This window comes from Triticum aestivum, chromosome 1A (assembly GCF_018294505.1).
Source record: "Triticum aestivum cultivar Chinese Spring chromosome 1A, IWGSC CS RefSeq v2.1, whole genome shotgun sequence".
NCBI lineage: Eukaryota > Viridiplantae > Streptophyta > Magnoliopsida > Poales > Poaceae > Triticum > Triticum aestivum.
Window position 1 is genome coordinate 539,198,196 of NC_057794.1, and position 72,089 is coordinate 539,270,284.

At 43.0% G+C, this 72,089-nt stretch overlaps 3 protein-coding genes across 3 annotated transcripts; 1 reads left to right on the plus strand and 2 right to left on the minus strand.

The window, feature by feature from the left end:
• Positions 1-15,396: 15,396 nt before the first annotated feature.
• Positions 15,397-18,103, plus strand: LOC123064559 (lipoprotein NlpI). Its single transcript, XM_044488020.1, has 8 exons — positions 15,397-15,776; positions 15,902-15,968; positions 16,075-16,114; positions 16,224-16,356; positions 17,016-17,087; positions 17,181-17,261; positions 17,719-17,780; positions 17,876-18,103. Exons 1-8 carry the CDS (start codon positions 15,507-15,509, stop codon positions 17,943-17,945), a joined length of 795 nt encoding a protein of 264 aa, XP_044343955.1. The 5' UTR covers positions 15,397-15,506; the 3' UTR covers positions 17,946-18,103.
• Positions 18,104-22,620: 4,517 nt separating this feature from the next.
• On the minus strand, positions 22,621-26,815 carry LOC123064570 (uncharacterized). The gene is made up of 10 exons (XM_044488030.1): positions 26,531-26,815; positions 26,269-26,464; positions 26,012-26,172; positions 25,745-25,890; positions 25,256-25,318; positions 25,074-25,166; positions 24,464-24,625; positions 24,269-24,375; positions 23,331-23,479; positions 22,621-23,252 (listed from the first exon to the last, which is right to left on the minus strand). Exons 1-10 carry the CDS (start codon positions 26,646-26,648, stop codon positions 22,990-22,992), a joined length of 1,458 nt encoding a protein of 485 aa, XP_044343965.1. The 5' UTR covers positions 26,649-26,815; the 3' UTR covers positions 22,621-22,989.
• Positions 26,816-27,699: 884 nt separating this feature from the next.
• LOC123064581 (RGG repeats nuclear RNA binding protein A) lies at positions 27,700-31,347 on the minus strand. Its single transcript, XM_044488039.1, has 6 exons — positions 30,925-31,347; positions 30,275-30,653; positions 30,040-30,181; positions 28,861-29,022; positions 28,714-28,776; positions 27,700-28,106 (listed from the first exon to the last, which is right to left on the minus strand). The coding sequence occupies exons 1-6, from the start codon at positions 31,115-31,117 to the stop codon at positions 27,915-27,917; spliced, it is 1,131 nt and encodes a 376-aa protein (XP_044343974.1). The 5' UTR covers positions 31,118-31,347; the 3' UTR covers positions 27,700-27,914.
• Between the last annotated feature and the right edge of the window lie 40,742 nt (positions 31,348-72,089).

The window sequence follows — 72,089 nt, forward strand, 5'->3', positions numbered from 1 at the left end:
TCCAGAGGGATTCAAACCCATAAATATAGAGGCATACGACGGAACAACAGACCCTGGTGTCTGGATTGAGGATTATATCCTCCATACCCATATGGCTCGAGGAGATGACCTCCACGCCATTAAGTATTTACCCCTCAAACTCAAAGGGCCAGCTCGGCACTGGCTTAAGAGCCTCCCAGAAAGTTCCATTGGAAGCTGGGAAGAGCTCGAAGATGCTTTTCGGGCAAATTTTCAAGGGACTTACGTCCGACCTCCGGACGCGGACGATTTGAGTCATATAACTCAACAGCCCGGAGAGCCAGCTCGAAAGCTTTGGAACAGGTTTATTACTAAAAAGAACCAAATAGTCGACTGTCCGAACGCCGAAGCCTTGGCAGCTTTTAAGCATAGCGTCCGTGACGAATGGCTTGCCAGACACCTCGGCCAAGAAAAGCCGAGAACAATGGCAGCATTAACAAGCCTCATGACCCGCTTTTGTGCGGGCGAGGATAGCTGGCTAGCCAGATGCAGCATCAGCGATCCCAGTACATCCGAAATTAGAGATGGAAACGGGAAATCACGGCGCAATAACAAACGCCGGAATAAACAAGACGGCATGAAGAGCACGGCAGTAAACGCCGGATTTAGAAGCTCTCAGCAAAGTCAGCAAAAGCAGCCCTCTAAAGGCGCCAGAGACGAACTGTCCAGCCTAAACAAAATTCTGGACCAAGTATGTCAGATCCATAGCACCCCTGGTAAACCCGCTAATCATACCCACAGAGAATGTTGGGTCTTCAAGCAGTCCGACAAGCTCAACGCCGTACACAAGTGGGAGGATACACCAAGCGAAGACGAGGATGAGCCTCCCAAGCAAGACACTAGGGAACAAAAGAAGTTTCCACCAGAAGTCAAAATAGTCAACGTGTTACACGTGATCAAGGGGAGAAACAAAGCGGCACTCCCAGAAAAATATGCCCAAGGGCCTATCACCGCGGAGTCCTGCCACTGGTCGTCTCAACCGATCACTCTCGACCATCGTGATTACTCAGCAAGTATCCAGCGTGCAGGATGGGCTGCCCTGGTATTAGACCCAATAATTGACGGATACCACTTTACACGAGTCCTGATGGACGGTGGCAGCAGTTTAAACCTGATATAACAGGATACAATCCGCAAAATGGGGATAGACCCAACGAAAATTTGCCACAGCAACACTACCCTTAAAGGAGTAACGCCAGGCCCAGGGGCTCATTGCATGGGCTCCCTGCTACTAGAGGTTATATTCGGCTTTCCCGGTAACTTCCGTAGCGAAAATTTAACATTCCACATTGCTCCGTTCCAAAGTGGCTATCAAGCACTACTTGGATGCAAAGCTTTCGCTCGCTTTAATGCAATAACGCATTACGCTTCCCTTATGCTTAAGATGCCCGGTCCACGTGGCATCATTACAGTGAATGGAAATATTAAGCGATCCCTGCGCGCTGAAGAGAGTGTGACTGCCTTGGCAGCCGCACACTAAAAACGGCCTCACCAGCTAAAGCATTTGATAGGTCGTCAAGACCACGGACACGGTTAGACGAGTCCGGCGCAGCTATATGTAACTCACACAGGTTTGATAAGCCACACCCCTATTACAAATACAAGGGGCTCAACGCACGCAGACAAGTGGCAATTTTTACTCATCTTGAATTATACATGGTTTCTTTAAACCTACCTTTTTGCACAACAACTTTTCACCTAAGTTTCTCTCTTTTATAGATGACCATCGTGCTACACCCGTCCAGGATACGGCACAACAGAGACACAGGCGCAGACGTGCAGCAGGGACCCGCTCCAAGGATTCTTTTTAGATAAAGACCCTGCATAAACCTTTTTTACTGTCTCTTGTTGATACACATCCCTCGGATTCTCAAATACAATTGAGAAGGATGCTGACGTCTTGGCATGTGGCCACGTCAGAATAAACGCCCGTACCTAGACACAAGGGGCTTCTTACAAAGGGCACTATTTAGGCCCGGTTTATACCATAAAGACCGAATACCTTAGGGAGTGTTCGGCGTCGCGAGTTTGGCATTATATGCATCAGCTCTGAATCATGTCTTTGGTCAAATGTTGGGTTTGCCCGGCTCCTGTGTTTTGGTGCCTTACGTTCCGTTCTATCGGCTAAGGCAGCACCAGGAGAACTACTACGATTGTGCCCTGGTTCGTTCGGACGAGCACCTCAATAGAGAAAGCCGAAAACTGACTGTCATGATATAGCACGAGACTGGTCAACCACTCAATGACCTATCGGAATGTTAGAATTCCTCCACTTTAACGAAGGGCTGTTTCTCGGCCAGGCATATACGCACCCCGAGTTTGGGAGAGTGCAGAGCCACCAAGGGCTATATAGTAGCCCCACCGTCAAACTCCTATGGCTAAGTGAAAGTGCTAAAGCATCATAGTCCGGTTGCCTCGTCCGCTGCGCTATCACCTCCTTAATAGGACCAAGACGTTGGGTTAAGTGTGAACACGCGTTTTTTGTGAACACCTCCACATTATATGCGTGGGGGTTGAAGCCGACGACTGCAATCTTTCGGGTTATATACATATATACATAAACGGCCGCACAGGAGGCATCATACTACTTTCCGGCAAAAGTATAAATATGGCCTTACTACATTTCATAAAAACATTGTGCTTACAATGGGAATACATGTCACTCAAACATAATATTCTTCGAGCACTGGGACTCTATCAAACGAGCACCCTCAAGAACCTCTTCAAAATAGTGCTCGGCAGCTACTCGGCCTATGGCCGAACCTTGTGCCGCAACAGTGGTAGCATCCATCTCCCCCAGTATGCCTTGACACGGGCAAAGGCCATCCACGAGCCTTCTATGCATGCCGACCTCTTCATCGCATTGATGCGCGGCACCGCACCAAGGAACTGCTGCACTAAGCTGAAATAGTTGTTCGGCTTCGGCTTCTCCGGCCACAAATGATCTACGACGGACCTCATGGCAAGTCCGGACAACCTATTAAGTTCGGCACATTCGGCTAGTTGATCAGTCAAGGGAAGCGGACGCTCTGGAACGTTAAATTGCGACCAGAACAGCTTGTCCACTTCATGATCTGCCTGATCTCGGAAGTATTCGACCGCATCGACAGCGCTTGCCGCCAAGTCCATATATGCGTCTGCCAAACTCCACAGCCGATCCAGAGGGGCATACCGCAGATCTCCAAACTTCCTCTGCAGCAGAAAGGGCTTCCCAGCCGCAATATCCCCGGCTTCACGCAGCTCCTCCGTCTTTGCCCTCATAGCAGAGCAAGTGTCTTTGGTCACCATTGTGGCCTTTTCAAGGTCCGCTGCCTTCACTCGGTTCTCCTTTTTCAAGGAACTGGCAACGGTCGGCAGTGTCTTTTAATTCTAAGGCCATCTTGGCCATCTTCTCTTTGCTTTTGCAATGCGCGGCCTTCTCGGCTCTTAACTCTCCGGCCGCCTTCAAAGCAGCCGCATTACTAACTCTTGCTTGTTCCTTGGCTCGGGCAAGTTCCGCCCGAAGGGTCTCCGTGGTGGTAGCTCCGTCTGCAGTCACAACATATTAAAGATACTGGCATCATGTTGCTCTTACTATGTGATGTTAACCAGAAAAACATTACTTACCCTGTGCCTCGTCAAGCCGCTTGTTAACAAGCTCGATGTCGGCATCTGCCGCATCCAGTTGCCGCTTTAGTTCGGCAAACTCATTAGTCCGGCCAGCCACCGGAGCTCCCATCACCTGCACATAAAGCGGTATGATTATTACCTGGGACTACGATCCTCTGTTCGCTGCCGTTCTCGACGACGACCATGGTCTCAGGGGCTACTATCTACACAGGGCACACCTAAAAATGTGCCATACTATCAAAAAGTATATCGTTTCACGTACCTTAAAGCCCGTTAGTAGACTCATAAAGGCTCCATGCAATCCGCTTTCGGCGGACGAAATTCTTTCCATCACTGTTCCCATCAACGTATGGTGTTCTTCTGAGATGGTCGCTCGCTCCAACAGCTCCCTCAGTACGTCCGACCGCATACCAGACGGTGTCGGACTCTTTTGTTTGCTCTCTTCAAGAGCCGGACGCTGGGGACTTCGGGTGACTATAGGATTATCTTCTGGCCTCACCGGATCCGGAGAGGCCCTCCGCGATGACACTTCAAGGTCGCCCGCTTCTTGAGAGGGGGAGTCCGGGGGAGGCGTTTCGCTCTCCATCATCTCCAGAAGAAGATCCCCTGAAGATGAGCTCTGCTGAGAAGGGCTAAGATTCGAACTGCAAGATAAACGCTTCGGTTATTTTCCTTAGAGGTAAGGTAGTATATCTCCATTATTAAAGTACTTTCTTATTACTTATAACTCGTTGGAGGGCTGATCCTCGCGCGGACTTTGTGCGGCAAAAGCACCCTCCAAGGCAGGACCCTCTAGTGGAGACTTCTTCTCCCGTTTGGAAGCCTTGGTTTCCGGATCTTTAGAGGTTGTCCTCTTCCTTCCCCGAAGCGAGAGAAGGTCGGATTCTTCTCCTTGGTTATCCTCCTTCACGGAGGTGCTCATTCCCTCGGTTGGAATTGGTAGCGATGGGGGGCCGCTTTCGACCTCATTATTCCCCCCTTTATCTTCCTTTGAGGGCTCCGGGCAGGGTGCTAGCTCGAGCATCTTTTCCAGTACCGGATTCTCCAAACCCTCAGGAAGGGGGGCCGAACACCGAATCATCTTCGCCTTTGTTAACCAGTCCTGGTCAAAGAGTGACTTCTTAGAATGATGTCATGGTAAATAAAAGACGGTGTGTTCGGCTAAAGGATTACTTACTTGGTCGGCGGTACGGTTGCTGCTCAGGCCCACGTCCTCGGTAGTATCCAGACACTCTATTTGGGGTCTGAAGAATGATTTGTACATCTCCTCGCGCGTCGGGCCGAGGAAATTCTAAACAGTACGCGGCCCTTCTGGGTTGAACTCCCACATGCGGAGGGGCCAGCGTTTGCAAGGCTGGACTCGATGAACCAGCATGACTTGTGCCACCGTAACCAGACTAAAATCTCCTTCAAAGAGATCGCGAATGCGGCTCTGCAGTATAGGCACGTCCTTGGCTGGACCCCAGCTCAGTCCTCTGCTAATCCATGACATCAGTTGTGGTGGAGGGCCCGAGCGAAAAGCAGGGGCAGCCGCCCACTTGGCACTTCTGGGAGCTGTGATGTAAAACCACTCCTCTTGCCATAATCCGGACACCTCTGGAAAGTATCCTTTGGGCCACGGAGCTCCTGCTATCTTGCTTATTAATGCGCCTCCGCACGCTGCATACTGCCGACCATCTTCGGCTTCACGTCAAAGGTCTTGAGCCACAGGCCGAAGTGAGGGGTAATGCGGAGGAAGGCCTCACACACGATAATAAATGTCGAGATGTGGAGAAAGGAGTCCGGGGCTAGATCATGGAAATCTAGCCCGTAATAGAACATCAAACCCCTAACAAAGGGATCCAGGGTGAGGCCTAGACCTTGGAGGAAGTGGGAGATGAACACAATGTTCTCGTTGGGTTCAGGAGTAGGGACGACCTGCCCTTGGGCAGGCAGCCGATGCGAAACCTCGGCGGTTAGGTATCTAGCCTCCCTCAACTTCTTGATATCCTCTTCCGTAATAGAGGAGGGCATCCACCGGCCTTGAAGGCTAGATCCGGACATGATTGAAGGTCCGAAGCACCTGACCTGGGCTTTGGGTGTTAGAACTCGAGGCGGGGGAAGGATTCGATTGAGCACGGGAGGGGAAAAAGTAAAAGCCTTGTCCCTTTATAAAGAGGGTGAATATCAAGCGTCCTCTCCGTAGCCGTTTGGGACTTGCCTATAATCTAGGAGTCCTAGACACGGTTGGGTTACCCACGACCGTATTGATTAGAATCCCATAATTAGGGGGGACACGATCTCTGCTTTGACAAGACGTGTCAAAAAACTGCCTCGCGTTATGTGCGGGGCTAGTTAAAGGAAACGGTTCGAATAATCACCGAGCCATGACGTAATGTCGTGTTGCCAAAACAAGTCAGCAAATTGGATTTGTGGAAATATTATTCTCTCTACGGTGGTATGTGGAACTTATTTTGCAGGGTCGGACACTATCCTTATATTCAAATTCTTCCATGGTATATTTGGAGGAGGAACCCGCCTTGCAATGCCGAAGACAATACTGCGTGCCGGACTCATCGTCATTGAAAGCTTGGTTCAGGGGCTACTGTGGGAGTCCTGGATTAGGGGGTCTCCGGACAACCGGACTATCTCCATTGGCCGGACTGTTAGACTATGAAGATACAGGATTGAAGACTTTGTCTCGTGTCCGGATGGGACTCTACTTGGCGTGGAAGGCAAGCTAGGCAATACGGATATGTATATCTCCTCCTTTGTAACCGACCTTGTGTAACCCTAACCTCTCTGGTGTCTGTATAAACCGGAGGGTTTTAGTCCGTAGGACAACATACAATCATACCATAGGCTAGATTCTAGGGTTTAGCCTCTCCGATCTCGTGGTAGATCTACTCTTGTACTACCCATATCATCAATATTAATCAAGCAGGACGTAGGGTTTTACCTCCATCAAGAGGACCCGAACCTGGGTAAAACATTGTGTTCCCTGCCTCCTGTAACCATCTGCCTTAGACGCATAGTTCGAGACCCCCTACCCGAGATCCGCCAGTTTTGACACCGACAATCACGAAGTGGAAAAGTTGTTCTGGTCGCAGTTCAGTGCTCCAACGCGTCCGCTGCTGTTAAATGAGCAAATGGCCGAGTGGGCTGAGCTCCATAGGTTGTCCGGGCTTGCCATGAGGTCTGTCGTGGATCATCTTTGGCCGGAAGGACCAAGGCCGAATAGTTATTTTGGTTTAGTGCAAAGATTCCTTGGTGTTGTGCCGCATATCAACACCGTAAAGAGGTCGGCGTGCATAGAGGGTGCGCGGATGGCTCTTGCCCGTGTTAAGACATACTGGGCAGAGATGGATGCCACCGCTATTGCAACCCGGGGTCCAACCGTAGGCCAGGTCTTGTTCGAGCACTATTTTGAAGAAGTCCTAGAAGGCGCTCGTCTAATAGAGGCTCAGTGCTCGAAGAGTATCATGTTCGAGTGACATGTATCCCAATTTGTAAAAACAATGCTATTTGGCTTATAAAAGGCTGTGTTTATACTTTTGCCTGAAAGTATTATGATGCCTCTTGTGCGGCCGTTTTATGTATGTATATAACCTGAAAGTTTGCAGTCGTCGGCTTCAGCCCCCACGCATATAATGCGGGGGTGTTCGGAAAAGCGCGTATTCACACTTGATCCAATGTCTTGGTCCATTAAGGAGGTGATAGCGGGGCGAACAAGGCAATCGGACTATATTGCTTTAACACTTTCACTTAGCCATAGGAGTTTGACAGTGGGGCTACTATATAGCCCCTGGTACTTCCGCGCTTATCCGAATGTGGTGCGCGTACATACATGACTGGGAAACCGGTCCTTTGTTAATGCGGAGGAATCGCGAAGATTCCGCTGAGTCCTTGAGTGGTTGACCAGTCTCGCGCTTTATCATGACAGTTAGTTTTCGGCTTTCTCTACTGAGGTGCTCATCCAGATGAACCAGGGCACAATCGCAGTAGTTCTCCCGGTGCCACCTTAGCCGATAGAGCGGAACGTAAGGTAGCAAAACACGGGAGCCAAGCAAACCCAACTATTGACCAAAGACATGATTCGGAGCGGATGCATTTAAGGCCAAACTCGCGACGCCGAACACTCCCTAAGGTATTTGGTCTTTACAATGTATATTGGGCTGAGTAACTCTCTCGATAATAAGCCCTGAATTTCCAGGTACGTGCATTAGTCTGGTGTGACAAAATGTCAATAACGCCAGCATCCCTCTTGGTTATGTTGAGTATCCTGAGGGGTGAAGCAACAAGAGACAGTAAAAAAGGTTTACACAGGGTCTTAATCTAAAAAGAAACCTTTGAACGGGGCACTGCTGCACGTCTGCGCCTGTATCTCCATTGTGCCATATCCTGGAAGGGTGTAGCACGATGATCATCTGTAAGAGAGAAAAGCCCAGGTGAAAGTTTTCATGCGAAAAATTGGTTATTCTTAATAAACCTTTAAAATTCAATCTAAATAAGATCAAGCTGAACTGTAGTCCTTTTACATGTGGGAAGCCCCTAGCACCACCTATGGGGGTATATCCATCAACCTAGTCTTGGGTTTGTCTGAGCTGTTACAGCTAGTTGTGCGTCGGACTCGTCTAGCCGTGTCCGCGGTCTTGACAACCTATCGTTTCTTCTAGTTGAAGAGGGCGTTCGGTGTTCAGCTGCTAAAGCCGCCACACGTTCTTCCGCAAGTAAGGAATGTTCTGTGTTTCCGCTAACTATGATGATGCCACGTGAACCAGGCATCTTAAGCTTAAGATAAGCGTAATGCAGTATTGCACTAAAACGAGCGAAGGCCGTTCTTCCGAGTAGTGCTTGATAGCCGCTTCAGAATGGAGCGATGTCGAAGGTTAACTTTTCACTTCAGAAGTTGTCGGGAGAACCGGATACAACCTCTAGTACTAGAGAGCCCGTGCAGCAGGCCTCTGGGCCTGGTATTACTCCTTTAAAGGTAGTATTGCTTTGGCTGATTCTTGTCGGGTCTATCCCCATTTTGCGGACTGTGTCCTGATATATCAGATTAAGACTACTGCCGCCGTCCATAAGGACTCGATGAGATGGTATCCGTCAATTATTGGGTCCAGTACCAAGGCAGCCAATCCTCCATGCAGGATACTAGTCGGGTGATCCCTGCAATCGAAAGTGATCGGGCAGGCCGACCAAGGGTTGAACTTGGGGGTGACGGGCTCCACAGTGCATACGTCTCGGAGTGCGCGTTTGCTCCTCCTCTTCGTTACGTGAATCATGTTCACTGTTTTGACAATTTTTTCTGTCCCCCAGTGTTCGGCTGGTGAGGCTCATCCTCGTCTTCGCTTGGTGTCTCCCTCCCCTTGTGTTCGGCGTTTAGCTTGCCGGCCTACTTGAAGACCCAGCATTCTCTGTTGGTGTGATTTGCCGGTTTGTCGGAGGTGCCATGAATCTGACATAATCTATCTAGAATCTTGTTTAGGCTAGATGGTCCATCTCTGCTGCCTTTGAATGGCTTTTTTCCATTGACCGGGTCGAGAGCCCCTGAATCCGGCATTTACCGCCGTGTTTTCTGGGCTGTCTTCATTGTTTCGACGCTTGCTTTTATTGTGTCATGGTTTTCCATTGCCATCCCTGACTTCAGATATGTCTGGGTCGCTGGTGCCGATACGGGCCAGCCAGCTGTCTTCGCCTGCGCAAAAGCGGGTCATAAGGCTTGTTAGGGCTGCCATTGTCCTCGGTTTTTCCTAGCCGAAGTGTCTGGCGAGCCATTCGTCCCAGACACTGTGTTTGAAAGCCGCTAAGGCTTCGGCGTTCGGGCAGTCAACAATTTGACTCTTCTTAGTGAGGAATCTGTTCCAAAGCTTTCAGGCTGACTCTCCGGGCTGTTGAATTATATGACTTAAATCGTCTGCATCCGGAGGTCGGACATAGGTCCCTTGAAAATTAGCCTTAAAGCATCTTCAAGCTCTTCCCAACTTCCAATTAAGTTTTCGGGAAGGCTTTTCAGCCAGTGCCGAGCTGGTCGTTTCAACTTGAGGGGCAAGTATTTGATGGCGTAGAGATCATCTCCGCGAGCCATGTGGATATGAAGGATAAAGTCCTCAATCCAGACCCCGGGGTTTGTTGTTCCGTCGTATGCCTCTATGTTCACGGGTTTGAATCCTTCTGGGAATTCATGATCCAGAACCTCATCGGTGAAGCATAGGAGGTGCGCGGCACCCCTGTATTTGGATGTGTCATGGCATTCTGACGGTTGTAGTGTTTGATTTTGATTTTGCGTCGGAGCGTGCTTCCTAGATCCGTAGATGGATACCGGCTTTTTGGTGCAAGTCCTCACGTAAATCGTGTGCCGACTTATGTGTGACATCGTTAGCCGCCCTATCGCGGCCACGGGGTGGTCGATCTGGCTGATCGGCCGTTTTATTTTTCGGCTTTATAGGCTCTAAGGCCTTGTCATCGAATTCGGGCAGCAGCTTGCGCTTTGGATAGCTCTTTGTGTGGCGGCTGCCCCCGTACTTTTCTTCGGTGTCGAGCACTTTGTTCCATATACTGTTGAGTGTATTTTGCGCGGCCTTAAGCCTTTGCTTCTACTTCTTCAGACTCCTCGCGGTGACGATAAGCCTTCTATGGAGGTCCTCTTGCTCCAAGTTCCTTTCCGGGATGATGTGTGCATCATCGTCTGGACTGTTCTCCTCTCCGGAGACAGGTCGATGAGCTTTACCCTCGGCGTCGCCGTGATCGGACAGTGGCTCCGTTCTATGTTCGTTGTTCGCTGGTTCATCCTGCTCTATCGTTGGGTCCATGTGGTCGTCGTTTGCTTTGGAGTCGACCGGGGTATTATTCTTTCTTGCGCTGTTATCGCTGTTTTTGCCGAGGCAGGATTTGGAGCGGCGCCTGCGTCGTTGCCTTGGTTGCTTCTCGAGGGAATTATCCTCCTTTGCATCCTTCCGTTCCTCATCATTGTTTTATTTGGGTGTATCCACCATGTATATATCGTGTGATGAAGTGGATGTCCAGCGCCCTGTGGGCGGTGGTTCCTGTTCCTCTCCAGCATCGTCGTCCATACCGTCGATGTCTTCGGAGTCGAAATCAAGCATGTCGGTTAGGTCATCAACAGCGGCTATTAAGTGGGTGGTGGGTGGGGAATGAATTTCTTCGTCGTCCGCTTCCCACTCAAGCCGGGCATAGTTCGGCCAAGGGTCTCCTGACAAGGAGAGAGACCTCAATGAATTTAGCATGTCGCCCAAGGGTGAGTGCTGAAATATATCCGCGGAGGTAAACTCCATGATCGGTGCCCAATTAGATTCGATAGGCACGGACGCAGGCGGTTCGGAGCCCGTGGCCGGGGACGAATCCGAGGATCCGGCAACACAGGTCTCACAGGAGGTGAAGTTAGTATTCGGCTCTATCGCCGCTTGGTGTGCGGCCTCCGTGGCGGGGTCCATCCACCCGTCCTCGGACGGCACGATCTGCTCCAGATCGAGGGCCGGAGTAGCCACAGGTGTGATCTCCCAAACACCGTCCGGCGGCAGAGCTAAGTCATGCTCGTCGCGACTGTGCGGCGCACCTGACATGGGCTCAAATCCGTCGAAGATCAAGTCTCCGCGGATGTTGGCGGTATAGTTCAAGCTTCCAAACATGACCTGATGGCCAGGGGCGTAGCTATCGATCTGCTTCAGATGGCCAAGCGAGTTGGCACGCAGTACGAAGCCGCCGAATACAAAGATCTGCCCTGGGAGAAAAACCTCAGCCTAGACTCACCGTTGTCGATGATCGAAGGAGCCATCAAGCCTTGTGGTGATGACACAGTGGAACTCTCAATGAAAGCACCAATGTCGGTGACAAAACCGGCGGATCTCGGGTAGGGGGTCCCGAACTGTGCGTCTAAGGCGGATGGTAACAGGAGGCAGGGGACACAATGTTTACCCAGGTTCGGGCCCTCACGATGGAGGTAATACCCTACTTCCTGCTTGATTGATCTTGATGATATGAGTATTACAAGAGTTGATCTACCACGAGATCGTAGAGGCTAAACCCTAGAAGCTAGCCTATGATTATGATTGTTGTCGTCCTACGGACTAAACCCTCTGGTTTATATAGACACCGAAGGGGGCTAGGGTTACACAGAGTCGGTTACAAGGGAGGAGATCTACATATCCGAATCTCCAAGCTTGCCTTCCACGCAATGGAGAGTCCCACCCGAACACGGGACGAAGTCTTCAATCTTGTATCTTCATAGTCCAACAGTCCGGCCAAAGGATATAGTCCGGCTGTCCGAGGACCCCCTAATCCAGGATTCCCTCAGTGGCCGTCCAGGTCCGGTGACCGGCGGGTTCTGGGCCTCTTCTTCTCCGGCATCGCCGTCCATACCGTCGATGTCCTCGGAGTCGTAATCAAGTGTGTCGGTCAAATCCTCGACCGTGACTATGAAGTGGGTGGCGGATGGGAAGCAAAATTCTCCACCGTCAGCCCCTAGTTCGGACCGGATAGAGTTCGGTTGTGAGTCCTCCGTCAAGGACAGGTTTTTTAATGAGTTTAGCATGTCGCCTTTGGCAAGTGCTGGAAGATGTCTGCGGCGCTGAATTCAAAGATCGATAAACGATCAAGTTCGGCGTCCGCGGGCTCACATGGTTCGGAACTTACGGCCGGAGACGAGTCCGTAGTTCCGGTGGCACAGGTATCGTGTGAGATCAAGTCTATGTGCGGCTCCAACGCCGGGGAATCTGTGGCCTCCGTGGCGGGGTTAAGCTTCCCTTCCTTGGATGGCGCAGTCTACTCCGAATCTAAGGCCGGAGCGGTTATGGGAGCTGTCTCCTGGATGCAGTCCGATGACAGATTTAGGCCATGTCTCTCGGGGTGACCAGGAGTGGTAGTCGCGGTCTCGAATCCGGGGAAGATCAAGTCTCCATGGATGTCCGCAACGTAGTTCAAGCTCCCAAATCTGACCTGATGGCCAGGGCGTAGCTTTCGATCTGCTCCAGATAGCCAAACGAATTGGCCCGCAGTGTGAAGCCGCCGAACACAAAGATTTGTCCGGGAAGGAAAGTTTCTCCTTGGACAGCGTCATTATTGACGATTGAAGGGGCCATCAAACCTTTTGGCGATAGCACAATGGAACTCTCAATGAAAGCACCAATGTCGGTGTCAAAACTGGTGGATCTCGGGTAGGGGGTCCCGAACTGTGCGTCTAAGGTCGATGGTAACAGGAGACAGGGGACACAATGTTTTACCCAGGTTCAGGCCCTCTCTATGGAGGTAATACCCTACGTCCTGCTTGATTGATCTTGATGAATATGAGTATTACAAGAGTTGATCTACCACGAGATCGTAATGGCTAAACCCTAGAGGCCTAGCTTGTATGGTTATGATAATGTCTATCCTCCGAACTAAGTACTCCGGTTTATATAGACACCGGGAGGATCTAGGGTTACACAAGGTCGGTTACAAAGAAAGGAATCTACATATTTGGTCGCCAAGCTTACCTTCCACGCCAAGGAGAGTCCCATCCGGACACGGGTGCAGTCTTCGGTCTTTGTATCTTCACAGCCCATCAGTCCGGCCCATGGCTAATAGGCCGGACACCCGAGGACCCCTTAGTCCAGGACTCCCTCACCGAACAAGGCCTCAATTAAATCAAAGCATGACTATGGTATTACCTCGACAATGAGGGCCTGAACGTAGGTAAGAACCCGTGAGTGATCCCCTTTGGTATTTCTAGTCACATTCTTCACCCTACCGAGGCTATTGACGGTTTTCGGTACCTTCACGCAACTAGATCGACGATCGACGTCACCTGCCTCTATCGGTTTCTTCAATTGTTCGAAGATGTTCCAGGAACTGCCATGAGCAGTTGCAAAATCTCCTATGCGGAGTATCCACCCCATCACCAAGGCATGTCTTCTTCCAGATCTCTCTCTCTCTCTCACACACACACGCGCGCGCGCGTGCACACACACACACACACTTTTTTTGTACACTCCAACCACCAGCCATATGCTCGTCCCTCCTTGCTTCCATGGACAGCGGGAAAGAGACAATGGAGATGCACCATGTACATGCCCATGGAACCACCACGCTGGAGGTGGTGTATAGGAACGAACCTGAGACGGTGGAAAAGACCATCGCCATGTACGAGCAGTGGCTCCAGGAGGTATAAGTTTGTGGGCCTCGACCTTGAGTACACACATAGGCATCCTCTAGAGTGACAAGGGATCATCGTCTTACAACTATGCATTCTTGAGCACGTCCTTGTCTACCACTTGTGCAGGCCAAGGAGTAGTGTCGCACCCTCAATCATTTCCTGCAGCACAAAGTGATAACTTTCGCTAGCGTGGACACCAGGAATTACAGGAGTGTGCTTGGATATAAATAGATCGAAATTCCACATGAGTATCATGTGGACATCAAAAAGCAGTTTCGGATCAAAAGCGACGAGAAGAGAGACCCCATGGATGACCTCAGACCTGGCAGCGTCCATCATATACTGCTCGTACGCCGACATGAAAACTGCGTTTCCATAGGTACTCCACAATTTCTGAGAGTGGAAGCCACTTTCTGAAACACGACTCCATTACGCAGCCAAAGACGCTTATGTAAGCTACGAGATGTACTAAGGATCCTGGCCATGAAGGACGGACTGCGTCACTGTCTTGATATAAACAACGGCTTGCATCTCCGACCAATCCTCGGGGAAGAGCTTCACGCCGGATGCAAGGTGGGCGATGGATGGTCAAGCGGTTGCAAGCGGTGTAAGGGAAACTATAGGTTGTGAACCGATGCTACTTCGACATTTATGTTGAATTACGATGTTAGTTCGATTTGCAGGCTTATGTTTGTATTAGATTGAGATATTGTAGGTAATCTATATTTCTTAATTCCAAACGATAAACAATTGTTTGTATTTGTATGAACTTATGTCTAGGCAACTAAAAAGGCGTGTTGTTTATGTATATAAATGTGGGCATATGCAAATCAAATGTGAAATGATCTGACTACTAAATAAATTTTTAAAAATGCTTTAACATCTTTCAAAATTATTCGAAAATACTATCGTGGGTGGATCGATAACCTTTAGAATCGGTCATGAAGACATAGGAAAATGATTAGAACACTTCGAAGAATGTTCACTGATGTTTTGAAAAGAAGTTTCTGGTTTTCAAAAAAAGTTTCATATAGGTTGTCTAACTTTTTGGGTGCATTTGGCCTTTGCGTGTGTAAAATGCTTCAAAATGCAAAAGAAAAGATACTATCTATTCCACACTCACGCAACTCTCAGCTCTATTGCTGAAAATGCAATATATATAATATCTTTGAAGATATTAACTGAATTGAGATCAAAAATATTTTGGCAGTAGTTGAAACTACTATTCCTTCCAATCCAAATTAACTGATGCAGCCCCGCCTCCTTCTAACAGCCATTGTATCTTTTTTTTTCTTTGGAACACAATGCAATCGAAGTAGCTCACATACGCGAGTATACACTCACCTTTATGGACGCACATACACATTTTACCTTTATGAGCATCTCTGAGAGACTGAGCTGGCATGGTATCTTAGATTTTACAAAGTCATCACAAGCATCTCGCAGTCGATGGAAACGACTCCTCCTGCTATACGAACATCGCTGAAAGCCTAAAATAAATTTAAGAACAATACGAACACCAGTGTGAAATTTAAGACTTAAACTCCAATGAGAGAAGGATAACACTGTCCTTGTAACCATCTTCGTTCGCACGGGCACCGTTTCTCAACGGGTAAAACGACGGGAGGCTTATCGTGTCAACGTGCACTCGCTAGCTTCCATCCACTCTCCACCCGAAGACGTCTGCCTCTGCTTCGTTCCCGTCTTTCCTGTCGTCGGACTGCCTAGCCTCCATTCATCAAATTCCAAAATGGCATCCACTTCTTCCTTCCTCCGTTCTCCGGCCTCCTTCCAGCCGGCCACCGGAGCCTGCGGCCACGTCCGCTGGGCCCAGCCGTTGGCACCCCCCAAACCGCACCGCTCGCCACACCCGCCGGCGGCCACGCCCGGGGTGCCGCGCAGGCTCCTCCTGCCGGCGGCCGCTGGCATCTGGGACTTCCTCTCCGGCGGTGCGGCCGGTGCGGCCGGTGCAGCTGCCGCGCCCCTTGCCGTCCGGCGAGGTATGCAGCTCTTCCAGCAGGTCAGACCGTCAAATATAAGCATGCTTCCACGCCTCTTCCCCACTTTGTTTCCACGCAACAACAAAAAAAAACTACAGAGGATCCCCTCCCCTCCCTCGCCTAATCTTCTTCCGGTGCGTTCCAGGGAGACGTGGCTGGGTCAGTGGCGGAGTTCGATCGCGCGATCGAGCTGGATCCGCGGCAGAAAGCATGTACGTACGTGCTCCTCCTAATCCACGCTAGCTTGTTCTCAGTTCCGTTGAAGGAAGAAGAGATCACCAGCTGCAGCCATGACCGTGTTTGTGTGGGTGTTTTCAGATCTCTGGCAGAGGGGACTGTCGCTGTATTACCTCGACAGGTGCATAATCCCTATGAGTAAATTAGGCCCACTGACATTGGCAAATATACTATCTGCCGTCAAGTTTCAGTTTTCTTTTCGGTTTTTGGACGTTGGCAACTTGGCATAGGTTCGAGGAGGCCGCCGAGCAGTTCAGGCTGGATGTTGCTGCCAACCCCAATGACACCGAGGAGTCGATATGGTGTTTCCTGTGTGAAGCTCAGCTGTATGGGGTGGAGGAAGCAAGGAAGCGCTTCTTGGAGGCAATTCTCTTCTCTTTATACTGTAAAAAAAAAATCAGTTATGCCATGTATATATAGCTAATGTCTTTGAGGCAAGATGCAAAATTTTGTTGTTAGTGCGTAGTTCAAGAACTTTGGCGTCAGCCTAAGATGGGCTGACAACCGACCTGCAAATTTAAGTGCTGCATATGTTAATCGACTAACTGAAGATTGATATGAAACAGTGCAACGTTTATCAACAAACAAAGTACTCCCTCTGTAAACTAATATAAGAGCATTTAGAATACTAAAGTACTCCCTCCGTCCGAAAATACTTGTCATCAAAACAGACAAAAAGGGATGTATCTAGAACTAAAATACATCTAGATACATCCCGTTTTATTTATTTTGATGACAAGTATTTCCGGACGGAGGGAGTAGTGATCTAAATGTTCTTACATTAGTTTACGGAGGGAATAGCAAACAAGCATAGTGCAGAAACACTGAATTACACATGTGTGTGTGATTTGTTGTGTGAACCAAATTTGGTATGGACATGGGACATAACTGTGTCCGACATGTAGAACTTTTTGGTACTCTATGCAACAACCCCAAACAAAAAGGGGCTGCAGGCACCACCATGTACAAAATGCTGACCGCTGATGATCAAATGGTAACTCATTCTGAATTTCAATTTTCAGGTCGGTTTGGATCGAAGACCTGTGATGCGTGAAGCTTATGCCTTGTTCAAAGATGGTGGGGACCCTGAAAAGGTGAGCTTATTTGAGCTACAATGTATATATCTGATCCGTGTCCTTATGTACTTCCGCAGAACGTTAACTTTTTTATGGTTTCCATGCCTCCAGTTAGCTTCAAACTTTTCTACTAGTCCTGGTGGTGAACTCTTCTATGCATCATTATATGCTGGACTTTACTATGAATCTCAGGTACAGATTAATTGAACAATCTCTGTGTTGACACTTGTGTTCTTATTTAGGCCATTTACGGATTTTGTAATAGTTGTATCTGAGCTAATCTGCGGCAAGCTGCTATTTCAAAACCGTGTGCTGTTTCTTTGTAGAATAACATCTATACATCTTTATTTTGTACAATCATCTTCCTCATTGCACCCACTTAAGTCCATAGATTGCAGGAATAAATTCTGATCAACACATCACCGCAGAAAGCAAAAAATCCACATCAACACGTAACTCATCAGATTATTTTCTTGCAGCTTGTAATTTTGTGTTAGAACTGGAACAGTTTACACATCTTGTAACCAGGATGACGTATCATTTTATGAAATTTCATGATCTCTTATCCATGGTTATGGACTTACCATACCATGAACTCTCTACGTCCTAATAATCAAATGATTTATTATTTTCGTTGCTTATGGAACAGAAGGACGCAGACTTGGCAAAATCGCATATTGTTGCTGCATGCAAGACACCTTATGGATCAAGGTCTTGCTTTCATTTCCCTTACACCTGGTTCAGAGTACAGACACACTAAGTGACAGCTGAGGCACATTTCGCTAACATTGTACTTCTTGGAATAGGTCTGGTGATTACATGGCTTCCCTTGCAGTGGTTCATTGTCAGTGCCGCAACTGGACTCTGGAGGGATAGGGATCTAGAAACAAAAATGATCTTAATCATTGTCATGGATTACGTTGGAGCCAGCAAATAGGCAGCAGCTTACAGAGAAGGCACTCGGTGCTAAGGCTATGCATATCAAAACCGAACCGAAACCGAAAATTACCAAATGGAGCCGAAATTATTGGTTACTTTTGTTTATCGTTATCAGTATGGTATGAGAGTTACTAAACCATTTTAAATTCGGTTCATTTGGTAAATTCCAAAGAAATCGATGGTTAACCGAACTAACTGAACATAAGAATCATTACCTTGATTTTTCTCAGAGGGGAAAATATCCAGTGATACAGCCCATCACATGATACGCTGCTACTGGACCACCTGGTGTGTTCGATCTGGGTGGACGGGCTGGATCAACTCACTTCCACATTTACATATGCCCCCTTGTACATTTACGTCTTGGCCCCTAAAAAAATTATGTCCTCACAAAATCACTATAGACCTTCACCTCTCTCCTCCAGCTCCCCCTTGTTCTCAATTTCTCACCAACAGGTCCAGAAGACCCCATCCGGCGATCCAATTTGTCTCAAACTAAGAGCGCCTTTGTTAAGCAAACATACACTACATCATTTGGAGGACATTGCAAGTAGCCAAGTGCTTGTATAGAGTTTGTCTTTTTGTACAGATTCAGATTAATTGGCACACGAAAAAGAGATGGAATGCAGACATGCTTAATCCTTCCAAAATGAGGTGCTCCATATGTACATGCAGAAGAAAATATATCGCCATCCGTTTGCATTGCTAACTAATACTGAAAGCATGAGCACTATGATCACACGACAAATACAGAGAACATAAATTTTCCAGGACATGAATCATTTCATCTATTCTCATTCTTCTAGGACGCCATCCAGTGGCGGGCACCAAAGCACACCTACACACAAGTCATAACGTGAACAGATAGAAATGCTGCTATTGTCAATATCTCATCAGAGCATTCAAAATCATATGCTGACAAGCTCATTTTTCAGATCATGGGCTCTTGCACAAAATCAAACAGTATTGTTAACAACCTCTTGACTTGAGAAGAGAACATTATTCACCAAAATGTAAGTAAACCAGTTGTAATTAAAAACAGTACAAGTATAAATGTATGATAGAGTAGGCTTGCACAAGTATGGAACGACATGAAATCCTGTAAGTAAATTGTCAACACAGCAGCATAATTTCACATGCTATCAGAAAGTCATTAAGCACATTCAGTAGACTAATACTGTAAGCCTGAAGGTTGAGTAGATAAATAAAGCATAAGAGCATATATAAACTCGTCAAACAAGATGCATAATAACTAAAGTTCTAGGTAATGAACCTTACTGATCAGTCTGTGAGGCGTTAAAACTAGCAAATAGCAGATTCAGTACAAAACAATGTAGCCGCATCGGAAGAATAAGTTGACATTTTATTATTGTTTTTTTTGTGAAGTGCCAATTACATTAGTACTAAATATTTGACATTATACATGCAGGGAATTTGTATTATATTATCATCCTTCGCACTTTTTTCAGTTGTGCATTCCAGGGACAGGAGTCAAGTATCACTTATTCTTATGAGCTGATAAAGAGAACAAGTCATTTCCTGGTTGGCTCTATGTTGAATTCGAAATATCATTATTGATTAGTAAACCTTGAGGCCAAATACGAGTGTCTATCAATGATCGTTTATCCAGTAACCAATGTCAGATCATAGAACAGAAAAGATAACCTATGTGTATGCTTTGTCATGTTCAAAGCATCTATTCATGAAATGTTATAATGCTTCTTATGTTTTGGTGACCGCAACACATGTTTGTTGTGTAATCATGTCTTGTCTTCTTACAGGGCCATAGAATTTTAATATCACTCAAGGGCTGTGATGTTTCTCATATGTAACAATGCTGCCCAAGGTATTATTTCTTTGTTCTTCTTCAAGTATGCAGGTAAATGTTCTACCTTGCAATCTTCCATCTGTTTAAACATTAGGTAAGTTTTGATACAGCAAAATATATACTCCCTCCGTAAAGAAATATAAAAGCATTTTAGTGATCTAAATGCTCTTATATTTCTTTACATAGGGAATACACAATTATGCAATGCAGTAGAGTATTTACTGTGAAACTGCTATTGGCATCATCTTCAAGCGCAAGTGGAGTAGTGGATCCTATGCTCTGACCAATACTCTCTATCGGCTCCATAATGGACTGCTTGGTGCAAAGGAAATATGCAAACATTTATGCAGAATATCAGTTGGTAACACTGCTGGAACATGCAAAAAAAAAAGTTAAGCTTGACTATCTTGGCAATTACATATCTGCAAATCAATGGCCAACAACGATCGATAGATCTTATAGGAGAAAAAAAGGAATAGCACAAAAATCATACCGATGAGAGGATGACTGAGATCGGGATTCTTTTTGACTTGCAGATTCTCAGTTACCAAAACAGCACATCTGGGGGACCTATTTCCTAATTCCTAGTATGAATTCATTGGCAAATAAAGGCCTCCCAGAGTAATTCGTGGTAGGCTCCTACTTAGCAAGGGCTACATTGTGGGAAAACATTCACGAGACAATCTTATACTCCCTCTGTCCCATAATGTAAGACATTTTTTGATATTAGTGTAGTGTCAGAAAACATCTTACATTATGGGACGGAGGGAGTATATTCTAAAATTAATTTTTTGGACGAACACAGAGCAGAGGATGGACTGCCCAAACAGAGTTCGACTCCTCCGATCTGCGTGGCAGTTCCCTGCGAAAGGGACGCGGGCAAACATGGAGTAGAAATCTGGCTGGTCTTGGACCACCAATGGAGGTAGTACCACAATAGGAGGACGCGGGTCAAGCTCCGACCGCTGCGAGCGGCACAGCTGTCGCCGGCGACTGAGCATGTACTATGAAAACCCTAGAACTACTTTTTGGTTTTTGTTCTACCATGCATCGAATCGAAGGGGCGGCAGCACACAGGAGGATGGATCTGTTCCTAAATTACAGAATGACCAATGGTGTACATTGCAAATTTGCCAATGGGAGGTAAGGCTGTGCCATCCTGTCCCTCCATTCCAAATCCAACACACCTTACAGTACAGTATCACGGTATCATATGATGAACCGTAGCACCAGATATGGACTCCTTTCTCAGAGCTTTACACCAACAGAGTAAATATGGATGTGCCTTCTTTTTTTTGAGCATCAGTATAGACACAAGCGCTCATATACACGCGCATACACTCACCCCTATGAACGCACACACGCACACCCTACCCCTATGAGCATCTCCGAGAGACTGAGCCGGCATATCATCTTGAGATTTACGAAGTCACCGTAGGCGCCTCGTCGTCGACGGGAACGTCTCCTCCCACTGAAAGCGCATCGCCGGAAATCCTGAAATAAATCCAGGAATAATGCGAGCACCAGGATTTCAACCCTGATGGATTGGGGATACCACTGTCCACCTAACCAACTCAACCACAGGTTGATTCGCAATATGGTTGTGCCTTCTTGTAGTCCGCATTGCACGTGCATTATGTGTGCGTCATGCACACATGTTGTCAAGAGGTGTTTCTCGTAATGTACCTAACAACAATGCTGAAGTCGCACATAATTTATATGACAGCGGGATGTCTCCTTCCATTAAGAATTGACGCGGAACACTAATTTTACCCAGGTCCAGGCCCCGCTACGTGAGTAACAACCATACTTCTACTTGTATGGGATTATATCAGATATGGGTTACAATGATGAAGTACTACAAAGTTTATGGGGCGAGTTGGGGTGAACGATCGGATCCTCCGATTGTGCTCTAATCAGGCGAAGCTGGAGATCTTGGCCAAGTTGAAGATGGAACATTCAGATTGCAATATCAGGAATTGCTATAGAATTGCTTCATTTGAATGGAATGACAACAGATTTGGATGCTTATGTACTGTATTTATTAATGCGGGTGACATACACTTCAGCTAAGTATATGCCAATAGCAGTTGCTTCACGCATAAGACTGCTTTGTAATACATCCCTTCTAAAACCAACCTTCAAACAACCATGGTTGGGATAAGGTCGGAACATTTCAGGCATGCACGGTAAATTCAGAAAATAGAAAAACTAATCAAAACATTTCGGCAAAAAATTGCTTCGAAGATGCTGAGTTTTTTAGGTGCGTGTACAATTTCACCAGCTCTGAAATGTCTATTCTTAAAAGTTTTTTTGTAGAGCCAATTTTTTTATGTTTATTTTCAAAGCTTTCTGTAGAGCCAATTTTGTTTTCCTTTTTGTTTACGACCATCACAGAGGACTCGTAATTTCCTTTTTGACAAAATTTTAAGCCTAGAACACTCAAACTACTAAAGCATCTTTCGTGCCAAAAAAAATCAGATTTTTTTATTTGTTTGCCATTTTTTTCGGTTATACTACTTCATGAGCTTGGGCTTCGAAAGCAATTACCAACCTATTTCATTCATCATACAATTAGAGCTTGTTCGCACTCTCTCCCCGCTCCAACTCCGCTCTAGAGCGGAGCAGCATCCAATTCAAATTTTCAGAGTCACTGAAGGGCCCCTCCGGGGTTGCCTAACAGGGCCTTAAGCAACACAAAGTCACAAGTTGCTGGTTAACTTACGTGCATCACTGGAACTAGTTTATCTTTTCGATAAAAGGGAGAAGGAAATATTTTTTCTGTTGTCCACATTCAACTATGAGAGCCATAATTTTTTTACTACATTTACAACCTAAATAACAACCTCAATCAAGTTTGCCAGCATGGGAAGACTTAAGAATCTTTCCCAGACTCACATGTCTGCAGACTGCAAATCAGAACTTGGTGTTACTGAGCACACAAAACATAGCAAGATGCTGGAACTGACCACACAAAAATAGTTAACCTAATACGTACTAGGCTGTAAGACTGTTGCCACTAAAAACACGGTAACATTCAGCTGCTACCCTATGCTATCCTTCGTAGAATCACTGAACCACACCTGTTGCTGCAAGCACTCAAGAGTCAAGAGTCAAGACATCAGGAGCGAAGACCTGGCAATCATACACAACTTAAAACAGTCCAAAGAAACGATGTCGCTCCTGGCTGCTGCTGCTGCGTCCTGCTGGAGTCACTGATATCCTGTCCGCATTGGCAAGCGCCCACCTGTTGAAATCCGGCGAGGAGAGTAACTGTTGCATACCCTTTCTTGTCTCTTCTTTGGTGAATGCTTCGTATTCCTCTTTCGTAAACTTTCTCCTCTCTGGGGTAGTGTGGTAGGTCGAATAGTAGCTGTCCCTATCAAGAACTTGTGACGTTGTTTTCTTCTGTGAGCCTGGAGAAGTAAAATCAAGTGGTACGCTAAGACAACAATAGTGAACTTGGGGAATCATGCGACAGAAGGATGGCAAACCTGAAAGAGGTGAATTTCTTCTTGGTGTATGTTTCAGGTATTCACCATGAAGCTTGCTGAACCCATCTTGGTGAGTTCCATTCGTGTTGGAATACCCTCCCAAATCTTCATAATGGGAGAGGCCACGTGTGATTCCCTTGGAAACTCCACTGCATAAAGATATTCATTCAGTCCCCTTTTTTGCAAGGAAAGATATATTCATTCTAGTTAGTTGTGACTTTCCAGGAGATGCAAATATTTCTTGTCGTGACAACTGACAAGAATGTTAATCAAACGGAAAAGGGCCACTTTCAAACCTGACCTATTAAACCATTTGAATTGCAACCTCGGACTATTGATACTGTCCACTTTATCCCCCAGGTCAATTCATTAGTGATATTGGGTGGCATGGTCAATATCCCTGCCACATCGTTCCCATGATCATTAAAATTCCATTCCATATCCAATTTCTACTGCTTCATTCCTCCGTTCCTAGCATTCTTTTTGTGGAAGTAGTTTTATCTGAATGGTATAGTTTTTTTTGTAAGTGGGCCCCAATTGCTTCTGTTAAAACTGTGTTGGCCATGTCTAGACCCAGGAGCTTGCTAGCTTGCTCCTGGCTGATACCACCACCACACTGAGTTACATAAACCAGCTGGTTCACCCGAAAGACTAGAACCATGAGCATAAGTGGGCAATATACTTCAACTGTGTGCTCTTATAACAACAATAAATTACATACCTAGAGATACTAATATTAACAATTAACACTACTGATGAGCAGGAGTATACCACTATACCAGCTTCTGCTTAGCGATATTACGTAGGTTTAGAAGTTAAAACCATGAATAACAAAAGGCTGTAAGCCTGTAATTAGCAAGTTCGTATTCAACTTTAGATTATACTCCACAAAGGGGCATATACAATAATAATAGGATATACTACGCCATAATTCATACCTTGATAAATGGCGTATAAGTCGTGGCATCCCTTCAATCCTTGAAACTGTCTTGATGATTATGCAAAAGACTAAAGCTGCAAATGCAAGGAGATAGTCCAGAGAACTCTACAGGAATTGAAGACGCAAAACTGCCAGTCAGTGAAGTGATAACTAGTAGAATAGTCAGCAAACAGCCGACGTTACAAAAAAATACCTGGAGGATCAAGACAGCAGAAACAATCAAGATAGCCCACTCGACGAAATAGGCCACGCCAGCATCAACAGATCCTTCTTCCGTTAGAACAAGTTTACGGACACCCCAGAAACCAAACCAGGCTCCAGCTAGGATGACGCAAACGAGAAGGAATATACCTAGCTGCAAATGTATTTTACATGTTCTTATGTCAAATTGTCAATAGAGCAATGATCGAAATGAAACTCGAACAGAATAATGATGGTAAAACATTGATAATGCCTATATATGGTACTACAACTTAAAGAGACTGGTATAACAATGTAAAAACATTAACAATCCCTTTCTAGGGCAATATAGTAGAACCCGGCTATTAGACAACAGGAACTCAAAGAGACAAGCATTTGTAACATATTGAGAAGAATCGTAAACTGTAATTCGGTAGTACAGTTTATACTTCATAGTGATCTATCAAGAAAAAACAGAGAAAATATAAGCCTCAAGAAAGTCAAAGTCATGGGGCAATTTAAATTGCTATGCCTTAAATAAGTGGCAATGTAAATGTAGGTGGAAATTAAACAAGCACAACGAACCATAGATGACACTATTCCTGGATGGAGAACTTACATACAGGATTATGCATGTCTTCAGCGATTCCCATTTCCACAAGAATTGAACGCAGCAGTCCCGACAAATAGTGCAGAAAATATGTTGTCATGCCAACCTGTTGTTTTGAGAAATTATCATGATGTCCAACAGTGTGAAAATGAAATTAGAGAAGAGAACTTTCTCAATGGTCAAATGAATACTCACAACTGAAGAGTACGCGAAAATAGCAAGCGAACTCTTTCTGCCAGTAGGCAAAAGCTTCATTCCCTGAAAGAAGATATACCAAAAAGAGGCAGGTAGTGAGAAACAAAAATAACAACTCGGAAAGTGCCTGCCTAACCAAGTAGCAGACCAAAAGACTTTACAAACCAAGCATGACTTCTGGGAAATTAGGCATCATAAACAGCACAAAGCATGTGAATACATTCAGGAAAAACAAATGAACAGGGAAAGAAAAGGAGGGAGATAATCTCCACCGAGCTGAAGGAAAGCACATGTTCTTGCAGGAGTCTGTCCAATAGTGCCATATATGCTACTCTAATTATCATGGCCCAACTGGTATTGTGAAGTACAGAGAATAAGAGAACTTCACTCAACCATTATGAAAACTGACTCATCCACCAATGCTAGTTATCTCTAGTTATGAGATTAAGTGGCACTCTACAGAGAACAGGGCATAGAGGAAGAGCTTACCTGAAAGAGTATAATCAGCAGCACAAGGAAAATGCCGATCGTCATGGCGCCACCATAGTAGAACACCAGTGACTGGCTAAGCGTGTGCGCCAGAGCCATCAGCACCATCCCCAACACCAGGAACACCACCCTGTGGAGCAAGAACTCTGCAGAGACAAACACAAAAGCACCAATCCCCAAATCAATATCGCGCGAAACAGTTGCCATCAAGGTGCACATACAACAAGCAAAACCACGGAAATGCAAAGAAGAACGAGAACCACACACCTTCCTCCGTGGACACCACAACGGATCTCGAAGGGTCCGCGGGCATCCGGAAGTCGAGGATCCGGTGGTCGTACGGCGAGAGGGACTGCGCCCAGAGCCCGCTCTTGGGCACCTTGTGCCACTGCGACGCGGCGCACTTGCACGGACCAATCGTGGCATTTCTACAAACAGCACCACCACAAAATCAGGCCGAGAAGTGCAAGCACGCACGAGAAGAAGAAATGAAGGTAGGGTTTGAGTTCCTGATTCTCGCTTACCGGTGAAAGCAGAGCTCGAGGGCGTCGGGGCGGGAGGCGTTGGCGCGGAGCCGCAGGGCGTGGAAGAAGCGGGACGGGTCGCGGAAGCGGGAGGCGCGGCCGCGGAGGTGGACGCGCGTGCAGAAGGGGCCGCGGCCGTCCCCGGCGAGGGGTTCCGCCGGCGGGAGGCGGAGGGAGGCCGCCGGGTGCGAGGCGACTGCGAGACGGTTAGGGTTAGGGTTTAGGGGGATTTGGGGGGCGGGGTGCGAGGCACAGAGCTTACCTGTTAGCTCGGCGGCGGCGGCGGCGGCGGCGGGGATGGAGAAGGCGCTGGCGGTGCCGCCGAGGAGGACGGCGAGTAGGGGGAGGAGGAGGAGACGGCGCGGCGCCGGCGGCGGCATGGCGTCGGCGGTGAAGTGGTGGATTTGGGGATTTTTCTGGGGGGAAAGGGAGGCGGGAGAAATCAAGTAGGAGAGGAGCGTGTGTGTTGGCTTTGAAACAACGCTGTCCGTGGGAGTCGGCAAGTCTGTCCGTTTATTTTTATTTTGCCTTCTCTCCTAAGTCACCTCTTCTCTTCTGAAGGCTGCTTCTCCAAGGAGGGAGAAGAGCTGCATCTATAGTCCGATTTGGCAAATTTGGTCCTCTAAATACCAATGGACAAGCCTTTGCAAGACCATTGGCACGGCAGCCCCTCAAAAGTTTAGCCGGACAGACACACTTTTTATGTCAAACCCTCGAATCCATGCACGTCGACCATATATAGCAGAAGTTTATCACAATTCAGCAATGCAACAAAGTAAAATAAATCATCCAAGAATTCGGACCATGTCAAAATGAAATTCAATGTCCAGGCCACGGCTGACCATTTGGCTTTGAAACAACGTTGTTCGTGCGAGTCGAATGCAGCCAGGACCTTTTTTTCTTCTTTTGCTTTGCCTTCTTCTCGTAAGTCACATCCTCCCTGAGTAGGGAACCATGTGCTTCTGGAAGGGGAGGGGAGCGGCTTATGGAAGAAGTCACCAGAAGAATTGAACAAATGTTGCAAATGAGGGATGATACTCAAAAGTCAGGGCACCTGACCGTGCAAGAGCGCTGCTACGAGAGTGTCGCCGGTGTTGCAACTGTACATCTCATTGACATTGCGAGGACAAGCAGACTAGGGGAGGGGGGCTCATCATGAGCCACTGCCCACTGATGCAAGGCAGCTGATGTTGTTTGGTTGCATGACCAGTGCAGCGGGTGCTGCAATGGGGACACGGGTATAGAGTGGGAGCAGCGCTGCAAGCCAGGCACATAAGGATGTGTTGCTGCAACGAGAGGAGAAAGACATCTGATGACTCGCAAGCCAACTGATGCCTAGCTGTCCCCATATTAACACTTGCACTGTATGCAGCGCTAGCCATATCTGATGGATCACTCGCATCAGAGGACATTAGAAACCTGAAGATCACAGACAAAGGAACGAGCAATTCATAGCCTACAAAATTCTGATAAGCGACAACCGTCGGATTTACAAAGTCGACAGACACAGGGATGAATGGTCCACATGCAGCAGAGTTATTTGTTTCAATATAGGATCCGCGCAGAAATATATGGTGAAAGGAAAATTTTAACTTGACAGCGTCGACGATACTGGTGAAGGTGGTACTTGAGATGGTACAGCAATCTCACTTCCCACCGAGGGTTGGGAACTGGTTCTGGTCCTGAATTGCCGGAGCAGGGGGTGGGCCGTGATAGCCCCCACCACCAAATCCGCCTCTGAAGCCTCCGCGGTCTCCACGGCCCCTGCCGCCACGGCCACGGCCACCATAGAACCTCTCTCCTTCAGCAGGCTTCAGGAACTCATTGATGCTCACAGACTACAAACGTCAGAGAACAATCCCAAGTTAGTAATTGTTATCTAGCAGGAAGACCAAAGTGCAGGCATAAAACTGGGCGCGCTAAGCACGAAAGGTAATTGCTGTTTTAACAACAGGACAGGGGAATAACAGATGAATCCAAGACAGGCAACTAACATGTCCAGAAAGGCCTACAATATAGCCTTTCTGGAGAGAGAAACAAGATTATGGCGTGCACAATGGTTCTATCTTAAGAGTACCACATAGGATAAATGATGAGGTGGAGGAGAGAGAAACAAGATTAAGAGATCTCTTAGCATAATATCTGCAATCACATATTTAAGAAATCTGGTTACTAAGATTATGCCAAGAGATAACCCTTTGTACATCATTTTTTATTGTCATATCTAAATTACATGGTGGCTTAAGATAAGACTAACTTTATCAACCACTGTGCATGCCCTAAGTGGTTATTGACAATATGTAGCACGATATCTAGTATCACAAACTGAGAATCAGAAAGTTATTGCAAGATTGCACCAGCATCACAAAACTACTGTTAGTATTTAGCAGCTTGACAAGAGAAGTACAAATATTTCTAAATATTGCAAAAGATGTAATGTCAGACCTTCTTAGCACGCTCTTCACGTTCAGCATTCTCTTTCTTCTTCAAAGCCTCCTTATCAGCACCCTTAGGAAATACATAAAAAAAATCAATCACGAATCTCCAGTGAGTTAAGAGGCATGGAGTACAAGGCATAATGGGTTAACTTACCAGTTTGATGAAAACTTCATCATTTCCTTTCTTGGTGGAAAGTAGTTGCATAGCCTGCAGATCCTTATCAATTTCAACCTTCCTCTCTTCAGACTTCTTCAAAGCAGCAAGTGCTTTCCTCTTCTCCTCCATTACTTTCTCAAATTCATCAAGAGTCATCTCCTAAGATCATCAAACATTTCATTCAAATGATTGCAACAAATATAGGTATACTCTTCCTTCTTTAGAAACAAGCATATGCATACAGCATGACCACAACAGATATATGATACAATAATACAAAAAGGAAATGTTTAAATACAATGAGAATGGCTGCATAAATCATGTCTGAAAAGAGCTATTGTGTGTGAGTTGCCTGATAAAATGTACATGTGTGTAATAATCTAATAATCACTCAGCCACCACGAACACGAACAGAAGAAATAGCCATAATCAACATTAATTTGAAATTCAGACAACGGTATTGCATATCACGACCAGACTGACAAACTACTGTAATTATCTGTTGGTCTATTAATATCAAAAGCAAGGTGAAGAAATTAGCAAGTCCTTCCAAAACAGATATTGTACATGATCAGTGAAGTGAGCAGAGCAAAAGCGTATTGCAAACTGCTATGCTCACTTCTGTCAGTCCTATAAGTACATACCAAATGCAAGGCATAGCAAATGGCAACTTTGGGGATGTTACGATTCCAAACAAATCAATTACACAAGCATGCACTTGTGAATGCACTAATTGAACACTCAAAGAGAAGTATTGCAAAAATCTCACTGGCTCACAGAAGACAACAAGATTACAAAGTTATCTCTATATTTAAAAATCCATAATAGATAGAAGAATGAAAATTCCAAGCTATCAAAACATGCAAGACATAATAGTGTGTACGAATTAAAGCAAATGCATGCTGCATAAGACTCAATATGACTGACAAATCATGAAGCAAAACGAAACAAAAAACAATGGGGCGAGCTATGTAAAATACCAAAAGGATAGCTATAACTAGACTTAAAAGTAGCAAGCCAAAACCCACACTTCGTTCAAGTTGAGAAGAGAACTAAATGTGCATGTTATTATGCCTTAGAAATATAACTATAACTAGACTTAGAAATATGACTATAACTAGACAACTTTATCAAAAAATTATCATTCATAAGGACCACAGCGTGAAGGAAGCATACATTATCCTCTTCCTTTTCTTCTTCCACAACTGTGGCGCCATCTTTGGTGGGCTTGTTCTCATCTGCCTGTGGTGCATCCTCCGGTGCGCCCTGCTTCTCAGGTGCAGGGGCCTTCTCATCCTGCTTCAGGGCCTCAGTTTCCCTGGTCACCAAAACAACAACACAGGTTACCTCCCATTTCACCACTCTGCATATAAATAGCCTACATCATAGAGCAGAAAAGGAGATATCTTACTGGGCGACAAATTCATCAGAGGTAGTTCCCCAGTTCCCACGGCCAGCACCCTCGCGTTTTATCTCATACCCACGGCCTGTGCCGCTATGGCGCTCATAGTTCCTTCGAGGTGGCCTCTCAGAATCATCACCAAACTCGCCTTCACGATACCCACCACGACGGCCTCCCCCCTGGTAGGGTTGCCGAGGGGCCCTCTCTCTGTCCTGGGCGCCTTCCTCACCTCCAGTTCTGGCACCATAACCTCCCCTGTAGCCATTTGTGTCTTCACTGCCGTAGTCGCGATTCTGACCGTACCCTCCTCGGCCACCTCTGCCTGAGCCACGTTCACCGCGACCATATCCTCCACGAGAGGGTGGACCACCACCTCGGGAGTCATTGCCTGAAAAACATACACACCATCAGGAGTTAAACCCCAAAAAAATAGTCTTTCATGGCAGCAATGTCTAAAACTGAATCAAAATCCCCAACTTCACAACGATTCTTTAACAGAACGATTTTTTTTGTGTGATTTCAGATACTAGCAACTAGAGTATCGCACAGCAGTTGATCGATGGCCACCCTTTCCACGAAAAAAAAAGCATCCCCGCAGACCCTAAACCCCAGATCCAGCATCTCCGCAACTCGCTACTAAACCCGGACCCTGGACTTACCAGCCTGACCAGGCGGAGGCGGCTTGGTGGGCAGATTGGCGACCGTCTTCGCGCCGCCCTTGCCGGCGGCGGGCGGCGCGGCGGCCTTCTTGGCCTCGGCCTTCTGCGCCAGGGCGGCCGCCTTGGCCAGGAGCTGCGTGGGGTCGTCGCCCTCGTCGTCGCCGAGGAGGTCAAAGGGGTTCATGGTCGCCATGGACGGCGGAAAAAGTCGGGTCACTCTGCGCTCGCTCGCCGGGATTTGTGTGTGGGGTGACCGGGGAACTGCCCTTCTCGCTACCAGTCTCTCCTGCCGGACTTCTGCATCGCCATCGCTCGGCCCGGGGAGGATTCGCGCGAGTCTGAGGCTCAGATGGCGGCGGCGGCGGCGAGGGGATGGGGACGGAGCAGGTGGGAGAGGGGGGGTGTGTGGGAAGACGAAGAAACCCTAGCCGCACTATCCCGGACTAGTACTAGTGCCGCGAGTCCCTATCCCCTCGCTGTCGTCCTGCCGGCCGAAATGACCGCCGTGCCCTCGCGCCGATAGGCCGTTTGGCTGGAGGGCGCCCGGGGATTTGGGGTGATTACGGGATTTCACGGGTCGGGTGGGGCCCTCGGCGCTCGTGGGGGCGCTGGGCCGTGGGATTCCGATCGAGCGGCTGGGATCGCCCCGCGGGGGGTCGCCTGTCGGCGTTGCGGTATTCCTCGCGGTGACCGCTCACTCGCGACTCGCGAATCGTGGCTTTAATCTAATTTTTAATTGAAAAATAATGCCTGTTGTTGTACTACAGGGTTTTGGTGACCAGGCTGCAGGAATCTTTGAAAAAAAATCAAAATTCAATCTTTTTAATTTTGTAAAAATTTTAAAAACAACATGCAAGTGTACAAGGATGAAATGTATATATGTGTAATAATTTAGGATGAAATACCTTGAAATGCGATATGTACATAGAAAAGAACAAATTCTTGAGGATGAATAGTGCTTAAAAGCCCCATGTTTGTTTTTTATGCACAACACTCATTTCAACGTGCTTCTTCTTGGAAATTTACACACATGTACATTGTGCCTCCATTTTGAAACATAGAAATATGAATTTTGGTGAATTTTAAAATTTGCAAATGGAGGCCTCCGTGGAGCTCGGCCTCCAAAAGCAATTTTCGGTTCTAGCCATCGGCTCTAGCCACTAAAACATCCCACATTTGATTACATAAGGTTTATATAGAACTAACGGAGACCCAGACCAAGTTCACGAGCTTATTATCCTAAGTCGTAACAAATGTGATAGGATTCTTTTTCGACGTCCTCATGTCCCCCCGAGATGAAACAAGAAAATCCAAATCTTAACTCTCCCGGAGTAGAACATCTAACAAGGATACATATAAGTGAATAACCAAATTTATGTGCCTACTCAATCATGTAATAGTATGCACGAACCTAAAGAAAGAAATATGTGCAACACCTGCATGTATAAATAAATACCATAGCACTGATGATAGGGGGAACTTACATCTATATGAAGTTTGTTCATTGCAATTTTTCTTCTTCCTTGTTGATGATCTTCTGGGCTTCAAAGAACTTTCAAGTGTTTTGCGAGCCTTCACATCCTTTCTCGGTTTTTCGCGGAAAATCTCATGCTACGAGGAGAATTAGCTAAATATAAGCACCAAATATCTATAAATTGGTTTTCATAAGAATTTAAAAACTTTAATAATGTCAAAGCAATATATTGTTTGATAAACCTGAAAATTCAAATATTTGGACATGTATTTTTCGACTAATACATAATATATTCACAATATACATAACTACAAACAACACAACATATTATGCAGATTTTTTTTACACTTTTAAGCTGACACATTTATGATATTCAATTATCATGCTATGCTGGTCTAAGCAGCAAAATATGCAATATCAGTACCATGGAGACACCGCTCTTACAGGAAGTTTTGTAGGTTGTTCAGAGATACCAACACACCAGTAAAGAAAAAGAATGGTGGTTAGTTCCAAGTACGGTCTAATGAAGGTAGACCAAATGCATGCATATGTTAGAAAATGAGTTCCTTTTGTTATATTATTAAATTACATTACATTTGCATCGAAAAAGCTATGTTTAATTCTGGTGTCCACACAATGAAAAGAAAAGCAACATTATTTGTTATTCCAACCTATGATGGATATACCTTTTGGCAGAATGGTTTGACACATAATAATTTTCGTATCAATATAGTCGAGGTACACACACATTTGTATGATGGGGGCGGGGGCAATCCCAAAATACATGGTTGCAAAAAACGAATCAAGGATAGTCATTTGGATATGGCACATGGAAAACATAGAAAACTACATCGGTCATACATGAATCTTCCATGAATAAATGAACATGTGAAACTAGAATGATAACGTAAATTCCTACAAAATGAGAAGTAGAAGAATGCATTCCATAAGGATCTGAAAGCATCAACACTATGACCCGACCTCAATAAAAGATAGATCACATGATCATAATCATATAAAAATATATATTAGAAATTAAGCCAGCCTAACTTGACTATTGATTTCAAGAATAACACAAAAAGCAAATTGCATGATAACAACGTCAAAAAGATTTTCGATCCACAACTTTTGGAATATACCTTATTATTTACACATGAAAGGATGTGTGCATGAAGTATATATTCACATTTTAAACAGTATAATATCAAAAAAGGTCAACAATGCATCTTCTTCTAAGGCAAGTGAAGTCTTTAAAATGAAAACTTTACTTTGAGATGAGATAATGTTGGAAGACCATGACTGGGATAAGAGATTATGTTGGAATGTTACCATGTCAACAGACTTCTCAAAATTGTACACTTCATGCACACTTGCCCTCTGAACAAGTGCATGTTTTTTAACTTCCCCAGTGTTAATGTAGTGAGTTGCATAATTCAATGACCTGAATACTTTATGGCTAACAGGATCCGTGAGGTACTGCATCATTAATCATGATCAAAAATTGAAAAATATTTCAACAAAGAATGAAGGAAGGGTTTTATTTTTAATTTTATATACCGAGTCTTTCCTTATTCTTTCCTTTGATTTTCTGTGTACGACCTCTTTGACCCATCCTTGTGGCAGCCCGTGTGCGTTGAACTCCACTATTGCTAGAATCTACAAAGTAAGGCATCAAAGCTTTGGGAAGTCAATTCATCATAGACATAAATAATTGCTTATGTAGGGATAGTAAGAAATGCACATTATCTTGAGAGTTTGTGTCACATTGCCCATCTGTATCACATTTGAATATTTTCCTTTCCTTAGTATAGAGTAGTACATCCTCTTTAGAAAATACTCGTACTTCCAATGGTGAGAAAAGATAAAACTGCAAATAATAATAATACAATCAAATCAAAATTATTTACAAAAGTGAGTAAATTATCATCTTGCCATTTTTAGTTAGTATTTTTCTAGGGCGTGTGAAGGGGATAAAAACTACCTTGTACATCTTCTCCATCTTGTCTCCCCCTGCTCTGACCTCTACCAGCCATCCATCTGGAAGCCATTCGTGTGCCTATGCATATAATGATAGAATGATATAGATAATGGATATAAAAATATACAATGGCCTCGTCATAGTAAGAAAACATGCATGAGGCGTGCTACAAGCAACACAATCATTAGATTCGATGTAGTGTTCCTCCATCTCGGAGAAAAGGTAGTCCATGACCTCTTCCTTCAACCTGAACTTGACCCCCGTGACTGGAGATATGAAATACTAAAAGGAAACAAAAGTAAAGGAAAAAATAATCACATATCTCTAGTAGACAAACTAACAAAATCTAGAAAAAGCATACAAACTTGTATAAAGAATGAACATGTGTTTGAACTATCTAACAGCATGTATTTGTGCATATGTTTGGTAGTACACATCATACCTGGTAGAGGGCGCCATTATCATCACGTCTGACCTCCATGATCCAGCCATCTGGGAGCCAATCTGGTGGCTGCTCCATCCCATCTTCCAACTTCTCCTTAACATCCTCCAGTAGTGTCACTCCTTCATCATCTGAGATTGAGTCTTCCATCCTAAAACCCTCAAACTCGAGACCTTCTCTTTCAAACCCTTGTCTTGTTTTCTCGGATCTAAAAGAGCATGAGAACGAGAATGTTGGCAAATCTGGGAGTGGCTAGAAATCTAAACTTTTTGGTGGTAGGAATTTGTCGCCGTCGCCGCGACTCGATTAGGGCTAGAGAGCACACCAATCACCCACGATTTCTCTGTTCGCTACCTTTTATAGACCGATCTTATTTCCCTCCCTGGCTTGGGCCAGCGGCTGTGCTAGATGGGCTGCTTGGGCCAGTTAACCACAAGAATAACTGCCCTTAGGAAGCCATGGGGATGGCCATGCTCAAGCTAATTCTATGGCTATCCAATGGACATAGATGGCCATGGCATGTGATCTGACGGCTAAAAAGGCTAAATGCATGAGAAGGCTAGGAGAGTGCCCAGTTTTACTGTTCTAAATGTGCAGGACCATTGTTGTGAATCATGTGAACAACATCGAGTGACATGTTATGATAGATAGTACAGTAGACAACTCATATAATGGGGTGGTTGGAGCATCCGAATTTGGATTTTAGACTTTGGCGGGGATTTGTAAAAATTGGAACAATGTGGAGAAGAAAAATAAGCTGTAAAACGTCAAGGAAAAAAGGTTGAATTCCTTACCAAAAGTGAAAGATTTGTTTCCACTTGTTAAATAATGAGATGGAGTATATATCTGTTTTCTGAATCAAATAGAGTATAACTCATGTTCATATTTTATTCACAAAATGTACCCCCTTTTATTGTGTATGTTCGTTACTAGAAAAATAAATGTTTGTATGTATGTGCATATCATATTGATTTTTCACTAATTCTTGTGGCCAAAGAATTATATTTTACAATGTTGATGCAGATAAGTCTTTTCCATGTCATGCACTTGCCATGTCATTTAGATATAAACTCATAGCAAGTTTTACAATGCATCGTGCCAAGTTTGATGAACGATCTCTAAGAGGGGTTATGTTTGATAGTTGGGTTCAATTTGCAAGTAAGCTACCATAGTGACATAAAGTGAAAAGGGCATGTATTGTATTGTTGCCACTAAGAATAAAAAGAGAGTTGCGTAGTTGTCCTTTAAACGCAGTGCGAAGACAATATATTATCGAAATTATGTCGTCTTGCTTGATGCAATGCTCTATTTTGCTTAATACTTTGAGATGCATGCTGGATAGCGGTCTTGGGTTTGGGCATCTCTATTATTGAAGGCGAATGCATACGTCATTGCTATTCATACCCATAGCCTCCCATCGATCGAAGCCCACCCTCCCTGCTGATTTTTTGGTCCAAACCGATATCTCGCCCCACAACCGTATGGAGTTTGATACGTCTCCAACGTATGTATAATTTATGAAGTATTCATGTTGTTTTATTATCATTCTTGGATGTTTTACAATCATTTTATAGCAAAATTTATGTCATTTTTTGGGACTAACCTATTGACCTAGTGCCCAGTGCCAGTTGCTGTTTTTGCTTGTTTTTTACATCGCATGAAATCAATAACAAACGGAGTCCAGACAGTGTGAAACTTTTTGTGGATTTTTTATGGACCAGAAGACATCCAGTGGGCCAGAGAAGGACCTCGGGGTGTCTCGAGGGGGACACAACCCACCAGGGTGTGCCTGGGGGCCCAGGTGCGCCCAGGTGGGTTGTGCCCACCTCGATGGCCTTCCGCACCCCCTCTGTGCCCTATAAATTACCAAATATTCCAAAAACCCTCGGGGTAACCCTATATGAGAAGTTCCGCCGCCGCAAGCCTCTATAGTCACCGAAAACCAATCTAGACCCCGTTTCGACACTCCACCGGAGGGGGGAAATCATCACCGGTTGCCATCTTCATCATCCCAGCGGCCACCATGATGAGGAGGGAATAGTCCACCCTCGGGGCTGAGGGTTTGTACCAGTAGCTATGTGTTTAATCTCTCTCTCTCTCTCTCGTGTTATTGAGATGTCACGATCTTGATGTATCGCGGGCTTTGTTAATATAGTCGGATCATATGGTGTTTTCCCCTCTCTATCTTGTTGTGATGAATTGAGTTTTCCCTTTGAGATTTCGTTTTATCGAATTGAATACTTTTATGGATTTGAGAGCACTTGATATATGTCTTGCATATGAATACTCGTGGTGACAATGGGTTATCATATTGATTCACTTGATATGTGTTTTGGCACTCAACTCGCGGATTCCTGAGGTGACATTGGGGTAATCTATGCATAGGGGTTGATGCATGATAATCCCCAAGTGTAGGGATCATCGTAGCAATTCCCAAAGGTGGAAGTGATAAGTATGGAGTGCCAAACCCACAAGGAGCTAAAGGTAAGATCAATATTCTCTCAAGCCCTATCTGCCACTGATACGACTCTACGTACACCGAACGTTTGCTTCCAACTAGAAACGAGAAATAAAACTACGTTGTGGGTATGAAGAAGATAACTTTGCATGGTATCGGAGAGATAAAATATAAAAGTAGGTGATGTTATCATAAAGTTATAATATATTACTAAATATTATAAATAGCGAGTGTGGCATAATGATGGATCGATGTGCGGAATTGTCTTAGGCAATTGTTAACAAGACTGATAGTCGTCATTACAATTTCATATGAGGGAGAGGCATAAGCTAAGATACTTTCCCTTCTTGGATCATATGCACTTATGATTGGAACTCTAGCAAGCATCCGCAACTACTAAAGATCATTAAGGTAAAACCCAACCATAGCATTAAAGCATCAAGTCCCCTTTATCCCATATGCAACAACCCCCTTACTCGGGTTTATGCTTCTGTCACTCAAGCAACCCACTATAAGCGAATCATGAACGTATTGCAACACCCTACAGCGGGAATCCCTCACGCTTGTGTGACACGGAGGGCACAATAGGACAGCACCAAAAAAACATACAACTCATACCAATCTAGATCATCAATCAACCCAAAGACAAAGGATGTCTACTCAAAACATCATAGGATGGCAACACATCATTGGATCATAATATGTGGCATAAAGCACCATATTCAAGTAAGGATTATAGCGGGGTGCGGGAGAGTGGACCGAATAAAAGAGATGAGGATGGTGGTGATGATGGTGATGTTGATGAAGACGATCACCGCGGCGATGATTCACCTCCCGATGGCACTCCGGCGCCACCGAGAGAGAGGAGGAGAGGTTCTCCCCCTTGTGCTTCCTCCTCCATGCCCCCCTGGATGGGGAGAGGCTCCCCCTCTGGTCCTTGGCCTTCATGGTGATGATGGCCCCTCCGAGATCCTCCTTCATGGCCTCCGGTGATGATGGCCCCCTCCGGCAGGGTGACAGAGAGGGCTAAATTGATTTCTCATGGCTATACAGACTTGCGGCGGCGGAACTTCCGATCTAGGTTAATTTCTAGAGGTTTCTGTATATATAAGAGGTTTTGGCGTCAAGAACAAGTCAGGGGGGGTCTCCGGGCTGTCCACGAGGTAGGGGGCGCCCAGGGGGGTGGGCGCGCCTCCCACCCTCGTGGGCAGCCCGGGACTCTTCTGGCCCAACTCTTTTACTCCATGGCCTTCTTCTGGTCCAAAAATAAGCTCTGTCAAGTTTCAGGTCAATTGGACTCCATTTGGTTTTCCTTTTTTGCAATACTCTAAAACAAGGAAAAAAACAAAAACTGGCACTGGGCTCTAGGTTAATAGGTTAGTCCCAAAAACCATATAAAATAGCATATAAAACATCCATGGTTGATGATATAATAGCATGAATACTTCATAAATTATAGATACGCTGGAGACGTATCAGCATCCCCAAGCTTAATTCCTGCTCGTCCTCGAGTAGTTAAATGATAAAATAAATAATTTATGAAGTGTGAATGCTAGCAAGTGCATAAGTTTCATCAATGATAGTTCCAATCACTTTTTCTAGCATCATTATATATCATAACAGTAGCTCATTTTCATAAAACTTTTCATGATCAAGTAACAAGCTATTCACATGTTAAAGTATAGATCATAAACTTTCTTGAAACTAACAAACTATATTCTCAGTCATCAAACAATTGCAATTCATCTTATTTTCAGGAAGGGTCTATGTCAGAGCTTTGACTTAGCAAACTCCACATACTCAACTATCATTTAATCTTTCACAATTGCTAACACTCATGTGATATTTATGTGTTCAAAGTTTTAATCGGACACAAAAAGAGATAGGGGCTTATAGATTCGCCTCCCAACCTTTTACCTCAAGGGTAATATCAACAATAATAGTTCATGATAACTTACATCCAATTGGATATATATATATACACACTATTCTGATCACGGGATCAGAATAATATTCTGATCACAACCTGACCTGCCCCGCTAGTAGTACGTTGAACTTCCCTATGAACTAGGTTGAAATTCCGTCAACATTGCCGAAATGGGGCTTGTGACATACCGTTGGAAAGCTATGGACACCAATATCATGACCCAACTTAAATTTTTGGCAAAATATAAGCGGTTTAAGAGTAGTTTTGAAAATCGTTTTTTCGTACAAAAAACGTGAATCGTATTTTTGATCGCATTTCTAAACCGTTTATCGGAATGAGGCATATAATATGGCGTTAGAAAACTGCTGCAAAACCGCTCCTTCCACATGTTGAAAGTTTTCTCCAATTCCCTATGGTTAAAGAGTAATTTGAAAAAACGTAAACTTTCGTAAACCGAACAGCTGAGTTCTTTTTTCCATGTCATTTCTAAACGGCTAATCCAATGGAGGCATATGATATGGCGTTGAAAAGCTTATGAAAATGTGCTACTTTTTCATATTGAAAGTTTTTTTTCTAATTTTGAATGGTTTAAGAGTAATTTAGAAAATGGTCCAAGTCCTACCGAGTTCGTATTTTCGAGCTAATTTTTAACCGTGCATCCGAGTGCAGCAAATGATATGGCGTTGGAAAGCTTGAACAAATGCGGAACTTTTTGGTATATATTGTTTCTCTCAATTCTTTACGGTTTTAAGTCAGTTTCGAAAATGGCGAAAAACGTATTCTCGCCGTAATTTCTACAAAATTTACCAGAATTGGGCAAATAATATACCGTTGAAAAGCTACGGAAAATGCGAAACTTTTTCATGTTGATGGTTTTCTCTGATTCTTAGCCATTTTCAAGTAACTTCAAAAACGGCGGGATCATTCGTTCTGCCTCTATCGCGAAACAGATTCTTCAAAAATGCACCGCGTGGAGAACCTGAACTTCTCAGCATATCTACCTGAACTTCACTATGTTTTCGACGTGCTTTTTTTTGCTCGCAGATCTCCATCCACTAATCGTAGTTCTCCATCCACTCCCAGAATTCAATGAGTGATATACGGATGGAAAGCTGCTGTAAACACGCAACTTTCCCGTGTTGATTATTTTCTCATACTCGCGATGGTTTTAAAAGTTTTTCATCTGAAATTCATTAAGTGTAGTAGTTGAACTTCCTGCTGTTTTCACGTTGAACTTCTATGATGTACTCCCTCCATTCCAAAATAGATGACCCAACTTTATACTAAAGTTAGTACAAAATTGAGTCATCTATTTTGGAACGGAGGGAGTATTTTCCTTTGTAATTTTCTCATCCATTCGTCAGTGTTACACAAATGATATTCTTTTTGTACAAACCTCTCTCACAATAATTTTTTAAATTTTTTCCGACCGAGGACTTGAACTTACACAACTGATATTCCTGCCGTTTTGAAGTAAATTAGAAAATGATGAGATCATGATTTCTGTCTTCATCGCGAACGAAAATGCACTGCATGAAGTAGTTGAATTTCTCGAGCATGTCTATTTGAACCTCACTCTGTTTTTGACGTGATGTGTTTTGCAGTGCATGAAGTAGTTGAACTTCTCGAGCATGTCTGTTTGAACCTCACTCTGTTTTTGATGTGCTGTTTTTTGCACTGCGTGAAGTAGTTGAACTTCTGGGGCATGTATGTTTGAACTTCACTCTATTTCACTTTATTTTTTTCTTATATGAAATACACACTATGTAGTACGTGAACTTCTGGTTATTATCATTTTGAACTTCTCTCTGGTTTGAGAGAATTATTTTAAAACACAAAAACAACATATTTTTTTATGTATTTTGGACATCTAAATACACGGTGAACCTCTCTCACAAGAATTTTTTGAACTTTTCCTCGCAGAGCACTTGAACTTCCAGCAACCTTTTTTTTGTTTATGAGTTGTTTTTAAAAGTGCAAAAAATGTCTTTGTGTTTTTTATTTTTTGAACAGGTAAATCCTAGGTTTTAATAAACTCCGAACTTCTCTATTATTTTAATTTGAACTTAACATTTTTATATTTTGAGTAAAGAATTGTAATCGAACATGGAAATACAAGGTGAACCTCTCTTATTTTTGAACTTCATGGACAGAAGCACTTGAACTTCTTTCAAAAAATCTTTTAAGCCTTTTGTTTTCTATTCTTATATTCTTATCTGAAATGCATTCCGTGTAGTAGTTGAACTTCCCGCTGTTTTCTCCTTCAACTACTTACGCGTATTTTGCTTCAACCTCTCTCACAAGATTTTTGAACTTTCTCGGACGAGCACTTGAACTTCTAGCAACAAAACTTTTACCTTTGTTTTTTATTCTTTTTATTAATGCAAAATGCACACAGTGTAGTATGTGAACTTCTAGCAATTATCAACCTGAGCTTCTCTCGGTTACTTGAAAATATATGAGCTTTTTATAGACGTTAAACCGCTCTACTTTTTTTGTTTTGAACTTCATTGTGTATTTTTTAGAAATGTAAAAATTGGAGGTTGTTTAGAAACATCAAACTTCTTCGTTATTTGAAATTGAACTTATTGGTTTTATTCTTTAGTAACTAGAAAAATCCATTTTTTCAAATAAATATCAAACTGCTCTGCTTTTTTCAATTGAACTTCTTGGTTTTATTCTCTGGTAACGAGAAAACCTAAGTTTTTACATACATTGAACTACTTCGTTTTTTAAAATTGAACTTCTTAGTTTTAATATTTAGTATGGGGGAAAATCCCCAAAATGGCAGTGTTTTGTGAGCTTCTAAATCCTAGGTTTTAATATACTTTGAACTTCTATGTTATTTTAATTTGAACTTCACATATTTTATTTTTTGAGTAAAGATTTGTGTTTGGTTTTAAAATAAACGTCAAATTTGACATGTTTCTATTTTTTTGAACTTCATGGTTGATTCTTTAATAACACAGATATTTTAGTCTTTTAATGGTAAAATCCTAGATTTTTTCATAAACATCAAACCACTTCGTTATTTTAGTTCGAACTTCTAATTTTTCCTTTATTTAGTTTTGAAAACCTTTTTTGAAAACCTTTTTAGTTTTTCCTTTATTTTAATTTGAACTTCCTCATTTTATTTTTCAGTAACGAGAAAAAAAATCTGATTTTCTATATACTTTGTATTTTTTTTAGTCTTGCGAGTTGAACTTTGTATTTTTCTAAAACCTTTTTTAGCTTTTCCTTTTATTTTAATTTGAACCTCCTCATTTTATTTTTCAGTAACAAGAAAAAATCTAATGTTTTTATATACTTTGTATTTTTTTAGTCTTGCAAGTTGAACTTTATATTTTTTTTTAAGTTTATTTTTGTTTTCCTACTATTAACTCAGTCGTCTCGTGGGTTTGAACTTCTATTTTTGTTGAACATCAAAGTTCATTTTTCTTTTTTTTCTATGACTCTCTTTTGTCTCTCGAATTTGAAATTCATTTTCTTCATTTAAGTTTACATGAAGAGGAATCCGTTGGACACATTGATCAAATTTTTTTATTGCTATTTCAATAGTACATGGAGTAAAACAAGCATAGTACATGGTTGAACACACTAACGAGAGTTCAGAAAAATCACGCACACGCTATGGAGTGCTAGAGAAAGGATTTTTTCTCTAAAATCTGTGATTTCCTTACCACATACAACTCTATCCTGTCGTCGTTCTCTCTTCTCATTTCTTTAACCCCAGATACCATCAAGTTAAAAAAACAAAGACAATAGCAGCATCTAATATCTCTTTGAAATCTATCTCTCATTCTCAAATTGAAACTGCAGCAGCAGTGCACCAACAACGGCCAGAGGACACAGCAAGGCGGAGCCGCAATAGCTAGCAATGGCTGACAACAGAAGGTAAGTAGAGGCTGGCAACAATAATCAGCGTTACAGAATAATATATCTCAGAAAGAATTTTGGTGACGAAGACTAGCATCTTCAAGCATCTTGCAGCATATAGAAGAGTACAAATCAACATAATGTAAAGTAGTAGAAGTGTTATCAACCTCGGCCAGAGATCCTTTCTCGACTCCCTGCGAGAAAGCAATCCCAGAGCCATACTATCCAGTTATCATCTCATATCCAAGTCTCATCACAATCCATTTCTCATCACAAGTATCCAGTTCTAGTTGTAGCGATCGGGATACAACTCCAAGTGTCCGTTACCGTAGGACAGACTATCGATAGATGTTTTCTTCCCTGCAGGGGTGCACAAACTTACCCACCACGCTCGATTAACTCCGGCCGGACACACTTTCCTGGGTCATGCCCGGCCTCGGTCAAACAATATGCCGCAACCCGACCTAGGCTTAATAGAGAGGCCAGCACGCCGGACTAAACCTATGCCCCCAAGGGTCATGGGCCATCTCCCCAGGAACTCCTACATGTTGCGTGGGCGGCCGGTGAGCAGACCTAGCTACCTCCTTCAACAAGGCAGGCGCTTACGCAGTCCAACCCGGCGTGCGCCGCTCAGTCGCTGACGTCTATTAAGCTTCGGCTGATGTATACGACGCAGAACGCCCATACTATGCCCACGTGATGGTTAGTGCTATCAGGCCAGAGGCCCCTCGGATCAAATATCCAAATCGTAGTGGATTAGGAATGCGCGGTAACAAGCAGAGACTCACGAAAGATGTGACCCCGTTGCCCCGTCTCGAGTACTTGTGGCAAGGGCTAAGAATGCCCGGCCACACCTCGTAGTTATCTCGCGGGCACCTTCCAGGTCAACCCGACTCCACATCACTCGCTATTAAGCTCGCGCGGGTACCCCTCAGGGTCGACCCGTCTTTAGTAACATGGCTCAGTGCAAAGTCATAGTAACCATAGTAACTGTGTGTCTAACACCAAGGAGAAAACCCGAGGAATCACCCCTGGTGAATTCCACTCGATGTTGTCATCAAGGTGAACGTAAGAGGATCCACCCTCGAGGTTCACATTTGATGGGTTGCACGACAGAGCCCTATCGAAAGTGGTTAAGGAGGAAATCACCCTCGATGACCTCGACCGTATAGCTACACTACGGAGATCTCATCAGGAGTGATGTAAGAGGTTCCACCCTCGGCACTCGATGGTAACTCTGCAGATTCGTACAACTAGGGGGGTGATGTGTGGTGTCGGGGCCTGGACGTCGATCACGTTGATCGAGTCATCGAACATAAAGCGGGGCAACTGGGACAAGGTGGGGGTCACTGATGGATAACTAACCAACCTATACTAAGCAGTTTAGGATAAGCAGGTAAGGTATAAAAGCAGGTAACAACAATGGGCTATGCATCAGAGTAGGATCATACAGAAAGCAGTAGCAGTTCTAATGCAAGCACGAGAGGGAAAGAAATGGGTGATATCAGAATGCTCAAGGAGGGTTTGCTTGCCTGGTTGCTCTGGCAAGGAGGGGTCATCGTCGACGTAGTCGATCACTGGGGCAACATCGGTCTCGGGGTCTACCGGAGAGAAGAGGGGGAAGAAACAGTAAATACAGAGCAAACAATGCATCACAAGGCATAACATGACGATAGGCAGAGCTAGGGTTGCCCTAACGTAGTACTACACATTGCAGATGGAGGGGATAAACATCCGAGAATGAATCCCCGGCGTTAGATGAAATCCAAACAGATGAAAGAGAGGGGACGGTTCCATGTTTAGCATGCTAGTGGCATGTGACAGGTGAATGGACCGCGCATTCAGATTCGTGGGATTTTTCTGAGCAACTTTCATGTAGAAAACAATTTCATCGGAGTTACAGTTTAATTTCTATGATTTTTCAAAGATTAAACCATTTTCTAGATTTATTTATAATAACAGAAAAGGAATATGACGTCAGCATGACGTGAGGATGACCTCAATAGTCAACAAAGTGGCTGACCAGGTCAAACTGACCAGTGGGTCCTACCTGTCATAGACAGTGGACTAACAGAAGTTTAAACTAACTAAAATTAGGTTAGTTAACTACTGGACCCCACCTATCAGTGCCTCATTTATCTAACTAATTGATTTTAATTATAAAAAATGTTTTAGGTAAAATAATTATGCGGTGGGCCCCGCATGTTAGCGCCACTTGGCTGCCCAGTCATCACATTGACTGGGTCAACCCAGTCAATGGGGCCCGTGAGGCCCGCTGGCAGCGACCCAGGGGGGCGGCCAGCCACATCGGCGGACGGCGCCGGAGTTGGCTTCGGCGAGCTCAATGTGGTGGAGCATCGCCGAACTTTGTCGGAAAATCGCTACGGGGCCCGGGGAGAGGTGCGGCTAGGCACGTTCGAACGAGCGCACGAAGGCGCGTCGACTGGGGGCGGTGGCGTCGCCGGAGTTGGCCGGAGCGGCGCCGACGAGCAGCGAGGGCGGCGTTCGCGCTCGGGCGACGATGGGGATGGTGCTACGGGACACCATTTCGCGCGGTTTTGCCTGCGTTCAAATGGGTACTCCTCCGCGCGTCGATCTGCAGCGTCCGAACGGGCGAAGGTGGCTGGCAGAGGCGTCGGCGATGAGCAAAGGCGGCTTCGGGCGCGGATGGTGATCACGCTAAGAGGCACGGGAGGAGGTGCGACGAGGTGCGTTGGGCTGCTCGAAGCGTGCTGGGCACGGTGCCGTGCTCGACAGAGCTCGACGGCAAGCATGACCACGGCGGCTATGGAGCGGGGCGGCGGCGAGCTACGACGGTAGCGGCGAGCAAGCTAGAGAGTGAGGCGGCCTACGCGAGAGAGGGGAGAGGACGGCGACTGCTCACCGGGCCCTGTAGGTGTGCTCAAATGGGCTCGGGGAGGGCTCGGTGTGGCGGATTCGGTGACGACGTGCGGTGACCGTGGTTGAAGACGACGACGCAGGGGACAATGCAGAGGTGCTCCTGCTCTGGTGATTCGTCGGGGAGGAAGAGGAGGTCGAGGTCGTCCTTCTTGGCGCGGAGGCGAGGCAAGGTGGTGGAGGGGGCCGCGTGCGTTACGGCAGCGGTGCCATGGTGGTGCTCGGGCGAGGGGAAAGCAGAGAGGGAGCAAGGGGGAGGGAGCGAGGTGGAGAGGGGGAGTGGATGTGGGGGTAGGTGAGGGGGAGGGCTCGAGGCGTCCGGGGCGGCGACTTTATCCTCGCGGCGGGGGTCGTCGCCGACGAGGTGGTTCGGCGGGAACCAACCCCTGTAGCGACACGACTCGAGGAGCAGGAGAAGGCGACCGGGGAGGGGGAGTGGGCCGGCCTACTGGGCCAGCTGGCTCAGGTGGGCCGAAGCCCAAGTGGGGCAGGGGGCTTTCCCTCTCCTTCTTATTTCCTTTTCCTTTCCCTTTTTGTTTTCTTTTATTTGCTCTATTTTGCATTTTCTTTTAGTACCAAATGAGTTTTGTTTTGAACAAAACTTGGCACATAAAACTAAAACAATACCTTGAGATGGAACAAAAGTTTGGGGGCAAAAGGAGTTGCCTAATTAATTTTAGAAATTGAAAAGGCCAATTTAAATGTTGCTGGAGCACTGAATTAATTCCCATGGGCATTTTGGGAATTCAGAAGAGGTTGGTTCCAACATGACAATTACTCAGTGATGATTTGCCACACCTTGAACATTTTAGTTTTCATGTTTGGCAAATTTGAATTTTTGACTTTGAATTTGAGTTTGAACATGAACAGTGATTTGGATCAAGTGAGGATTAGCAACAGTAGTGTGATGACATGGCACCATCAACAGGGGATTACTGTAGCATGACACTGGGGGTGTTACACCGGCCTTCCGTCAGCGCACATGAGGACCAACCGACCACAGGAGGGGATGCATGCGGGATCAAGCATGTGGCTTCTGGGACTGGAGGCGTGCCGGCTGCATCCTATTTCATATGCACAATGCGCAGATGGACGATGGCGGTGCGGGACCGTCGCGACGGCCGGATCCGGGGACGGATGTGGCACCGAGGACGGATCCAGGGGCGGGGGCGACGCCGCGGTTGTTCCTGGGGCGGGAGGAACGCCGTGGTCGGTTCCCGAGGCGGGGAGGGGCGGCGACTGATGCTTGTGCCAGATGTGGAAGATAGGGAGATGGGGGTAGTGGCGATGAGGGAATCTGTTGCGGGTCATTGGCGGGGGGTTGGGCGGCGACACGTTGGGGGCAGGGCAACGGCGTGGTGGGCGGCGGCGCGGCTGCGCGGTGAGCTGGGCTCGGTGGAGATGAGGGAGTTTGGGGTCAGGGTGGTTTCTTTTTTCTGTGACTTCGGGAGGACCTCGTCGCCCCTATATATGACGCGCCGTGATCCAAATAGTTATTTTGATCCTGGATCAGAATAGTGTTACTCTCTCTCTCTCTATATATATATCAGGATCTTTCCAACACAATGTGCTTGCCAAAGGATAAAATGTAAAAAGGAAAGGTGAAGATCACCATGACTCTTGCATAAGGGTAGAAGATAAAAGTAAAAGATAGGCCCTTCACAGAGGGAAGCAGAGGTTGTCATGCGCTTTTATGGATGGATGCACAAAATCTTAATGCAAAAGAATGTCACTTTATATTGCCACTTGTGATATGGACCTTTATTATGCAGTCCGTCGCTTTTATTTCTTCCACATCACAAGATCATATAAAGCTTATTTTCTCGACATTAATAGATCATACATATTTAGAGGGAAATTTTTATTGCATGCACCGATGACAACCTACTTGAAGGATCTTACTCAATCCATAGGTAGGTATGGTAGACTCTCATGGCAAAACTGGTTTAAAGAATCTTTGGAAGCACAACTAGTATCTCTACTTGGTGCAAAGAATTTAGCTAGCATGAGAGGGAAAGGCAAGCTCAACATGTTGGGTGATCCAAGACAATATAATGTTTCAGATATAGGAAAACATAACCCATTAAGTTGTCTTCCTTGTCCAAAATCAACCTTTTAGCATGTCATATTTTAATGAGTGCTCACAATTGCAAAAGATGTCCAAGATAGTATATTTACATGTGAAATCTCTCTTCCTTCAGTATTCTTGCATGAATTGTTCAAGTGACAAGTTCTACGTTTGCTAACTTTCAATAAGTTTACTACCTATACTTATTCTATGTGAAGTCATTACTCTCCATGGTATACTCATATGAAACACATATAAATTCAGATTTATGATATTCAATTCATTCAACCATTTACTCATAGGATATATGTGAAGCACGTGAGTAAATGACAAACTACTCCAAAAAGATATAAGTGAAGGACACTGAGTAGTCAAATAATTAACTAGCCATGGGAGGATTCTTTTTCATTCAAGATTTCAGATCCAATGATTTTATTCAAACAGCAAGTAAAATTGAAAATACGCTCCAAGCAAGACACATATCATGTGACAAATAAAAATATAGCTTCGAGTAAGGTATACCGATAGTTTTGAAGACGAAAGAGGGGATGCCTTCCGGGGCATCCCCAAGCTTAGGCGCTCGAGTCTTCCTTGAATATTACCTTGGGGTGCCTTGGGCATCCCCAATCTTAGGGTCTTTCCACTCCTTATTTTCCTCATATCGATATCTCACCCAAAGCTTGAAAACTTCAATCACACAAAACTAAACGGAACTTCGTGAGATAGGTTAGTATGATAAAGAGTAAATCATTCACTTTGGTACTATCAAAGACAAGGTTCATAATTGTTCTCACACAATGCCTACTGTATCCTATCATTTATACATTTTATATTGAGAAATATAAGCCATAGGAACTAGAAAACAAGCAAACTATGCAATGAACACAGAATCTGTCAGAAACAGAACAATCTGTAATGATTTGAACATAAACCATACTTCTGCTACTCCAAAAATTATGAAATAAATTCGTGGACATGAGGAATTTTTCTATTAATCTTCTGAAAAAAGAATGAACTTATTTTCACTCTTCCGTAAAAAATGGCAGCTAATCTTGTGAGCGCAAAGTTTCTATTTTTTACAGAAAGATCACATTAACTTTCACCCAAGTCTTCCCAAAGGTATTACTTGGCACTTTATTGAAACAAAAGCTATAATACATGATTAATACAGTAGAATAATCATAAGAACACACAAAAACAGTAAGGGTAAATATTGGGTTATCTCCTGCTACCTCTTGAGCACTGCGTTGGTTTCCCTTGAAGAGGAAAGGGTGATGTAGTAAATTAGCGTAAGTATTTCCCTCAGTTTTTGAGAACCAAGGTATCAATCCAGTAGGAGATCACGCTCGAGTCCCACGCACCTACACAAACAAATAAGAACCTCGCAACCAACGCGATAAAGGGGTTGTCAATCCCTTCACGATCACTTACGAGAGTGAGATCTGATAGATATCATAAGATAATTTTTTTGGTATTTTTATGATAAGAGAAATAGAGACGCAAAGTAAAATAAACGGCGAAGGAAATAGCTAAGTGTTGGAATATTAATATGATTGAAGATAGACCCGAGGGCCATAGGTTTCACTAGTGGTTTCTCTCAAGAGCAAAAGTATTACGATGGGTAAACGAATTACTGTCGAGCAATTGATAGAATTGAGCATAGTTATGAGAATATCTAGGTATGATCATGTATATAGGCATCACGTCCACGACAAGTAGACCGAAACGATTCTGGATCTACTACTATTACTCCACACATCGACCGCTATCCAGCATGCATCTAGAGTATTAAGTTCATAAGAACAAAGTAATGCTTTAAGTAAGATGACATGATGTAGAGGGATAAACTCATGCAATATGATATAAACCCCATCTTTTTATCCTCGATGGCAACAATACAATACGTGTCGGTTCCCTTTCTGTCACTGGGATCGAGCACCACAAGATTGAACCCAAAGCTAAGCACTTCTCCCATTGCAAGAAAGATCAATCTAGTAGGCCAAACCAAACTGATATTTCAAAGAGACTTGCAAAGATAAACCAATCATACATAAAAGAATTCAGAGGAGATTCAAATATTGTTCATAGATAAACTTGATCATAAACCCACAATTCATCATATCTCGACAAACACACCGCAAAAGAATATTACATCTAATAGATCTCCAAGAAGATCGAGGAGAACTTTGTATTGAGATCCAAAGAGAGAGAAGAAGCCATCTAGCTAATAACTATGGACCCGTAGGTCTGAAGTAAACTACTCACACATCACTGGAGAGGCCATGGAGTTGATGTAGAGGCCCTCCGTGATCAATGCCCCCTCCGGCGGAGCTCCGAAAAAGGCCTCGAGATGGGATCTCTCGGGTACAGAAGGTTGCGGCAGTGGAATTAGGTTTTCATGGTGCTCCTGGATGTTTGGGGGGTACGTGGATATATATAGGAGGAAGAAGTACGTCGGTGGAGCAACGAGGGGCCCACGAGGGTGGAGGGTGTGCCCAGGGGGTAGGCGCGCCCCCTGCCGCATGCCCTCCTCGATCGTTTCTTGACAAGTCTCCTAGATCACGTTTGTTGAGAAAATCACGTTCCCGAAGGTTTCATTCCATTTGGACTCAGTTTGATATTCCTTTTCTTCGAAACCCTAAAATAGGCAAAAAATAGCAATTTGGGTCGGGCCTCCGGTTAATAGGTTAGTCCCAAAAATGATATAAAAGTGTAAAATAAAGCCCATTAACATCCAAAATAGATAATATAATAGCATGGAGCAATCAAAAATTATAGATACGTTGGAGACGTATCAAGCATCCCCAAGCTTAATTCCCGCTCGTCCTCGAGTAGGTAAATGATAAAAGAAGAATTTTTGATGTGGAATGCTTTCTAACATATTTCTCAATGTATTTTTTCTTTATTGTGGCATGAATGTTCAGACCCGAAAGATTCAAGATAAAAGTTTAATATTGACATAAAAATAATATTACTTCAAGCATACTAACTAAGCAATTATGTCTTCTCAAAATAACATGGCCAAAGAAAGTTATCTCTACAAAATCATATAGTCTGGCTATGCTCTATATTCACCACACAAAATATTTAAATCATGCACATCCCCGATGACAAGCCAAGCAATTGTTTCATACTTTTGATGTTCTCAAACTTTTTCAATCTTCACGCAATATATGAGCATGAACCATGGATATAGCACTATATGTGGAATAGAATGGTGGTTGTGGAGAAGACAAAAATGGAGAAGATATTCTCACATCAACTAGGTGTATCAACGGGCTATGGAGATGCCCATTAATAGATATCAATGTGAGCGAGTAGGGATTGCCATGCAACGGATGCACTAGAGCTATAAGTGTATGAAAGCTCAACAAAAGAAACTAAGTGGGTGTGCATCCAACTTGCTTGCTTATGAAGACCTAGGGCATTTTCAGGAAGCCCATCATTGGAATATACAAGCCAAGTTCTATAATGAAAAATTCCCACTAGTATATGAAAGTGATATCATAGGAGGCTCTCTATCATGAAGATCATGGTGCTACTTTGAAGCACAAGTGTGGAATAAGGATAGTAGCATTGTCCTTCTCTCTTTTTCTTTCTCTTTTTTTATTTGGGCCTTCTTCCTTTTTTTGGCCTCTTTCTTCTTCTTCTTCTTTTTTTGTCCGGAGTCTCATCCCGACTTGTGGGGGAATCATAGTCTCCATCATCCTTTCCTCACTTGGGACAATGCTCTAATAATGATGATCATCACACTTTATTTACTTACAACTCAAGAATTACAACTCGATACTTAGAACAAAATATGACTATGTGAATGCCTGCGGCGGTGTACCGGGATGGGCAATGATGCATGAGTGACATGTATGAAGAATTCTAAACGGTGGCTTTTCCACAAATATGATGTCAACTACATGATCATGCAAGCAATATGACAATGATGAAGCGTGTCATAATAACGGAACGGTGGAAAGTTGCATGGCAATACATCTCGGAATGGCTATGGAAATGCCATAGTAGGTAGGTATGGTGGCTGTTTTGAGGAAGGTATATGGTGGGTTTATGGTACCAGTGAAAGTTGCGCGATACTATAGATGCTATAATGGTGGAAGGGTGAGAGTGCGTATAATCCATGGACTCAACATTAGTCATAAAGAACTCACATACTTATTGCAAAAATCTATTAGTTATCAAAACAAAGTATTACGCGCATGCTCCTAGGGGGTAGATTGGTAGGAAAATACCATCGCTCGTCCCCGACCGCCACTCATAAGGAATACAATCAATAAATAAATCATGCTCCGACTTCATCACATAGCGGTTCACCATATGTGCATGCTACGGGAATCACAAACTTCAACACAAGTATTTCTCAAATTCACAACTACTCAACTAGCATGACTCTAATATCACCATCTCCACATCTCAAAACAATTATCAAGTATCAAACTTCTCATAGTATTCAATGCACTTCTATGAAAGTTTTTATATTAAAGCAAATTTCCATGTTGTTCTAAAGGACTCTCAAAATAATATAAGTGAAGCATGAGAGAACAATAGTTTTTATAAAACAAATCCACCGCCGTGCTCTAAAAGATATAAGTGAAGCACTAGAGCAAAAACTATATAGCTCAAAAGATACAAGTGAAGCACTAGAGCAAAAACTATATAGCTCAAAAGATATAAGTGAAGCACTAGAGCAAAAACTATATAGCTCAAAAGATATAAGTGAAGCACATAGAGTATTCTAATAAATTTCAAATCATGTGAGTCTCTCTCAAAAGGTGTGTACAGCAAGGATGATTGTGGTAAACTAAAAAGCAAAGACTCAAATCATACAAGACGCTCCAAGCAAAACACATATCATGTGGTGAATAAAAATATAGCTCCAAGTAAAGTTACCGATAGACGAAGACGAAAGAGGGGATGCCTTCCGAGGAATCCCCAAGCTTAGGCTTTTTGGTGTCCTTGAGTTTTACCTTGGGGTGCCATGATCATCCCCAAGATTAGGATCTTGCCACTCCTTGTTCCATAATCCATCAAATCTTTACCCAAAACTTGAAAACTTCACAACACAAAACTCAAAACAGAAAATCTCGTGAGCTCCGTTAGCGAAAGAAAACAAAACACCACTTCAAGGTACTGTAATGAACTCATTATTTATTTATATTGGTGTTAAACCTACCATATTCCAACTTCTCTATGGTTTATAAACTCTTTTAATAGCCATAGATTCATCAAAATAAGCAAACAACATAAAAAAACAGAATCTGTCAAAAACGGAACAGTCTGTAGTAATCTGTAGCTAACACAACTTATGGAACACCAAAAATTCTAAAATAAATTTCTGGACGTTAGTAATTTATCTATTAATCATCTGCAAAAAGAATTAACTAAATATCACTTTCCAAATAAAAATGACAGCAATTCTCGTGAGCGCTAAAGTTTCTGTTTTTTACAGCAAGATCAAAAAGACTTTCCCCAAGTCTTCCCAACGGTTCTACTTGACACAAACACTAATTAAACACAAAAAACACAACCAAAAAAGAGGCTAGATAAATTATTTATTACTAAACAGGAGCAAAAAGCAAGAAATAAAAATAAAATTGGGTTGCCTCCCAACAAGCACTATCGTTTAACGCCCCTAGCTAGGCATAAAAGCGAAGATAGATCTAGGTATTGCCATCTTTGGTAGGCAATCCATAAGTGGCTCTCATAATAGATTCATATGGTAATTTAACTTTCTTTATAGGGAAGTGTTCCATGCCTTTACTTAATGGAAATTGGAATTTAATATTCCCTTCCTTCATATCAATAATTGCACCAATCGTTCTAAGGAAAGGTCTACCAAGAATAATAGGACATGAAGGATTGCAATCTATATCAAGAACAATGAAATATACGGGCACATAGTTTCTATTTGCAACAATAAGAACATCATTAATTCTTCCCATAGGTTTCTTAATAGTGGAATCCCCAAGGTGCAAGTTTAAAGAACAATCATCAAAATCATGGAAACCTAGCAAATCACACAAAGTTTTTGGAATCGTGGAAACACTAGCACCCAAATCACACAAAGCATAGCACTCATGATCTTTAATTTTTATTTTTATTGTAGGTTCCCACTCATCATAAATTTTTCTAGGGATAGAAACTTCCAACTCAAGTTTTTGTTCATAAGATTGCATCAAAGCATCAACATATGTTTAGTAAAAGCTTTATTTTGACTATAAGCATGAGGAGAATTTAGCACGGATTGCAACAAGGAAATATAATCTATCAAAGAGCAATTATCATAATTAAATTCCTTGAAATCCAAGATAGTGGGTTCACTGATATTTAAAGTTTTAACCTCTTCAATCCCACTTTTACCAATTTTTGCATCAAGATCTAAAAACTCTGAATTTTTGGAACGCCTTCTAGGTAAAGGTGGCTCATCTTCAGTCCCGTCATTATCAAGATTCATATTGAAAAATAAAGATTTAATAGGAGACACATCAATAACTTTTAGATCTTCATTTTTATTATCATGAAAACTAGAAGAACACGCTTTCACAAAGAAATCTTTCTTAGCATGCATCCTAGCGGTTCTTTCTTTGCACTCATCAATGGAAATTCTCATGGCTTTGAGAGACTCATTGATATTGCTTAGGTGGAATAGATCTAAGTTTCAAAGAATCAACATCACGAGAAATTCTATCCACGTTCCTAGCCAACTCATCAATCTTAAGCAATCTTTCTTCAATCAAAGCATTGAAACTCTTTTGCAAACTAATAAATTATTTAATATTATGTTCAAAATCAAAGGGCATATTATTAAAATTTCCATAAGAATTGTTGTAGGAATTACCATAATTATTATAGGAATTACTAGGAAATGACCTAGAATTAAAATTGCCTCTATACGCGTTGTTACCAAAACTACCAACAAAATTCACATCCATAGATTCATTATTATTCTCAATCAAAGTAGACAAAGGCATATCATTAGGATCAGTAGGAGCACTCTTATTAGCAAACAATTTCATAAGTTCATCCATCTTTCCACTCAAAACATTAATTTCTTCTATCGCATGCACTTTTTTATTAATAGATCTTTTGGTGTGCCATTGAGAATAATTAACCATAATATTATATAGGAGTTTAGTAGCTTCTCCTAAAGTGATTTCCATAAAAGTGCCTCCCGCGGCCGAATCTAAAAGATTTCTAGAAGCAAAATTCAATCCGGTGTAAAAAATTTGTATAATCATCCATAAATTCAAACCATGTGTAGGGCAATTACGTATCACTAATTTCATCCTCTCCCAAGATTGTGCAACATGTTGATGATCAAGTTGCTTAAAATTCATAATATTGTTTCTAAGAGAGATGATTTTAGCGAGAGGAAAATACTTAGAGATAAAAGCATCTTTGCACTTATTCCATGAATCAATACTATTTTTAGGCAAATACGAAAACCAAGCTTTAGCACGATCTCTAAGCGAAAACGGAAATAGCTTGAGTTTAACAATATCATTATCCACATCTTCCTTCTTTTGCATATCACACAAATCAACAAAGTTGTTTAGATGGGTAGCGGCATCTTCACTAGGAAGGCCGGCGAATTGAACTTCCATGACAAGATTCAACAAAGCAGCATTAATTTCACAAGATTCAGCATCGGTAAGAGGAGAAATCGGAGTGCTAAGAAAATCATTGTTGTTGGTATTGGCAAAGTCACACAATTTAGTATTATCTTGAGCCATCGTGACAAACAAGTAATCCAACACACAAGCAAACAAAAAATAGGCAAAAAAGAGGCGAACGGAAAGAGAGGGCAAGAGGAAAATAGGGCGAATAAAACATCAAGGGTGAAGTGGGGGAGAGGAAAACGAGAGGCAAATGGCAAATAATGTAATGCGAGGGATAAGAGTTTGTGATGGGTACTTGGTATGTCTTGACTTGTGCGTAGACTCCGGCAACAGTGCCAGAAATGGCTCGTTGTTGGGAGTCAAATCTTGACTTGACTTGGCGTGAATCTCCCCGGCAAAGCGCCAGAAATCCTTCTTGCTACCTCTTGAGCACTGCGTTGGTTTTCCCTTGAAGAGGAAAGGGTGATGCAATAAAGTAGCGTAAGTATTTCCCTCAGTTTTTGAGAACCAAGGTATCAATCCAGTAGGAGATCACGCTTGAGTCCCACGCACCTACACAAACAAATAAGAACCTTGCAAACAACGCGATAAAGGGGTTTTCAATCCCTTCACGGTCACTTACGAGAGTGAGATCTGATAGATATGATAAGATAATATTTTTGCTATTTTTATGATAAGATAAATAAAGATGCAAAGTAAAATAAACGACAAAGTAAATAGCTAAGTGTTGGAAGATTAATATGATGGAAGATAGACCCGGGGGCCATAGGTTTCACTAGTGGCTTCTCTCAAGAGCATAAGTATTATGGTGGGTAAATGAATTACTGTCGAGCAATTGATAGAATTGAGCATAGTTATGAGAATATCTAGATATGATCATGTATATAGGCATCACGTCCGCGACAAGTAGACCGAAACGATTCCGCATCTACTACTATTACTCCACACATCGACCGCTATCCGGCATGCATCTAGAGTATTAAGTTCATAAGAACAGAGTAATGCTTTAAGTAAGATGACATGATGTAGAGGGATAAACTCATGCAATATGATATAAACCCCATATTTTTATCCTCGATGGCAACAATACAATACGTGTCGGTTCCCTTTCTGTCACCGGGATCGAGCACCGCAAGATTGAACCCAAAGCTAAGCACTTCTCCCATTGCAAGAAAGATCAATCTAGTAGGCCAAACCAAACTGATAATTCGAAGAGACTTGCAAAGATAAACCAATCATACATAAAAGAATTCAGAGGAGATTCAAATATTGTTCATAGATAAACTTGATCATAAACCCACAATTCATCGGATCTCGACAAACACATCGCAAAAGAAGATTGCATCAAATAGATCTCCAAGAAGATCAAGGAGAACTTTGTATTGAGATCCAAAGAGAGAGAAGAAGCCATCTAGCTAATAACTATGGACCCGTAGGTCTGAAGTAAACTACTCACACATCATCAGAGAGGCCATAGAGTTGATGTAGTGGCCCTCCGTGATCAATGCCCCCTCCGGCGGAGCTCCGGAAAAGGCCCCGAGATGGGATCTCTCGGGTACAGAAGGTTGCGGCGGTGGAATTAGGTTTTCGTGGTGCTCCTGGATGTTTGGGGGGTACGTGGATATATATAGGAGGAAGAAGTACGTCGGTGGAGCAACGAGGGGCCCACGAGGGTGGAGGGCGCGCCCAGGGGGTAGGCGTGCCCCCCTGCCTCGTGCCCACCTTGATCGTTTCTTGACGCCCACTCCAAGTCTCCTGGATCACGTTTGTTGAGAAAATCATGTTCCCGAAGGTTTCATTCTGTTTGGACTCCGTTTGATATTCCTTTTCTTCGAAACCCTAAAATAGGCAAAAAAACAACAATTTGGGCTGGGCCTCCAATTAATAGGTTAGTCCCAAAAATGATATAAAAGTGTAAAATAAAGCCCATTAACATCCAGAATAGATAATATAATAGCATGGAGCAATCAAAAATTGTAGATACATTGGAGACGTATCATCTCCCAACAAGCACTTTTCTTTAATGCCTTTTAGCTAGGCATGATGATTTCAATGATGCTCACATAAAAGATAAGAATTGAAACATAAAGAGAGCATCATGAAGAATATGACTAGCATATTTAAATCTAACCCACTTACTATGCCTAGGGATTTTGTGAGCACATAATTTATAGGAACAAGAATCAACTAGCATAGGAAGGAAAAACAAGTATAGCTTCAAAACTTTAAGCATATAGAGAGAAAACTTGATATTATTGCAACTCCTACAAACATGTATTCCTCCGTCATAATAATTTTCAGTAGCATCATGAATGAGTTCAACTATATAACCATCACATAAAGCATTCTTTTCATGATCTAGCATAGAAATTTTACTACTCTCCATATAAGCAAAATTCTCCCCATTCAGAAAGGCAGGATCACTAGTTCCTAAAGTTGACACTCTTCCGAACCCGCTTTAGATGATAGTATTGTTCATACTCCAAAATATATAAGTGAAGTTAATGGAGCGTTCTACAATTAATATAGAATAACCAATATCCAAGCTCAAAATGTATATGTGAAGCACACGAAGCATTCTATAAAGCCATACTCAAAAGATTTAAGTGAAGCTCAAAGAGCAATTCTATAAGATCATACTTAGAAGATATAAGTGAAGCACATGAAGTATTCTATAAATTGATGAAGGGACATCTCATACTAGCATGGTTCTTAAAGAAAAATAAAAACACAAAGGTCACAAATCATGTGAACAAAACAAAAACCGAGGTATACCGATAATTGTTGAAGAAGAAAGATGGGATGCCAACCGGGGCACCCCAAGCTTAGATGCTTGAGTATCCTTAGAATATTTACTTGGGGTGCCTTGGGCATCCCCAAGCTTGAGCTTTTGCCTCTCTTTATTCTTCTCACATCGGTAACTCCTCGTTCTTCGAACACTTCATCCACACAAAACTTTAACAAAAACTTTGTGAGATCCGTTATTATAATAAAGCAAATCACTACTTTTAGGTACTGTTTCAAACTCATTCCAATTTCATATTAGAACTATATATACTGTATTCCAACTTCTCTATGGTTCATACCCTCCGGTAGTAGCCATAGATGCATCAAAATAAGCAAACAACACATGAAAAACAGAAACTTTCTAAAACAGGACAGTCTGTAGTAATCTAGAGATTTAGTAAACTTATGTAACTCCAACAATTATGAAATAAATTTGACAATTTTAACAATTTGTACAGAAGTAATGTGCAAAAAGTTTCAGACCCATTTGACTTTCCAGTAAAAAAATGTAAAATCACACGCTACAGCCAAAGTTTCTGTTTCCGATAACCACGAAGTGACAGTAATCGGGACCACTCCCTCATGCAACAGTTATAATATAGGTGACACAGAGCTAGCTCCAGTTCATCCATTAATGTAGGCATGTATTCCGAATATAGTCATACATGCTTATGGAAAAGAACTTGCATGACATCTTTTGTCCTACCCTCCCGTGGCAGCGGGGTCCTATTGGAAACTAAAGGATATTAAGGCCTCCTTTTAATAGAGTACCAGAACAAAGCATTAACACTTAGTGAATACACGAACTCCTCAAACTACGGTCATCACCGGGAGTGGTCCCATTATTGTCACTTCGTGGTTATTGGATCATTACACATAGTAGGTGACTATTGACTTGCAAAATAGGATCAAGAACTCACATATATTCATGGAAACACAATAGGTTCAGATCTGAAATCATGGCACTCGGGCCCTAGTGACAAGCATTAAGCATAGCAAAGTCATAGCAACATCAATGTCAGAACATAATGGATACTAGGGATCAAACCCTAACAAAACTAACTCGCTTACATGATAAATCTCATCCAACCCATCACCGTCCAGCAAGCCTACGATGGAATTACTAACGCACGGCGGTGAGCATCATGAAATTGGTGACGGAGGAAGGTTGATGATGACGATGGTGACGGATTCCCCTCTCTGGAGCCCCGAACGTACTCCAGATCAGCCCTCCCGAGAGAGATTAGTGCTTGGTGATACGTCTCCAACGTATCTATAATTTTTATTGTTCCATGCTATTATATTATCTGTTTTGGATGTTTATGGGTTTTATTATACACTTTTATATTATTTTTGGGACTAAGCTATTAACCCAGAGCCCAGTGCCAGTTTATGTTTTTTCCTTGTTTTAGAGTATCGCAGAAAAGGAATATCAAACGGAGTCCAAACGGAATGAAACCTCCGGGAGAGTTATTTTTGGAACGGAAGCAATCCAGAAGACTTGGGGTGTATGTAAGGGAATCAACGAGGAAGACACGAGGCAGGGGGCACCCTCCACCCTCGTGGGCCCCTCGTGCCCCCTCTGATGTATTTCTTCCTCCTATATATACCAATATACCCTAAAACCATCAGGGAGCAGAATAGATCAGGAGTTCCGCCGCCAGAAGCCTCCGTAGCCACCGAAAACCAATCTAGACTCGTTCCGGCACACTGCTGGAGGGGGAATCCCTCTTCGGTGGCCACCTTCATCATCCCGACGCTCTCCATGACGAGGAGGGAGTAGTTCTCCCTCGGGGCTGAGGGTATGTACCAGTAGCTATGTGTTTGATCTCTCTCTCTCTCTCTCGTGTTCTTGAGGTGATACGATCTTGATGTATCGCGAGCTTTGCTATTATAGTTGGATCTTATGATGTTTCTCCCCCTCTACTCTCTTGTAATGGATTGAGTTTTCCCTTTGAAGTTATCTTATCGGATTGAGTCTTTAAGGATTTGAGAACACTTGATGTATGTCTTGCGTGGGATACCCATGGTGACAATGGGGTATTCTATTGATCCACTTGATGTATGTCTTGGTGATCAACTTGCGGGTTCCGCCCATGAACCTATGCATAGGGGTTGGCACACGTTTTCGTCTTGACTCTCTGGTAGAAACTTTTGGGCACTCCTTGAAGTACTTTGTGTTGGTTGAATAGATGAATCTGAGATTGTGTGATGCATATCGTATAATCATACCCACGGATACTTGAGGTGACATTAGGGTTTTGGTTGATTTGTGTCTTAAGGTGTTATTCTAGTATGAACTCTATGATAGATTGAACGGAAAGAATAGCTTCATGTTATTTTACTACGGACTCTTGAATAGATCGATCAGAAAGGATAACTTTGAGGTGGTTTCGTACCCTACCGTAATCTCTTCGTTTGTTCTCCGCTATTAGTGACTTTAGAGTGACTCTTTGTTGCATGTTGAGGGATAGTTATATGATCCAATTATGTTATTATTGTTGAGAGAACTTGCACTAGTGAAAGTATGAACCCTAGGCCTTGTTTCAATGCATTGCAATACCGTTTGTGCTCACTTTTATCATTAGTTACCTTGCTGTTTTTATATTTTCAGATTACAAAAACCTTTATCTACCATCCATATACCACTTGTATCACCATCTCTTCGCCGAACTAGTGCACCTATACAATTTACCATTGTATTGGGTGTGTTGGGGACACAAGAGACTCTTTGTTATTTGGTTGCAGGGTTGCTTGAGAGATACCATCTTCATCCTACGCCTCCTACGGATTGATAAACCTTAGGTCATCCACTTGAGGGAAATTTGCTACTGTCCTACAAACCTCTGCACTTGGAGGCCCAACAACGTCTACAAGAAGAAGGTTGTGTAGTAGACATCAAGCCCTTTTCTGGCACCGTTGCCGGGGAGGTTAGCGCTTGAAGGTATATCTTTAGATCTTGCAATCAAATCTTTTAGTTTCTTGTTTTATCACTAGTTTAGTTTATAAAAGAAAATTACAAAAAATATGGAATTAAGGGTACCTCATATGCTTCATCTTTTTAATATGTATCATGAAAATAAGGATTCCGATAATTGTGCTCGAGTGCTAGAAGAAGAATGCATTAGAATGTTTGGCACTAAATATTTGAATGATGAGCATGATTGCAATGTTGTTAGTATGAATTCCTTGAATATCCATGATGCTAATGATATGCAAAGCCACAAGCTTGGGGAAGCTATGTTTGATGAAGATGATATTTTTTGTCCCCCAAGTTTTGATGAGCAAATTTATTATGATGATAGCATGCCTCCTGTTTATGATGATTATATTGATGAAAGTGGGTTTGGAAGAGTTTCAACTTTAGAAAGTGATGATCCCACTATTTTGGAGGATGTTGAATCTTATTGTGATAATTATAAAAGTGGATTTGGAGAGGTCATGACTTTATTTAGTAATGATTCCACTATTTCGGAAGAGGTTCCAATTGATTATGAGAACAAAGTTGCTATCTATGATGATTATTGTGATGACTTGTATGCTATTAAGAATAATGATAACCATGAAACTTTTCATCATTATTTTAGTTTTCAATTGGATTATGCCTCACATGGTAATTATTTTGTTGAGTTTGCTCCCACTATTATTCATGAGAAGAAATTTGCTTATGTGGAGAGTAATAAAAATTCTATGCTTGTAGATCATGAAAAGAATGCTTTATGTGATAACTATATTGTTGAATTCATTCATTATGCTACTGAAAATTATTATGAGGGAGGAACATATGCTTGTAGGAATTGCAATAATATCAAGTTTCCTCTCTATGTGTTCAAAATCTTGAAGATTTGCTTGTTTTACCTTCCTATGCAAGTTGATTCTTGTTCCCATAAGTTGTTTGCTCACAAAATCCCTATGCATAGGAAGTGTGTTAGGCTTAAATGTTCTAATTATATTCTTCATGATACTGTCTTTATGTTTCAATTCTTATCTTTTATGTGAGCATCATTGAAATCATCATGCCTAGCTAGGGGCGTTAAACGATAGCGCTTGTTGGGAGGCAACCCAATTTTATTTTTATTCCTTGCTTTTTGCTCCTGTTTAGTAATAAATAATTTATCTAGGATATGTTTTGGTTGTGTTTTTTGTGTTTAGTTAGTGTTTGTGCCAAGTGGAACCGTTGGGAAGACTTGGGGAAAGTCTTTGAGATCATGCTGTAAAAAACAGAAACTTTAGCGCTCACGAGAATTGCTGCCATTTTTTATCGGAGAGTGAGATTTAGTTAATTCTTTTTGCAGATGATTAATAGATAAATTACTCACGTCTATCAATTTATTTGAGAATTTTATGAGTTCCATAAGTATACGTTTGATCCATATTACTACAGACTGTTCTGTTTTTGACAGATTCTGTTTTCGATGTGTTGTTTGCTTATTTTGATGAATCTATGAGTAGTATCAGAGGGTATGAACCATAGAGAAGTTGGAATACAGTAGATATTACACCAATATAAATTTATAATGAGTTCACAACAGTACCTAAGTGGTGATTTATTTTCTTATACTAACGGAGCTTACAAGTTTTCTGTTAAGTTTTGTGTTGTGAAGTTTTCAAGTTTTGGGTAAAGATTCGATGGACTATGGAATAAGGAGTGGCAAGAGCATAAGCTTGGGGATTCCCAAGGCACCCCAAGGTAATATTCAAGGACAACCAAAAGCCTAAGCTTGGGGATGCCCCGGAAGGCATCCCCTCTTTCGTCTTTGTTCATCGGTAACTTCACTTGGAGCTATATTTTTATTTACCACATGATATGTGTTTAGCTTGGAGCGTCATTTTATTTTATTTAGTTTTGCTTGCTGTTTGAATAAAATACCAAAATATGAAATTATTAAATGTTAGAGAGTCTTCACATAGTTGCATAATTATTCAACTACTCATTGATCTTCACTTATATCTTTCGGAGTAGTTTGTCGTTGCTCTAGTGTTTCACTTATATCTTTTTAGAGCACGGTGGTGGTTTTATTTTATAGAAATAGATGAACTCTCATGCGTCACTTATATTATTTTGAGAGTCCTAAAAAGCATGGTAATTTGCTTTGGTTATGAATTTAGTCCTAATATGATGGGCATCCAAGAGGGATATAATAAAAACTTTCATATAAAGTGCATTGAATACTAAGAGAAGTTCGATACTTGATGATTGTTTTGAGATATGAAGATGGTGATATTAGAGTCATGCTAGTTGAGTAGTTGTGAATTTGAGAAATACTTGTGTTAAAGTTTGTGATTCCCATAACATGCATGTATGGTGAACCGTTATGTGATGAAGTCGGAGCATGATTTATTTATTGATTGTCTTCCTTATGAGTGGCGGTCGGGGACGAGCGATAGTCTTTTCCTACCAATCTGTCCCCCTAGGAGCATGCACGTAGTACTTTGTTTCGATAACTAATAGATTTTTGCAATAAGTATGTGAGTTCTTTATGACTAATGTTGAGTCCATGGATTATACGCACTCTCACCCTTCCACCATTGCTAGCCTCTCTAGTACCGCGCAACTTTCATCGGTACCATAAACCCACCATATACCTTCCTCAAAACAGCCACCATACCTACCTATTATGGTATTTCCATAGCCATTCCGAGATATATTGCCATGCAACTTTCCACCATTTAGTTTATTATGACACGCTCCATCATTGCCATATTGCTATGCATGATCATGTAGTTGACATCGTATTTGTGGCAAAGCCACTGTTCATAAATCTTTCATACATGTCACTCATGAGTCATTGCACATCCCGGTACACCGCCGGAGGCATTCATATAGAGTCATATCTTGTTCTAAGTATCGAGTTGTGATTCTTGAGTTGTAAGTAAATAAAAGTGTGATGATCATCATTATTAGAGCATTGTCCCAGTGAGGAAAGGATGATGGAGACTATGATTCCCCCACAAGTCGGGATGAGACTCCGGACGAAAAAAAAAAAGATAAAAAGAGGCCAAAAAAAGAGAAGGCCCAAAAAAAAAAAAACAAAACAAAAAAATGAGAGAAAAAGAGAGAAGGGGCAATGCTACTATCCTTTTACCACACTTGTGCTTCAAAGTAGCACCAAGATCTTCATGATAGAGAGTCTCCTATGTCATCACTTTCATATATTAGTGGGAATATTTCATTATAGAACTTGGCTTGTATATTCCAATGATGGGCTTCCTCAAAATGCCCTAGGTCTTCATGAGCAAGCGAGTTGGATGCACACCCACTTAGTTTCTTTTTGAGCTTTCATACACTTATAGCTCTAGTGCATCTGTTGCATGGCAATCCCTACTCACTCACATTGATATCTATTGATGGGCATCTCCATAGCCCGTTGATACGCCTAGTTGATGTGAGACTATCTTCTCCTTTTTGTCTTCTTCACAACCACCATTCTATTCCACCTGTAGTGCTATATCCATGGCTCACGCTCATATATTGCGTGCAGATTGAAAAAGTTTGAGAACATCAAAAGTATGAAACAATTGCTTGGCTTGTCATCGGGGTTGTGCATGATTTAAATATTTTGTGTGGCGAAGATGGAGCATAGCCAGACTATATGATTTTGTAGGGATAACTTTCTTTGGCCATGTTATTTTGAGAAGACATGATTGCTTTATTAGTATGCTTGAAGTATTATTATTATTTTTATGTCAATATTAAACTTTTGTCTTGAATCTTATGGATCTGAATATTCTTGCCACAATAAAGAGAATTAATTGGATAAATATGTTAGGTAGCATTCCACATCAAAAATTCTGTTTTTATTCATTTACCTAGTCGAGGACGAGCAGGAATTAAGCTTGGGGATGCTGATACGTCTCCAACGTATCTATAATTTTTGATTGTTCCATGCTATTATATTATCTGTTTTGGATGTTTATGGGATTTATTATACACTTTTATATTATTTTTGGGACTAACTTATTAACCCAGAGCCCAGTGCCAATTTCTGTTTTTTCCTTGTTTTAGATTATCGCAGAAAAGGAATATCAAATGGAGTCCAAACGGAATGAAACCTTCGGGAGAGTTATTTTTGGAACGGAAGCAATCCAGAAGACTTGGGGTGTACGTAAGGGAAGCAACGAGGAAGGCACGAGGCAGGCGGGCGCGCCCTCCACCCTCGTGGGCCCCTCGTGGCCCCCATGACGTATTTCTTCCTCCTATATATACCAATATACCCTAAAACCATCAGGGAGCAGAATGGATCGGGAGTTACACCGCCAGAAGCCTCCGTAGCCATCGAAAACCAATCTAGACCTGTTCCGGCACCCTGTCGGAGGGGGAATCCCTCTCCGGTGGCCATCTTCATCATCCCGACGCTCTCCATGACGAGGAGGGAGTAGTTCACCCTCGGGGCTGAGGGTATGTACCAGTAGCTATGTGTTTGATCTCTCTCTCTCTCTCTCGTGTTCTTGAGGTGATACGATCTTGATGTATCACGAGCTTTGCTATTATAGTTAGATCTTATGATGTTTCGCCCCCTCTACTCTCTTGTAATGGATTGAGTTTTCCCTTTGAAGTTATCTTATCGGATTGAGTCTTTAAGGATTTGAGAACACTTGATGTATGTCTTGCGTGGGATACCCGTGGTGACAATGGGGTATTCTATTGATCCACTTGATGTATGTCTTGGTGATCAACTTGCGGGTTCCGCCCATGAACCTATGCATAGGGGTTGGCACACGTTTTCGTCTTGACTCTCCGGTAGAAACTTTGGGCACTCCTTGAAGTACTTTGTGTTGGTTGAATAGATGAATCTGAGATTGTGTGATGCATGTCGTATAATCATACCCACGGATACTTGAGGTGACATTGGAGTATCTAGGTGACATTAGGGTTTTGGTTGATTTGTGTCTTAAGGTGTTATTCTAGTACGAACTCTATGATAGATTGAACGGAAAGAATAGCTTCATGTTATTTTACTACGGACTCTTGAATAGATCGATCAGAAAGGATAACTTTGAGGTGGTTTCGTACCCTACCATAATCTCTTCATTTGTTCTCCGCTATTAGTGACTTTGGAGTGACTCTTTGTTGCATGTTGAGGGATATTTATATGATCCAATTATGTTATTATTGTTGAGAGAACTTGCACTAGTGAAAGTATGAACCCTAGGCCTTGTTTCAACGTATTGCAATACCGTTTGTGCTCACTTTTATCATTAGTTACCTTGCTGTTTTTATATTTTCAGATTACAAAAACCTTTATCTACCATCCATATACCACTTGTATCATCATCTCTTCGCCGAACTACTGCACCTATACAATTTACCATTGTATTGGGTGTGTTGGGGACACAAGAGACTCTTTGTTATTTGGTTGCAGGGTTGCTTGAGAGAGACCATCTTCATCCTACGCCTCCTACGGATTGATAAACCTTAGGTCATCCACTTGAGGGAAATTTGCTACTGTCCTACAAACCTCTGCACTTGGAGGCCCAACAACGTCTACAAGAAGAAGGTTGTGTAGTAGACATCACTTGGCGGTGGCTCCATATCGTAAAACGCGATGAATCCTTCTCTCTGATTTTTTTCTCCCCGAACGTGAATATATAGAGTTGGAGTTGAGGTCGGTGGAGCATCAGGGGGCCCATGAGATAGGGGGTGCGCCCCAGGGGGGTGGGCACGCCTCCCACCCTCGTGGACAGGGTGTGGGATGATACGTATCCAACGTATCTATAATTTTTGATTGCTCCATGCTATATTATCTACTGTTTTGGACATTATTGGGCTTTATTATCCACTTTTATATTATTTTTGGGACTAACCTATTAACCGGAGGCCCAGTCCAGAATTGCTGTTTTTTGCCTGTTTTAGGGTTTTAAAGAAAAAGAATATCAAACGGAGTCCAAACAGAATGAAACCTTCGGGAACGTGATTCTCAACGAACAAGACCCGAGAGACTTGGACCCTACGTCAAGACACAAAAGAGGAGGCCACGAGGTAGGGGGCGCGCCTACCCCCCAAGCGCACCCTCCACCCTCGTGGGCCCCCTGTTGCTCCACCGACGTACTCCTTCCTCCTATATATACCTACGTACCCCCAAACGATCAGATACGGAGCCAAAAACCTAATTCCACCGCCGCAACTTTCTGTATCCACGAGATCCCATCTTGGGGCCTGTTCCGGAGCTCCACTAGAGGGGGCATCGATCACGGAGGGCTTCTACATCAACACCATAGCCCCTCCGATGAAGTGTGAGTAGTTTACCTCAGACCTACGGGTCCATAGTTATTAGCTAGATGGCTTCTTCTCTCTTTTTGGATCTCAATACAATGTTCTCCCCCTCTCTTGTGGAGAACTATTCGATGTAATCTTCTTTTTGTGGTGTGTTTGCTGAGATCGATGAATTGTGGGTTTATGATCAAGTTTATCTATGAACAATATTTGAATCTCCTCTGAATTCTTTTATGTATGATTGGTTATCTTTGCAAGTCTCTTCAAATTATCAGTTTGGTTTGGCCTACTAGATTGATCTTTCTTGCAATGGGAGAAGTGTTTAGCTTTGGGTTCAATCTTGCGGTGTCCTTTCCCAGTGACAGTAGGGGTAGCAAGGCACGTATTGTATTGTTGCCATCGAGGATAACAAGATGGGGTTTTCATCATATTGCATGAGTCTATCCCTCTACATCATGTCATCTTGCTTAAGGCGTTACTCTGTTTTTAACTTAATACTCTAGATGCATGCTGGATAGCGGTCGATGAGTGGAGTACTAGTAGTAGATGCAGGCAGGAGTCGGTCTACTTGTCTCGGACGTGATGCCTATATACATGATCATACCTAGATATTCTCATAACTATGCTCAATTCTGTCAATTGCTCAACAGTAATTTGTTCACCCACCGTAGAATACTTATGCTCTCAAGAGAATCCACTAGTGAAACCTATGCCCCCCGGGGTCTATCTTTATCATATTAATCTCCTACTACTTAGTTATTTCCTTTGCTTTTTTACTTTGCCTTTATTTTACTTTGCATCTTTATCACAAAAATACCCAAAATATTATCTTATCATATCTATTAGATCTCACTCTCGTAAGTGGCCGTGTAGGGATTGACAACCCCTATTCGCGTTGGTTGAGAGGATTTATTTGTTTTGTGCAGGTACGAGGGACTTGTGCGTAGCCTCCTACTGGATTGATACCTTGGTTCTCAAAAACCGAGGGAAATACTTATGCTACTTTGCTGCATCATCCCTTCCTCTTCGGGCAAAACCAACGCAGTGCTCAAGAGGTAGCATGGGCCCCCTGACGTTGATTCTTTCGCCAGTATTTTTTATATATTCCAAAAATATTCCCCGTGAAGTTTCAGGTCATTCCGAGAACTTTTATTTCTGCACAAAAATAACACCATGGCAATTCTGCTAAAAACAGCGTCAGTCGGGTTAGTTCCATTCAAATCAGGCAAGTTAGAGTCCAAAACAAGGGCAAAAGTGTTTGGAAAAGTAGATACGATGGAGACGTATCAACTCCCCCAATCTTAAACCTTTGCTTGTCCTCAAGCAATTCAGTTGACAAACTGAAAGTGATAAAGAAAAACTTTTACAAACTCTGTTTGATCTTGTTGTTGTAAATATGTAAAGCCAACATTCAAGTTTTCAGCAAAGATTATGAACTAACCATATTCACAATAACATTTAGGTCTCGTGTTTACTCATATCAATAGCATAATCAACTAGCGAGCTATAATAATAAATCTCGGATGACAACACTTTCTCAAAACAATCATAATATGATATAACAAGATGGTATCTCGCTAGCCCTTTCTGAGACCGCAAAACATAAATGCAGAGCACCTTTGAAGATCAAGGACTGACTAAACATTGTAATTCATGGTAAAAGAGATCCAGTCATAGTCATACTCAATGTAAACTAATAGTAATGCATGCAAATGACAACGGTGCTCCCCAACTGGTGCTTTTTAATAAGAGGATGATGACTCAACATAAAAGTAAATAGATAGGCCCTTCGCAGAGGGAAGCAGGGATTTGTAGAAGTGCCAGAGCTCGATTTTTGAAATAGAGATAAATAATATTTTGAGTGGTATACTTTCATTGTCAACATAACAACCGAGAGATCTTGATATCTTCCATGCTACACACATTATAGGCGGTTCCCAAACAGAATGGTAACGTTTATACTCCCCCTACCACCAACAAACATCAATCCATGGCTTGTCCGAAACAACGGGTGCCTCCAACTAATAACAATCCTGGGGGAGTTCTGTTTGCAATTATTTTAATTTAAGCATGGGACTGGGCATCCCGGTTACCAGCCATTTTCTCGTGAATGAGGAGCAGAGTCCATTCCTCTTGAGAATAACCCGCCTAGCATGGAAGATATAGACAACCCTAGTTGATACATGAGCTATTCGAGCATACAAAACAGAATTTCATTTGAAGGTTTAGAGTTTGGCACATACCAATTTACTTGGAACGACACGTAGATACCGCATATAGGAAGGTATGGTTGATATGTCTCCGTCGTATATACTTTTCCAAACACTTTTGCCCTTGTTTTGGACTCTAACTTGCATGATTTGAATGGAACTAACCCGGACTGAAGCTGTTTTCAGCAGAATTGCCATGGTGTTATTTTTGTGTAGAAATAAAAGTTCTCGGAATGACCTGGAAATCAACGGAGAATTATTTTGGAATATATAAAAAAATACTGGAAGAAAGATCCACGTCAGGGGCCCACACCCTGCCCACGAGGGTGGGGGGCGCGCCCCCTGCCTCGTGGGCCCCCTGACACTCCACTGACCTCATCCTTGACTCCATATATTCACTTTCGGGGAGAATAAAATCAAGGAGAAGGATTCATCACGTTTTACGATATGGAGCCGCCGCCAAGCCCTAAACTCTCTCGGGAGGGCTGATCTGGAGTCTGTTCGGGGCTCCGGAGAGGGGAATCCGTCGCCATCATCATCACCAACCTTCCTCCATCACCAATTTCATGATGCTCACCGCCGTGCGTGAGTAATTCCATCGTAGGCTTGCTGGACGGTGATGGGTTGGATTAGATTTATCATGTAATCGAGTTAGTTTTGTTAGGGTTTGATCCCTAGTATCCACTATGTTCTGAGATTGATGTTGCTATGACTTTGCTATGCTTAATGCTTGTCACTAGGGCCCGAGTGCCATGATTTCAGATCTGAACCTATTATGTTTTCATCAATATATGAGAGTTCTTGATCCTATCTTGCAAGTCTATAGTCACCTATTATGTGTTATGATCCATTAACCCCGAAGTGACAATAATCGGGATACTTACCGGTGATGACCGTAGTTTGAGGAGTTCATGTATTCACTATGTGTTAATGCTTTGGTCCGGTACTCTATTAAAAGGAGGCCTTAATATCCCTTAGTTTCCAATAGGACCCCACTGCCACGGGAGGGTAGGACAAAAGATGTCATACAAGTTCTTTTCCATAAGCATGTATGACTATATTCGGAATACATGCCTACATTACATTAATGAACTGGAGCTAGTTCTGTGTCACCCTAGGTTATGACTGTTACATGATCGATCGCATCCGGCATAATTCTCCATCACCGATCCAATGCCTACGAGCTTTCCATATATTGTTCTTCGCTTATTTACTTTTCCGTTGCTACTGTTACAATCACTATAAAACACGAAAAATATTACTTTTGCTACCGTTACTTTTGCTATCGTTACCACTACTATCATATTACTTTACTGCAGATATTAAGTTATCCAGGTGTGGTTGAATTGATAACTCAGCTGCTAATACTTGAGAATATTCTTTGGCTCCCCTTGTGTCGAATCAATAAATTTGGGTTGAATACTCTACCCTCGAAAACTGTTGTGATCCCCTATACTCGTGGGTTATCAAGACCATTTTCTGGCGCCGTTGCCGGGGAGCATAGCTTTATTCTTTGAGTCACTTGGGATTTATATCTGCTTATCATTATGAAGAACTTGAAAGATCAAAGGACTAAGATGTTTCCCTCAACTACGAGGGGAGGTAAGGAACTACCATCTAGCTCTGCACTTGATTCACCTTCTGTTTTGAGTAAGCTTGCGACACCTAAACCTGCTTCTGCTATTAATTCAGATATGTCGCATGTTATTGATGATGCCACTTCTGCTATGCATGATACTTATGATGAAACTACATCTATGCTTGATACTACTGTGCCACTTGGTGAATTTCTCGATGAACAACTTGCTAGGGCTAGAGAGAATGAAATTACTGAAACTGATAATATTGATGAAAGTGATGATGAAGATTCTCCCCCTAGATATGAATTGCCTGTTGTTCCTAAGGGTTATGTTATGGATAAAGAAACTGCTAGAGACTTTCTTGCTTGCAATGATAGAAGTGATCTTAAGAAATTATTAGCTAAGCTTAAAGAAAAGTCTTTGAATGCTAGAATGAAATATGATCCTGCTTATGCTACTTCAGATATCTTTTTTTACTGATAAGGATTATGATTTCTCTATCGATCATGAGTTAATTACTTTGGTTGAGTCTGATCCTTTTTATGGCTATGAATCTGAAACTGTTGTGGCACATCTTACTAAATTAAATGATATAGCCACCCTGTTCACTAATGATGAGAAAACT

What these genes read in the sequence shown, in the direction of transcription:
- LOC123064559 (XM_044488020.1), top strand. Translation starts at nt 15,507, where the DNA reads ATGGCATCCACTTCTTCCTTCCTCCGTTCTCCGGCCTCCTTCCAGCCG. An exon ending in GTATGCAGCTCTTCCAGCAG is followed by an intron (nt 15,777 to 15,901) that starts GTCAGACCGTCA and finishes GGTGCGTTCCAG; the next exon opens with GGAGACGTGGCTGGGTCAGT. An exon ending in ATGGTGGGGACCCTGAAAAG is followed by an intron (nt 17,088 to 17,180) that starts GTGAGCTTATTT and finishes CCATGCCTCCAG; the next exon opens with TTAGCTTCAAACTTTTCTAC.
- LOC123064570 (XM_044488030.1), bottom strand. Translation starts at nt 26,648, where the DNA reads ATGCCGCCGCCGGCGCCGCGCCGTCTCCTCCTCCTCCCCCTACTCGCC. An exon ending in CGCCGCCGCCGAGCTAACAG is followed by an intron (nt 26,465 to 26,530) that starts GTAAGCTCTGTG and finishes ACCGTCTCGCAG; the next exon opens with TCGCCTCGCACCCGGCGGCC. An exon ending in CTTATACGCCATTTATCAAG is followed by an intron (nt 23,480 to 24,268) that starts GTATGAATTATG and finishes ATCTTTATGCAG; the next exon opens with TGGAGTTTCCAAGGGAATCA.
- LOC123064581 (XM_044488039.1), bottom strand. Translation starts at nt 31,117, where the DNA reads ATGGCGACCATGAACCCCTTTGACCTCCTCGGCGACGACGAGGGCGAC. An exon ending in TCTGATGAATTTGTCGCCCA is followed by an intron (nt 30,182 to 30,274) that starts GTAAGATATCTC and finishes TTTGGTGACCAG; the next exon opens with GGAAACTGAGGCCCTGAAGC. An exon ending in AAGAAAAGGAAGAGGATAAT is followed by an intron (nt 29,023 to 30,039) that starts GTATGCTTCCTT and finishes TGATGATCTTAG; the next exon opens with GAGATGACTCTTGATGAATT.